This window comes from Vanellus vanellus (assembly GCF_965231255.1).
Source record: "Vanellus vanellus genome assembly, chromosome: 2".
NCBI classification, from domain to species: domain Eukaryota; kingdom Metazoa; phylum Chordata; class Aves; order Charadriiformes; family Charadriidae; genus Vanellus; species Vanellus vanellus.
In genome coordinates this window covers 28,909,999-28,982,087 of record NC_138906.1, presented here as the reverse complement: position 1 = coordinate 28,982,087, position 72,089 = coordinate 28,909,999, and the positions used below count along the sequence as shown (strand labels likewise).

Here is a 72,089-nt window from a genome sequence, read left to right as displayed (position 1 = left end):
TCTTAACCAGGAGCAACTGCTTTTCAGCCACTGTTTTAAGTGGAGGAGGGCTTTGCCAACTAGCACACCTCTTGAGCTTGGCCTGCATTATGTAAGGTAAGCCTTCACTGAGACATGGAGTGAGAACAACCCTTCAGGTTGCTGCCTCGGCAGTCACTTGGAAGAGTGGAGCACCAGGTTTTCACCCCGGTTACGTGAATGCTGCCTTTACTCAAGGACAGTTAGGAGGAGAGGCTGGTACATTTCTCAGCACCTCAGCTAGCCTTTCACAAATGGTTAAGGCTCTCTTCTTCACGATATGAGATGTGAATTGTAATGTCTACACAAAAGCAAATTGGTGTCCCAAGGTTTGCGTGAGCGTTATAACCACTTTTTCTCTGTGGTCCCTTTTGGTTTGTCCTGTTAAGAAAGAAAATGGAAGACTTCTTTAAAAAAAAAAATAAATAAAAATAAATCACCTTTTAATCTTTTGAAAAATAAATAATTTTGCTTTGAATTCTGGAACAGAAGGCAAGAGTATTTCATAGCGCCATAGCTATAAACTGAATGTAATTTATTTTATCGTCTATCACTGGAATGACAGTTGCGTCAGTGCTGGTTGTTTCACTCTGGAGTTTTAGGTTGTGGCTCTCAGTGAACTCATTCATACAAAGGTTGAACTTATCACCTGCTGTCATGCCATTAGTGTTACTGCTACTTTTTCTCTCTGCTGCTCTATTACCTTGCAAGTTAATAATTATATATACTTCTCCTTCTGTGAGTCCCAGCCTACAAGGACTTTCTTACTGAAGAGAGTCCTGTTTCCAGGGAGCTGCTTATGCTTCACCAGAATAAAAGCTTCCTGCCCCAGTATGGGGGAGAAAAGTGAACTGCATGAAGGTCTGCTTCAAAATTTGTTCAGACCTCTAAGTTTGCAATGCAAGTCCCATAGACCGTAAATCAGGCCTTTCAATATAAGTGTTTCTTTTATTAGTTTTAAAGGCAGTCCAATTTGCTGCTTTGAAAAATCTTTAAAAATAAAACTTGTGAAAGACTCAAGCTGATGCTTGGTCAGTGTCTAATGGTCTGGAAAATTGCTGGTTCAGAACCACTCACTCCATGCATACCAGTGAAACAGATGGTTGGCCAGGCTGTTGAAAGAGAGGCAACACGCTAGTTCATCGCAGAGAGAAAGGCTCTCCAAGTGCATCTTTGACTTGTCTGGTGTGAAATACATTTTATTGTCACGCTTCCCGTGACATGTACAAATGGGGTCACAGGTCTCCCAAGTTATTCCATCCTGCTGATATTCAATCTATATAACACATTGGATTGAAGGGTATGCTTTTCACTTCTGATTCTTAAAAATTGCACAGAGATGGGGTTTTTTTGCCCACATAAGTGTTTGGGTTTAGTTTTACTTTCACTGGATTTCCTTGCATAGAGCTGACATCTCAGGAAAGGGTGGGTGAGGAGTATCTGAATCTGTGGCAATGACACTAGCAAAATGTATCTGATGATTGGAAATAAGTAAGGGGGAGACGAGTGAGGTGAAAGTAGGTTTGTACAGATGACTGAGATTCAGGATATGCTGGTTGTGCTATCATCTTAACCACAAAATTCATATCTGATTTGAGGTACTTTTCTTCATCATCTCTTTCCCCATTTATGCAAGATATTAATTCTTTTAATTGTTCCACACCAGAAGAAAAAATAAAAATATTGTTTCAGAAATCGGACTAAATGAATACCAAGGAATCACTTACTATTAAAATAAATGTAAATTAGGATATCAGAGCTGGGAAAACTACTTCCAGCAAGAACCAAAATTACACATCAGTACCACAGTCATACTCAAGGGAGGTACCTAAGGATGGGTTGCAAACCATCCCTATTCAGATGGAAATGCATGTTTTACGTGAAGCACAGATTTTAATCCCACTTAATTCAATGGGTCTTTATCTGAATGAGATCTTACAGTCAGAAATTGGTAGTTGCCAGTATATAATATCCAGTGCTTATTGATACCAGCTTCAGTATGTGCAATTAAGGATCCTAATATATAGCAGCCTCCTGTCCATCTCTGTAAATCTTGCCTGGAGTCATCTAAAAGGTAGCTGTCTATTGAAGACTAAGGTAATACTGTTTCTCATGATGGCATAAACCACCATTTCCCAACGGAAAATCTGAGTGGAAGAGGCTGGGTGCAGGAATACCAACAAAATACCAGAAATGTTTTGTAACTTAGGCCATAATACAAAAACTTTCTTATTAAAGCCTTTTTTCATGTTGTTTTTAAGTCAGTTATATAGCACTGTCTGGCAGTAGAAAACATAACACTCTTCTGCTTGTAAAGTACCAAAATGCATTAGATTAAAAGGGTGTGTTCCACTTTCAGTAGCTACCATCTGTTTAGAAATTGGATGAAGAAATCATTTCAATATTTCTTCTTTACTCAAGAGTGACCTCTCATAAAAGGTCTATTATTTACTCCTTCAGACTTTATTAAATATACAGCATTGCTTGCATCCTGCAGGTTACTTACTTCAGCTCATGATTAGCAAGAAATGCAATTATCTTTAAAAAAAAATGATACTTACATACATTTTTGGAGGACATAACCACTGTCATTATGCTGGAAAAGAGAATTAATCTCAGGTTCCTCAAAACAAAACTGTCCAGAGAAAAACTTATGGCAGCTTGGCTTCGCTTACTGACCATAAGCAAGTAAAGAAATGTGGCTAGAACTGTCTGCTTAAGTGCACCTTTGGATGGCAGACGTGAATGGCCACATTGCAAGGACTTTGGCATTTTTGGCCTCCTGTGTCATTAAGAAAATTAAAAAAAAAAAAAAAACAAGACTGAAACAAATCTGGGTGAAACTGTGAATCAGTGGGTGTTTTTCTTCAGCAAAAGCCGAGTAAGGATTTCTAGATATTGTTTCAGTGATCAATATTTAAGACTGTAGGTAACTGAGTCATGTCTCTAGATCAGAGCAAGGCTGTTCTTGAGCGGCTGCATGCTGGTATCGGGTGCCTGGCTCTGCACACCAAGTTTCCGAGGATCATTACCTGCCTGCAACTGTTACAAGTAGTTTCCTCACCGGGATATTTTTTTCACTCTTATACCAGTGATAAATTTCCTGAAATACCTGCTCCCGTAAAACTCTAATTTAGCGAAGTCGTTTATCAATGGCAGGCGAGGTCCCTCTGTAACAGACTTTGCTATGAGCAAGTTCCACTGCGTACATTTTTCTTGCAGCTTTATTATATTTTACTGATTTTAGAGTAACTGTAATCATTTCATCCAGACCAAAGTATGCCACAGTGCCTCTCACCTCATTGTCTGAATGCTCAGTAGACTTCTCCCTGTCTCTTATTTATATACCCAGCTATAAAAACCAGTGTGGCAGGCCCAGAGCCTTGGCGTCTTAGGTCAAGGAGAGGAAGAGAGGCACACCAGAGGTGACACAAGGACTCTGCAGACAACGCATGTGAGTCAGTCTGACCCTGGTTTCCTCCTGACCACCAGGAGGGAGAGCTGTGCCTGGAGCCTGCATTGCACACTCCAATCAGGACATCTCTGATCACTAGCGACTTCAATACCACCTTCATCCCAAGTCGCTTGAGCCTGTCCGTGGCATGCAATAACCTCAAACTGGAGAGTCAAAAGCCATCTCTACCCCACCCACCAGTATCTGAAAGGCTGGAATTTTGCCTGGAATATCTTTTTCTCCCAGGTTCCTGTACAGCCCTGTGCTATCGTACCTTCACCAGCAGCAGACCCAATGGTACATTTTATTCCTTCTTCATTCCAGTCAAGCTCTTCGGGACAGAACTCATCTTTCACCCACGCAGTTGCCCCACATGACAGACGGTGGATCTATTACAAGGTATCCTCCAAAACAGACAGCAGGTCATCTTTGCAGGACGGTGCAGTCCCTCACAGGCACGAAGGATCAACGTGCACACAGTGCTTCCTCACAGGGAGGAGAAGTCCTGCCCTTGAACCCTACAGCTACAACTAGGTCTACAGCCCTTGGCCTTTTCAGGTCTTGGACTTCCCGCCCTTCACAGCTGCAAGCATTATTATTTTTCTTGAGATAACTTTTCAATCTTTTCTCTCTCTTTCAAAAAAATCTCTGGGCTAAAGGCCCCGCAAGTACTACAGTTTCTGTTCCTCACTGCTGCCCACACTCCCCTTTAACTTTCCACTTATTTTCCCACCTTCTGGCTCTGACAGAGGCTGCGATTTGTTTGAGAAATTCAGTGAGACACACACAATTGTTTACTGCTCCCGATCATCTGGTTCCCCCTGTATTCAAGCTTTTACCTGCTCCCAATTTTGTGCACGCAGCCTTGTCTCTTCTCCTTCCTTGTGCCGAGCAAGGCAGCTTTTCATCGCCTCTGCTCTCACATAGTTCTGTTGCCCCCTGAGGATGCTTTCATCCATGAAGCATCACAGCGCGTCACACCCAAAAAGCACAGATTCCTTCCAAATTTAGGCTTCAGACCCCCCCAGCCACCTAACTCTTCCGCAACATGGATGAATGAAACACCGTCAAAAGCACTGGGAAGGGCCTCAACGCCTGACGATAAGGAGTCAGCGCATACCCAAGGGGCACTGGAAGCCGGCTGGCCGGGCGCTCCGCTCGCCGCAGCCCCAGCGGTCACACATCCCAGCTGCACCAGCGCCAGCCCAGGCTGCTCGCTCGCTCCCCAGTGCTTTTCTTAGAAAGACAAATCACTGCTGTAAAGATCAGTGGCAGTAAGAAAAGCAAAAAATGGTAAACTGGCGGACCTTAACATTTTACATCCAAATCTTGACCTATTTTTCAGTGGCTGGACTGAGATTACAGCCAGTCCCTGGCTCTTTTCTTTGCCCTACTCTCTATCACATCCACATGTAATCATTTGACCACAGCTTGTCTATAATAACAAGTTTCTGTGTTATAAGCAGGAGGGCATAGTAACCAAGAAAAGAACTTAAAGTATATCATTTATAGTATCTAAGGAATATTTGATTATTTGTAGAAGTGAACCTTGCATACTTTACCTTGCATGGTAAAGGTGCCCAGGATAGCTGGTCAGCATTCAGGGACTGCTTCTACCAAGCTCAAGATCAGAGCATCCCGACAGGTAGGAAGTCAAGGAAGGGAGCCAGGAGACCTGTGTGGCTAAACAGGGAACTGCTTGGCAAGCTCAAGTGGAAGAAGAGAGTTTATAGATCATGGAAGGAGGGGCTGACCACTTGGGAGGAGTACAGGGCTGCTGTCAGGGGATGTAGAGAGGCAACTAGGAAAGCTAAGGCCTCCTTAGAGTTAAACCTGGCAAGAGGGGTCAAAGACAACAGGAAGAGCTTTTTCAAATACATGGCAGATAAAACTAACACCAGAGGCAATGTAGGCCCACTACTGAATGGGGTGGGTGCCCTGGTGACAGAAGATACAGAGAAGGCAGAACTATTGAATGCCTTCTTTGTCTCTGTCTACTCTGTCGGGGGCTGTCCTGAGGAGTCCTGTTCTGCTGAGACCCCAGATGAAGTCAAGTCAATGGATGGGTTTGCCTTAGTTGATGAGGACTGGGTCAGAGACCAGTTAAGCAACCTGGACATCCATAAATCCATGGGTCCGGATGGGATGCACCCGCGGGTGCTGAAGGAGCTGTCTGAAGTCATTGCTGGACCACTCTCCACCATCTTTACCAAGTCTTGGGAAACGGGCGAGGTGCCTGAGGACTGGAGGAAAGCAAATGTCACTCCAGTCTTCAAAAAGGGCAAGAAGGAGGACCCGGGTAACTATAGACCGGTCAGCCTCACCTCCATCCCTGGGAAACTGATGGAGCAGCTTATCCTTGGTGCCCTCTCAAGGCATATCAAGGATAAGAGGGTTATTAGGGGCAGTCAGCATGGCTTTTCCAAGGGGAAGTCATGCTTGACCAACCTCATAGCCTTTTATGAGGAAATAACGAGGTGGATGGATGATGGCAGAGCGGTGGATGTGGTCTACCTTGACTTCAGTAAAGCATTTGACACGGTCTCCCACAGCATCCTCATGGCTAAACTGAGGAAGTGTGGACTGGATGACCGGATAATTAGGTGGACTGCGAACTGGCTGAAGGAGAGAAGCCAGAGAGTCGTAGTCAATGGGGCAGAGTCCAGTTGGAGGCCGGTAACCAGCGGAGTGCCTCAAGGGTCGGTACTGGGGCCCATATTATTCAATATATTCATTAATGATTTAGATGAGGGAATTGAGTGTACTATCAGCAAGTTTGCTGATGACACTAAGCTAGGAGGAGTGGCTGACACGCCAGAGGGCTGTGCTGCCATCCAGAGAGACTTGGACAGGCTGGAGATTTGGGCAGGGAATAACTTAATGAAATACAACAAGGGAAAGTGTAGGGTCCTACATCTGGGCAGAAACAACCCCAGGTTCCAGTATAGGATGGGGAGCTACCTGTTAGAGAGCAGTGTAGAGGAAAGGGACCTGGGGGTCCTGGTGGACAGCAGGATGACCATGAGCCAGCACTGTGCCCTTGTGGCCAAGAAGGCCAATGGCATCCTGGGCTGTATTAGAAGGGGGGTGGTTAACAGATCGAGAGAGGTCCTCCTTCCCCTCTACTCTGCCCTGGTGAGACCGCATCTGGAATATTGTGTCCAGTTCTGGGCCCCTCAGTTCAAGAAGGACAGAGAGCTGCTGGAGAGAGTCCAGTGTAGGGCAACTAAGATGATTAAGGGAGTGGAGCATCTCCCTTATGAGGAAAGACTGAGGGAGCTGGGTCTCTAGTTTAGAGAAGAGGAGACTGAGGGGTGATCTTATTAGCGTTTATAAATATATAAAGGGGGGAATGTCATGAGGATGGAGCCAGGCTCTTCTCAGTAGCAACCAATGATAGGACAAGGGGTAATGGATTCAAGCTGGAACACAAGAGGTTCCACTTAAATTTGAGAAGAAACTTCTTCTCAGTGAGGGTGACAGAGCACTGGAACAGGCTGCCCAGGGAGGTTGTGGAGTCTCCTTCTCTGGAGACATTCAAAACTCGCCTGGACACTTTCCTGTGCAACCTCGTCTAGGTGTTCCTGCTCCGACAGGGGGATTGGACTAGATGATCTTTTGAGGTCCCTTCCAATCCCTACCATACTGTGATACTGTGATACTGTGATACTTCCCCGCTTGGAAAACCTATCCATAAGGTACTTAGAGACAACATGTGGGATAATAGCACTCCTTACAAGATGTGCTTACACATAACACATCTACCATAAATGTTTGCTACCCTAAGGTAACCTGATAGCAATTAGAGCATCAGAGAGCGGCAGCTATACTAAAATTACTCAGAGTATTTGCATTAAGAAAAGCTTGATAATACTTCTTCTGCCCCTCTTGGTTTGCTGTCATCTCACAGTTCTGCAGGTGGGGTCTCTGGCTCACCCACACGGTTAGAATGACCCTGGATTGGCTCTACCTCTCTCCTTTTGTCTTTCCTGATATCCTTCTTCTCTAGTTTACAGGTTTGCAACAAATGGTTTTGCCTGCCCTCTGCTAATCCCCTCTCCCATCCTTGAAAGTGCATCAAGCTAAGATAACAACAAGACATTTTCAATTTGGAGAAAATAAATGTCCACACGTGAAGTTATCCAGCAATAGCCAGGTGTCACCGCACATTCAGAAGGCTTCATCATAACCCCCAGGTGAACATCTGGGATGAAACTATTGGACAGACTCTCACCTAATCTGATGCTGTCCAGAAACCATGTAATACATAAAAAGTGCAAAATTCCCACATACTGGGAAGAAGGCAGAAAAGAGAAACAGCTTTGTAGACTTTTTAATGTCTTGTTTGCAAATGTATTCTAGACTTCCACACCAAGATGAAATGATGCAAGCAAATATGTATTTCGTATATGAGAGGAAAGCTAAGCATTTGAATGCTATATTTTTTGTCATCTGATGAGGTAAGATGTTTGCAAATAAGGGGTACTATAATTAAGTTATCTGACCAAAAGAGATAGGTTTGGTTTAATTAATTCTCATGTAATCTATTAGCTAGCACCTGTAGATTTATTTCTAATTGTACTTAAGTCAGCTTTTATATCTGTGATCCTAATGTCCCTGTGTGGTGTCACATAAAATATTATTTTATAGATTCTGATAAAAATAATGCAATTAGTTAATTTGAAATCAAGTAAATTGTATTTTTTTGTATGAACTGATAACATGACCCATTAAAAACCCATCTCATTTGAAATTGTGCATTCAGCATGGAGGACACACTACTTGCTGCATGAGCACAGTACTAGAGTTAGCCAGGTGAATTTGTATAATGTTCCCCATTTCTATTGCCTTGTGTCCCTTAGATAAGTTAGAACAGACTCACCATAAAATGATAGTTAAAATCAGACATTACAGATGTAGCTTGCAAGTATTTGCCCTGTCTGTCATTACCAGAAACAATCAGTCTTACAAAGCCTGTTAAGCATTTCCAGTATGTCCTGTACATGTTTTTAGATCACTGGCTGAAATGCAAAAAAAAAAAAAAAAACCCAAACAAAACCCAACAAGTTTGGGGTAATCTGATATCCAGATATTTTGTTTGACCCCAAAACGAAATGTCCTGTTTAATTCTCAGGAATTATTACCTTATAAAATATGTTAAGTAAATTATGAAATGAATATGTATGAATACCTCGTATTTATCTGAGAAGTCACCAAAATAAATTAGACAAAGGAAACTAAACAGTTGTTTCTTCAAAGGAGCTGCTGTGCAAGCATACTATCAGAAAAGTAGATGGAGACTTTTTCTTATGAGAAATTCAAATAGCACTGGGCATGATTTTGTCTCTTCCACACTCCTTTGTCTTCTCATGTGTAAGTCCAAAACACAGTTATCAGTTCAAACTCAAAATCAAAATTAATTTGCAGATCAAAGCCAACTACAAGACACGAACAGCTGCGGTGCACAGAGGAAAGTCTACGCACCAGTGGGAATATAAATGACTTTGAGTAGCAAAAGCTCCAGTGGCCAAAGGCTCCCCCCTTCCCCTCCCCGGCACGGCACAGAGGAGCGGGCTGAGATGGGATTTCTTCCTTCTCCCCTCGAAGGCTCAATCCCAGCCCTGCATGCCCACGCCGGCGCTCCCAGCAGATTAGCTGGTACTCCTTCTGTCTTGGGACTCGGCCGCCCTTCAGCACTTGTCCATGCAGGTTAAAGTCCAAGGGTGACTCTACAAGAGGTAAGCAAATGATGAAGGACTAGAGGAGGAGATGACAGGACAGGTATTTCAGAATTTTTTTCTAAAATTCCTTTCTGGGGTTTACAGCTAGTTAAGTTGTAAAGGGCTGAGCAGAGAACCCCACTGTTTCCCAACCCTTGTTTCCAGAGCTTCTGGATAGCTTTACTATCTCAAAAGATTAGTAAAACTATGGATAAAAGGCAGTGCAAGACCTATAGGGGCATATGCTGATGGATAATGAAGAGCAATAGAAAGAACAAATATGACCCCTACTTAACTGGCAGATTTCCAGAATTTCTGAGGCATAGGTTGAAAACGGAAGTGTTGTGAGAGCCGGCGTCCTTCAGAGCTGCTCTTGAACCAAGCACCTGCAAGCACAGTGCTTTCAGCCATGAAAAACTAGCACACTTCGGAGAAACTGATTAACAAGGCACGATGTGTGCATTCATCTGTCTGAACAAACTCATCTGAAATTTGGGGAGGAAAGTAATCAATAATTCTATGGTTTTTTACATCTCAGTGTCCGACCAATACCAGGTTCCCCATGGAGCAAGCCAGCCTACCTCCATCTGACAAATACTGGTACACAGTGGTCTGGAGCAGCAGTGAGAGTACTTCCCAAAAGAAATGAAGTTGCGATGAATCACTATGATGAATAGCCTGGGGCAACAGCTCATCCTGTGAAGGACAGTTTTTAAAATGTTTTTCTTTTCCATCAATGAAATATTGTCCCGTCACAAAGCGCTGATGAATGAGTTACGCGGGACATGACCCGTCTCTGCAGCAAGATGAATCTGCCTTTTCCCCGGGCGCACAACGTGAGGCTTAGCCAGCTGATCCGTGTACCAGGGCACTTCTGAAGCACTTTGATCCAGCCAAGCACGCAGAGCAGCCTCTGGCTGGCACAGCTTCAGAAGAGCCGAGCCACCAACTCCCTGTGCCCTGAGCTGCAAGAATCATCAGAATCATCGGGTGCACAAAAATTTGGTCATATGCGGAAAAACATCGGGAGCTTGGGGCCGTGAAACAAAGCAAAGGGCTGTAAACCTGCTTCTAAGTAAGTGAGCTAATCAATACAAAATCGGGATCATGTTTTTCAAGGGCATGACGAGGTTTCACAAGGGAAATTAGGTCAGACCCGCATTCCTCGTCTTAAACAGAGCTGATATCTGGTTACCAGAGACCTATTCAGAACATATATGCCATTGTCATACATTTCATGACTAAGGCAGATTTTGAAAAGTAGATCAAAATGGGAAAAACACGATGCTTTTAAAGACTGGGGCGTACAGATTAGGTGCCCTTAAACTCACAGCAAGAAAAACAGGGTGAAACATAGTCTGCTTATGTTGCAAAGATGGCTGCACTTTTGGAGAACCTTCTCTACCTAATTTGAGCTAGACTGGATCCTAGGAATCTGTAATAGGGTGGGGCAAATTATTCTCACGTCTCTGAGAAACTAAAGTTTAGAAAGGAATCACCGGATATTGCGAGGAAATGGGAAAGGATGGGGCCCGTGTCTGCCTCAGGACAGCAACATTGGACAAGTCCTTGGCTACACGACCTGCACTCTGTCTAACTCTGTGATTAACAGTCAGTTGCCGTTGACTTCAGGTACCATTTCACAGCGCAAGGTCCTTTTCGACTTCTTTTGTAACTTAACAAAGTGTTAACACTTCATTAATGTTGATCTGCACTTTGCAGGAGATTTTTAATACTCCTCCACTTCTCATGACAGTCCATACTCTTGTTTCTGGGCGACCTCGCCAGGATCCTTGAGCTGAGAAGTAATTAGTATTTTCCTTGTCCGGAAAAATGGGGGTTTGGAGAACTTGGCATCCTTCACACTGCAGCTTTGGCAAAGGAGAAGGAGCTAAGACCACCCACCCGCCCTCCACGCACCTACCCCAGCACCATCCCCATGGCTTCTATCCAGTCCATCCTAATGGCATGGTAGCATCCACAGCAGCATCCCTAAAATTCACTGGATGGGGCAGAAAAAATCCAACCTGTCTTCTCCAGCGAAGCGGTAGAATTTGTAGACGCATTTCAAAATTACTATTTTCTCCTTTTTCAGAGAGTTAGTCTGGAAAGAACCAGGTTTACAGTGGTAGCTAATTGCACCTTCATAATAACCACATAAAAAATCATTTTATGGTTCAGTTACTAGCAAAGATGTAAGGGATTTGGATGTAAATTTGGACTCCTAAAAGGTTAGAATTACTCAGGATATTTAAAATGGACTATGCAGGTGAGCTGCTTTTGTAGCAATATTGATAAGTTAATACCAAAAATAATTACAACTACCTTCAATTTTTGCTGCTAAAAAGGGCCTTCCTCGCATGTTTTTACGAGCAGACGATGACAAAATTTCTTCCCTAAGAAGACAGGCTTGGGACTCCAAGCATCCTGCGCCGACGGAGCCCAGTGGCCCGATGCGGAAGGCTGAGCGCTCCAGCCCGGCTGCCTCGCTGCTGCCAGGGACACCGTGCCGACGCCGAGGGCGGTTGTGAATAGGAACGTTGGCAAGGGCAGAGATGCTCCTGACCCCCCTGTGATTAACGCAAGCCGTGCTTGCAAAAGTACATGGCAAACCCTGACCCCCATTAATCACATTAGGAAGGGGGATTGTTTTGCCTGTCACCATGATTAGGCTGTGTCAGAAGGAAACTTTGTCCACATTAGCGATTATTAATATTTGCTGAAACACTCTAAAGCGTTATTTAATTAAACTTCGTTTGACTATGAATAAGACCCTCTCTCTTGCTCTTTTCACCCAATTGTCTGTATCATGCTGATAAAGGTGCTTTTGTCCCACCAGCCTTCGTGGAGCTTGGGGGTTCCTTTTGCTAGTTATGGAATTTTTAGCATTTTGTGATGAAACTGAATTCTGAGCCCTTCTAGTCTCTGAATTGTTTCACCCCACTGTACAAACAGGAGGTAACAATGGCAAGCAAGGGATTTTTCACAGCATCTGTGTTTGCCCTGCCTTCACAGGGGGGACCTCATGGCTGGCCAGGAAACAACAATTCTCTTTCACATAAAAAAAAAAAAAATCACACATGATCTGTTTCCATGCAGAAATTACAAAGAGATCTTTTCTAGAAAGAAGAAAAAAAAAAAAAAAGACCCATCAGGGAGAGCTTAGACAAGCCAGTGAAGACTGAGATCTGCAGCGTCAGCAGCAGTTTGAATCTGGGTCTGCTGCATTTCAGTCCTCGGCTCCCTCCCTCCCTCTCTCTGACCCCACCAAAATTAAAGCAAAAGATTTTTTCTAAAGGGATGCCCTTCTGTAGGGATCTTCACCTTCAGCCAATCTACATTTTGCGATGGAAAAATGTTTCACACACCAAACTTTCAGTCAATTGTAATATTTCTAGGAAACAGAAGTCTTTAAATCCAAAACTATTCTGGATCAAGTTGGAGACACTGCTTCCAAAGAAGATTTTCTTTAATTATTTTTTTGAATTTTCTGCACTGATCCATTAACTTATCAAGGATAATGGAGAGCGTGTTGCTTCTTGTGTTACAGCACTAATGTATAGCATTTGTCAGATTTGGTAATTTTCTGTTTACAGGAAGCCAACATTTACCAGTCATCAGCCTTTATCCTTTTCATCTTTTTGCAGCAAGGAGTGATCTGTATTTTCTCCAGTGGAGTCACTGAGATTTGTAAGCTGTATAGCCTTGGGTCTGATACTATTCACAATGGGAACACTCCCTCAAATTAACTTATTGGAGAGAAATGTAAATCAATTATGTTTACAGCTCTCAACAAACAGAATTAAAATCTTCCACCAGTCTGCTTCGAGTTCCTAATCACTTGCGTGATTAACCCGGTGTCTGGGATTTGCAAGAGATCATGAGATGAATTGGGTTCTCTTCATTATCTGACATTGTTCAGTTATTCCTGAGGTGTCCTGAAAGACCCGGCAAGCAAACAATCCCCCCTTAAAATCACTACCACCGAGAAAGGGATAACCCCGGCTGCCATTCCTCAGGACCATTGCACAGCATATATGCAAGTCAGAAGGTCACGCTCTTGAGACAGCAAATGAAGCAAAATCAATCACAGGCCAAGAATAAATGTACGGTCAGCCTGGCGCAGGTCAGCCTGCTGGTGAAGGAGTGTGAGAAAGAAAGAGCATTCAGCGTATGACATATAGAAATGCAATTCTTGAAAATAATGAGCCACAGCCGAAAAGATGAAGCTAGAAGTGCCACTCACCTCCCCACTACATTTTAATATTGTCTTCTGCAGTAGCCATTTCCCACTGATTCCACTTGGGTTGGACCAGTACAGAAAGGAGGCTTTGATGATCCCCAGGGTCTGTCTGCTTTTGCAATCGTGTTAAAAGACAATCCCTAACCCATACGAGTGATGTGGTTCCTGGCTCTGAAGAGCCCTTTGGGGCTGGAGGGGTCTGCCCCGTGCCACCCCACAGGTCCTGCTCCCAGGCTGACAGCCGTGGGGGTCGCACCCAGGCTCCCTATCCCTCTCCTCCGGAGGGGAGGGACGTCTTTGAGCAATTCTGAAAGACAATGCATGGGGGTTTCCCGGGATACCAGGCCTGGAGCTCTTTACCTTTCTGTACAGCGATGTATCACCATTTTTTAACACTACCACCACTTTTGTCTTCCCAGCACTCGTGTGAAGCAGACGCTGCCCCGTCGTACAGATGGGAGACTGAGGCAGAGCCCAAAGCCTAAGGGAGCAAAGGCTCCCAAGGTAACCAGCTTCCACAGAAGCGCATTATGTCAGGAGAATCTGGTGCCCAGGTAGCATCTGAGTGCCCAGACAGCTTTTCTGAGACGCAATGGCTGGGCGAGAAGTCAGCACGAGCTGCTGGGCAGGCTGCGCTTGCTCCACGGCAGGAAGAAGGGCTCGACCAGCCAGGAGTGAAAGGACCAGCCCTTGAACCAGAGAAGGGACGAGCCTCCACCAAGCAGCATGGTGATGGAGAAGGGATGACCTTCCACCTTTGCGAGACCGCCGGCGCATCCCGCTCTCCCTCCACGTAGGCTGCCCCGGGCCACGCGCTGCAAGTCCCTGCAGCAAAAGGCAGTTGCACACAGCAGGAGCGCTCTGTTCTTAGAACGAGTGTGCTGCTCTCAGCAGCCTTCACCCACCTCCGAATTCCAACAGCCCAGATCCTTCACAGCCTTATGTAAATCTCCGCTCATTCTAGAGTTTGACAAAATACATACCTTACGCACAGTCTGTACCAACATCTATAAATCCAGCATTTAATAGCTTGACACACTGATAAAATATCACTTTATTTATTCCAGCCTTATAATCAAAAAGTCAGAATTACAGTTGATGGAATCTTTTCTATCCTCTGTTTTAAAAGGTGTAATTATTTTATTACTCAATGTATGTACATGCAGATAAGTAATAATTATTCTGAGTATTATCCTGCATAATAGAGCTAGTTAATGCTCAGAGATAATAGCACAGAGACAGCTCATTATACCAATTTGTATAAAAATAACAGAATTATTTTTTTCTTCTGAACAAACTTGGTCTGGTTTGATAATAGCAAGTTTCACGACTTCTTTATTTGCTGAAAGATTAAACTATGTGCAGCCAGTATAGTGAATATTATTTCAACGATGAATCACTATGTGCTTTTATACTGGATTCAAAGAGGAATTTGAAGACAAATTTGTGCAAAGCGACACTGAAAGAAGGATGATCCTGAAATTATTGCACATTTGTTTATAAACAGCCTTCTTACAGGAAATGACACTTATGAATTTGTGCTGCTAACAGCTGAGAAAACCCAGAGGAGCGTGGAGAGGAGGAAACGGTGATGTTTTCCAGTATCTCAGAACCAGGCAAGTTCGAGGTGTAGAAAACCAGTTTGGCCATGGAGTGTGTTGGGTTTCGCCAAGGCTCAACTTGAAGCAACAAGAACTGCAACACAGGAGGTGGCTTCCCAGCAAAAAGAAAACAGCTTTATTCCCTGCTAACCCAGCTGCCGCAGTACCCCGTGCTCTCTGGTGGCTCTCGCACCGTGCTGCCCTCGACGTGCGCATGGAAGGGAAGTCCCACGACAAAGCACGTGTTTTGGTTTTCCAGCCCTTTTTTCTTTCACCTCCCCTGATCCAAGCTCGCTTCATTCAGCTCCTCCTAACCTAATCCCTTACTCCACTTTCACCCTGAAATTAAAAACTCTGGGAAAAAAAAAAAAAAAAAAAAAAAAAAAGAAAATACGAACCAATCGCTTACCGCTCTTGGCTTTTTTCTCTTTTACTCCCGCTTGTTTTTTCCTGCCTGGAGGCCATAGGCATGACATGGCTCGAGGCCACAGGCAGGGCCACCACGAGACCAAACGACCAAGCCCAGGTGACTGGAAACATCAGCCACCCCATGATGCACAAGCCGCGGCGCTGATCGTGAGGCACGGTGAGGGGTTGGGTTTTCCCAGCACCAGGAATTCCTCTTACGCAAAGAAAAAGGCTGGGGCAGGGGGGCTCGGGGCAGGGGGGCTCAGGGCAGGGGTACGTGGGGAGGCTGCCTGCCAGTGCCCGGGTGATGCCAGGACACAGCAGGACAGCCCGTCCATCTCTGCAACTGAGAGGGGTTGTGTTCCCCAGCAGGGACCTCCAGGTCACCGGCAGAGAAGTGCGATGCAACTGCTGGGGGTGGGTTTCCAAGGAAAGGATCAGACACCTCCGCTGGCACCGACCAGGAGGGGAAATCAAACCAGGTCCTGGGGGAAAACACGTCTGCACCAGCAGTTGACACGTGTTTCTGATGAGTACCCGTGTGTCTGTTCATCTGCTCAAAGGCGTGACGCCTCTGTCTCACACTGAGCCACCACCCCCTCCCCATTAATCGTGTTTATGAGGGATGCCGAATCTTTGCCATAGCCATTGCTGCTTTCCTCCAGCGAGTCGTTTATGGCTCTAAATGCCTAAGTTTATAATCATTGTTAATTTTGACTTATTACTAAGGCAGTTTTTTCTTCTTTAATACCAGCTTGATTCAGAGAGGGAGTTTGTAATGGGATTCCGGTTGGAAGCAAAAGCTGCTATTAATGCTCAGCCAGCAGATGCCAGCCGCCGTGAGGTACCGGCAAGTTGGGAAGGAGGCAGGAGGCTCATGGAAGTGCTTGTTCTGCCCCCGCTGCATTACCAGTAATGCCTCCCAGGTCATACAGGCAGGCGTGGGAGCAGGCAAGGCACCACAGCAGAGCTCCTGGGTGGAGACACCCCACCGCCTGCTCTTGCTCCAGCTGTCCCCTCCCGGGACTGGCAGGGGCTCTCATGACACCAAAGCCATGCTCTGTTGAGAAGCAGGGTCCTGGCAGGACTCAGGAGCTGTAGCCACCTCAACGACACACACAGGTCTCGGTGCATGCCATGCAGCAGAAGAAGAGCCCGGTCAACACTACCAACAGATGCCCACCCTCATCCCACATCATGTGCTGCATTACCAGTACACAGAGCTTCCTGTCGAACTCCCAAACCCAACCTCACCTGCCAGCCTAAAATCCCCGCTGAGGGATCCCCACAGACAGAGCTGGGGTCACCCATCCCCTCCAGATGATGGCTGGTTTTTTATCTGGGTGATTATATCAGAGACCAGCTAAACTTGGCTAATTGAGACTTTGTACAAGTACCTGATTTATTTTCAGTTTGCATAAAAATATTTCAAAAAACCTCCAAACCCAGCAAATGTACCTGTGGGAAGAATTTGGTCAGCTTCTGACTGAGCACTGAGGAACACAAACATCTTGGGTCTTGGGCGCAGTTTTGACTGGAGGGTCACCAACCACAGCATCCCCACAATGTCTCCCAGGGATGTCTCCTCGGAAGGGAGGCAGCTCACCCCCCACCTCACTGACCAACATGGGGGTGGCTGGGCTTGCAGCCGGTGTGTCCCCCAAAGCCAGCTTTGCCCCAGAGCTGTGTCCTGGGAGCAGGGCACGGCCAGGCTGAGCAGCGAGGAGGAGACTGACCCACCGCCACCTCCTTTTCTTGTGGGATGGGGGCTGCCAGGGCAGTGTCAGAGGGTTCTGGCACAATGACATACTTTCAAGAAAGGAAAATAATGCACAGAGGAAGAACTAAAATAAAATCTCCATGGAAAAGGAAGACTTTCATTTCAAGCCTTCCTCTCTTGCATCCCTTGGAGTCCTGTCCTGCAGTGAAAAGAGAAAATCACGGCTATACTGAACACAATTTCAGAACTCCGTTCTGCTTTTGATGAAAATTCATTTGTGGGGTTTTTTTCTGCACCAACATTTATGCATGTGCCCAGGGAATGGAGAGGTTACCTTTAACCAAATGAAGTATTGTTCCCGCCTCTAGACAGTTATTACGGGTTCTTGCAATTTCTATCTTCCAGCAGAGGAGGCCAAGACTGTGAATTTATTTGTCTGCAGCTTTGGGGGTTTTTTCTACACCAGCTGCACGAGGGCGAGCGATGCTGCTCCTCAGCCACGATCTGTTGCTGCTTTGATTGGAAATCAAGCTCATTCTTGGGCCGAGGTGGTGACCCGTCTCCATCACTGGCACAAGCAGTACCAGCCCAGCTCCACGGACGCAGGTGAACTTCGTCACCTTCTCCCTGTATCTGGGATTTATCGGAGGAATGGTGCTTGCCCGTGTCCTGGATTCCAGCTAGTCGATGACGCTGCTGGTTGCAAATCTTATTTCTACAGCGCTGACGGGTTCCTTTTCCGTATATTACAAAAGGGCATTTATATCATCCAAATTGCATGAGCCAGCAATACAATTCACTGGAATGCAGTACCTCTATAAATATTTCATAGAAAGATGCCAAGTACTATAAATTGTTTCATACAGCCACTCCTGAACGCCGCTGAAGCACGGTGCACACCAGAGGCTTGGCAAGGCCTGTGGCCTGAAGCCTAGAAGGAGGAGCTGCCTGTCCCATCTGTTGGCAAGGGGAAGACACACTTCAAACCTTGCTCTGACAAGGTATTCACCAGCACCCCACCCCAAGGCTCTGTCACAGCTCTGAATTGTCGTGGCAGAACGTCATGGAAAGAGTAGGAAAAATACCTTCATATTTACGGCAGAGACTACGAGTCTCACGATGAGGCCCGTTCCTGGGGCTCGGGAAGCCTTCTCCTCCATGCCGGAGGAGGCTGACGGGGGAAGGCAGGGGAGCGGTGGGTGCTGCAGGATGCCCAGAGAGCAGCTGTACCAGGTGCCTCTTGACACCCTTCGCAGCCTCTTACATCTTTTCATTCCCACCCTTACCGTGTTCCCCAGGGGTGAGCTCTGTGCCTACCCCCTGCTGAGCAGATGTGCTTCTTACACAGCAGATGTTGGTACTTGCTCTGAGATCAGTAATAGGACTTCCCATTGGCACAGGGAGTGAGAATCGTTTCTAAAAACAATAAAATAACCAGCCTGATTTGAGGCTTATTGCCAATGTTCATTAAAAAGTTCATTTTTTTATTTAAAGACGTGGCATTTTAAGGCTGTTTTTTTTTTATTTAAAATTTTAAGGCCGTTTTTTTTTTATTTAAAATTTTAAGGCCGTTTTTTTTTTATTTAAAGACGTGGCATTTTAAGGCCATTCTCCTTGTCCTGGTTTGAGGTAAAACAGAACCAATTTTGTTCAGTAACTTCACTTCTTAGCTGGGCCACTCTAACCACTGACATTAACCGCATATTGTGCAGACACTGTTCACTCTCTCAGAGTGATAAGGCCAATTGTTCATAGCTGATGCCCAGGCATGGGATGCAGAGGGGCTCTGCTTATACTTATTGCTATAACCCCCAAGGCCAACCAACTTGGTTATTTGCCCCGTTGGAGGGTCGGAAGCGGAAAAGCATAGTGGAGTCCCACCTGCAGGGAGGAGCAGACAGGACAGGTGACCCAAAACTGACCAACAGGGTATTCCATCCCATCTGCCTCATAAGGGTCACGGGCTCTTCCTTCAATGGCCGACGTCTGAGGAGGACTCTGTTTGTCTGCCTGTGATCCCGATCCTGAATGCAGATCCGGAATCCAGTTCCCGTCCATCACTGAGCCCAGCCTGGGACTGCCCCAGTGCCAGCCGGTGTCGTGATTGTCATCTCGGGAGCTTGATATGGTTTTGTATATATTTTTTTTTGTTTTATTATTATTTCATTAAAGTAGTTTAGTTCCTTCTAAACTCCTACGTCTCTTTTTCCCTCCTCTGCCTCTCTCTTTGAAGAGGGGTAGAGGGGAGCATCTGTCGGTCCCATCTGGGGTCCCCCAGGTCCCCAGTGGTGGATTTTGGCCTAAACCACGACAGTCCTTAAAAAGTTGTTGTTACAGTGTTAGAGGGCTTATGCAATGCCCTGAGGCTGAAAAAACCCAGCCGTGAAATGCTTTGATCTCCAACCTGTAAATGCCTGAGGAGAGGCAGCAATAGCACATTGGGTCCCCAGTGATGGACGAAGAGTTCACAGGAAACCAACTTCTGAGCAGCCTGTCCACAGCAAAGAGTTTGAGTAATTTCCAGAAAGGCTCACTTGAAGTCCAGGACAGAAAGATGGTAAAAAATTTCCGTTCTAGTGACCTCTGGCATGTTAAAAATAAGTCAGAAAAGCTACATGGATCCCTTGGAGCAACGCTGGAGGCATCTGCTCATTTGAACAGAGGGGACCTTTTGTGCGGAGCCCAGGGCACTGGGTCCCGAGTTTGCCGAAGCTTCAGACATTGCTGTAAAATGGCATCAATTTTAATAATCTTAACCAGGTTTGCAAATCTTAAGCAGGTTTGCTTACCTGCAAAGGTAAGGGCTTGTTTCCAAGCCGGTCTTTCAGTATTTTCAGCTGAAAAGCAAATAGTTCTGGGAAGGGAATGCCACCTCGGGACTGGAAAAACCACAGTCAGAACAAACACAGTTGGGACCGGATTTGGTTTGATGCAATTTACAGTTTCTTCCGGTTTTTCTCCTGCCAAGGGAAAAGTAAAGGCGAGCTGTGGGCACACCGCCGCAGTTGGGAGGTGCTTCCCTGGTGTGTTACACGGGGGAGAAGAGAACCCTTTGCAGTCCAAACCTCGGCCCCCTGAGGGCAATGGGCAAATCCCTGCAGGAGAACGTTGGGATTTCCCTCAGTGGCTTTCTGCGCCATGCCAGAAGTACCCTTCCTTGCCATGCAGAGGATGGAGGTGGCTTCCCTGAGCTCCTTGAAGCTGGTCGCACTGCCTGGGGAGGTATCAGAAGCGGGGACCACTGGGAATGGCCCTGGGGATGGGTCCCCCTTTCCCACATGGGGACGCTCCCCAGCTCCCACCAGCACAAGCGCTCTTTTGGGCCCCCGAGGATGCTGCAAGGGTGCGCCATCCAGTGAAACCTGATTGAGAAAGCCAAATGAAAGCCAGAGCGTGTCATTTATCTTTTAATCACGGCTACGCATGACGCCTTGTGTTCCCAAAACATAAGTGCTACAGCAGTACGCCATTAATCATCACAGCTATTGGATCACAGCAATTGAATCCCACAGGTACCACTGATATTTCATGTTTATAGCTCTCTCCAGCCCCCTTTAGGCAGGGAAAAAAGTTTTGCTCTTATAAATGACTACACCATAAGTAATTACATAGTGATCAGTTTGTTTTAATAGAAGAGGTTATGTGGTAATGATGAGACCCAGAAATGATTATAAATCACAAATAAGGTTCATGTTACACACACATAGAGCTGCACAGAGATCTCGCTATATATATTATGTTCAGGAGTAAACAATAACTTTATTCATTTTCCAAGCTTTTTTCTTTTTTTTCTGGAGTATGGCCCAGGCATTTCTAACACCTTAGTTACTTATAGGAACTTTTTATAGTGGTCTTAAGAACACTTACCATTAGTTTTTGTCACTATTCCTGAACTTGACAAGAAATAGCTACGATTTTTAACTCATCAAGTAGTTCTTATGGTAACACGGAGCTGAATTGAGCAGCGGATTATGAAGAACAGCAAAGCTGGTCACCTGGGATTCCCCCGCCAGAGGGTAATTTCAACTTTGTAGAATTAAACAAAACCCCCACCCCCCTCCCAGCTTGATAGGAATAACCAAGGAAACAACCTGAGTCAAGACAAAGTTACTTACCTGGAAATTCCTGCCGCAGTTTAACTACCACAATTCACAGAATTTAGCAAAGCGGGTTTCGTCCTGCGAAGTTTGGGGTTTGCTCTCAGAAACCCCTTTGACTCCCCGGTCACCTGTGAGCTACAAAGATTTGTCACAGGTAAGAGCAGAAGAGACAGCAGCTCCAGCTCACGTGCGATCTGCTCTGCCTGGATCGCACCACGGAGGAAAAGCACCGTACTTCACAGCGAGACAGAGGATCAACCGACTTCAAGGTAGCATCAATTTCTTAACTTGCACTCGGCATTTGAAGACGCTCTGGGGTTTCAAGGGCCTCCCAGATCCCCCTTTCATCTCTCGAGATGTTTCCTCAGGATCTGCTTCGCTCTCCCTTCATCTGACATTGATTTTTACATGGACTTTCAGAGCACATTCAGTTTTTGAGATGGGGGAATTATATTTTGGCCTATAAACTTGCCGAATATTGGTTTCAAAATAACTCTCCACATTGTAGGATGTCAATAACATTTAAATAGCTTTTACAGGATTACCTCTAACTCCAAGTACCCCCTTGGCATTCCAGGTCAATATTCCTTCCTTGCTTGTCTCACTGTACAGCTTTTAGTGAGCTTTTATTGTGATAACTAGTAAAATCCCTGCCACAGTTCAGGATTGGGGATCAAACTAGCAAATTCCTGTAACACGTCCCCTGGCATCTCACTTCTGTATGGCTTTTTTGATTCTGAAAGCCAATTAGGCAGGCTTTAAATCACTGTCATCCAGCACACAAGTCCTTACACCCTCAGCCTGGCTGCTCTTAATGCATGGAGGCTACAGAAGATGTTTCCGAATAGCCAGGAGGGACCCTCTTGCTTCGGGAGCCAGCTGTGGCTTTGCAGAGCTGATGCGAACAGAGAAGAAGAGAAAATAGAGAAGCCAATTCCATCTGATTTACTTGTCCTGGAGCATCTCCACTTGGTGGGCTGCCGTTTCTGGGCTCACACACATATCACTGTGGGAAAACACAAGGATTCAGGTATGTCCTGAGTCACGACAACCAGAAGAGGCTGCTGATGGATCTGAACAGTCAGGGACAGGGCTGTGCAGCTGCCTTCTTTGCTCCTTCAGCACGGGACTTTAATGCTCATAAACCAAAAGGGATACTCCTCCATGACACTCTGAAACCCGTTTGACCACTGTGCTAGGGACACCTTCTGCCTCCGCGCCGGGGCTTAAACCCTGTGACATCAAAATAGCTTTAGTCTGTCAGAGTCTCACTTTTTGGTGTGGGTATGTTTGGGTTTTTTAAAGGGCAATCTACTATGTTTAAGATGTGTCATTTTTTGAAGTTTCAGAGCTGCTTTCAAAACTATGCCTAAGCAAATACTGCAATAATCTATTGTACCGATGTGATCAGACACACTTCATGCTCTGACCTGCAGTAGAGCAGGGTACAGACTTCATGCGGTGTCATCATACCCATACTGGTCATGTGCCCACAAGGAACAGGTACGTGTTTGTGCCTTACTACGCTGCCATGCAGTTCCTGCAGCAGATTTTGCCTCAGGTAGTGGACCAGCAAGAGAAGACCTCATCCACACCCTTTTAGAAGGTAGAGTCCCAGAATCCATATCCCTGTTGTCCAAAGACGGAGATTATAGAGAAAATGCGGGTAGGTCTTATTGTTAGAAACTGTCACGCTGCTCTCTGAGCATCCGATTGTGACCAGAGTGTAAGAGCAGAGCGGCTGGAGCCGTGGCTCTGGACGGGGAACACTGAATCCTCCAAAGGACCTGCAACAGGTAGTTGCTCTTGTGTCCACGATGGCCCTAGTTCCTTCTCTAGCCTCTTGCTACTTCCTTCTCTGCATAAAGAGACTGTCTTACCACAAAGACTTTTTTTTTCCCCTTTTCCTGTGAACTTTGTTTTCCTTTGCAATACTGTTGAGAGATCACTCAATTTGTAATCTCATGTACCGGGGCTTTGTCAGTGAGTTTTTGTGTTCTATTTTTTTTGGGGGGGTGGGGGCATAAGATCAAGGAGATGGGAAACAGAACAAGTCATTACTACACAAACTCCAGTCTCCATAGCAACAATGAAAAGTAGTTTTCTTCCTCAGTTTTACAATTCCAATCCCACAGTCTCACCTGAGGCTTGGGTGAGCAGCGAGAGGTTAAAACACTTCCTAACTTACTTACTCATTGAGGAGTTTTAAAAGCAGGCTAGCGGGGTGAGTAGCACGGGACAAGTGAGACCCAAGAAACCTTCCTGAGCTCTGGGATGCAAGGCAGGAGCTTGGGAAGGGCAGGTGAGAAATAGCCCGCTTACCTCTGTGGGACCTGCATGCAGTAAAGTATAGTCCCGTGACAAAATCACAGAGGGCAAAGAAAGCGATGCAGAAGAGAAAACATAACATTATGCAGCGTCAGTCTTCCTCAGGCTGCCCGTCCCACCCCTGTGGCATCAGAAAGGCAACACCGTACTAACTCCCCTGAGAATTCGGGGCTGCGTTGCTGTATTTGCACCAAAAAGAAAGCAATTAATTGCCTTGTGCCAGGTTGGTGCTGTGAGCCCACCGCAGCTACGCAGCGCGCACGCTGCCCGCGGGCAATGCGGCACCCCCCGAGCTAAGGGAAGCCGAGAGCCACGGACTGTCGCCTCCTGCGGCTATGCAGTTTTGATGCTTTCTGCTTGTTCATGAAATGCTAAAATTGCTGAACGCTCCAGAGAAAAACTGAAGGCACCTGCGATGGACAAACTGAATTTCCCGGGACAGATCCCGATCAAGCTCTGGCACCAAGACCTCTGCGGTGTCTCTGGCGCTCTGCATGACGGATTAATGCTTGGCAGAGGCCTCTCCAGAGGAAAACACCTTAAAGTACCAAGAGGTGCTTGGAAGACCTTTCTATTTGCATGTAAAGCCAGTTCTTCCTAAATCTCCTTTCCTTCCCTGCCTGCCAGCATCCTGGGCAGGGGCTGCAGATGTGCAGCTGTGTGCGCCCTGCTCCTGCCCACGCTGCTGCTGCAACGCCTGTTAGTCACACATCATTAAGCCATCCAAGTCATTTGTTTAAAAGGTGTCGATTCCCCCCCTCTTACAATCTCAGCAAAGCCCCACTGTATGAAATCAGCAATCAACAGTGTGACAAGGACAACAAAATCAGGCTGAAACAGAGACGCATCTGAACAAACCTTATTGTACCTCAATGCGCATAAAAAATGCACTTGATTTCTTTTCCAAGCCAATCTTCCAATTGACAGTGTTAATTTGGAACAGCTGAATTGGACAGGACTGGCATATTTAATTCAAAAGAAAATGCAAAATGGAAGAGTTGAGTTTCGTCATTTGTAAAGAAACTCCCCAAATGAGTTGTCCTTTCCACTGTACCTGAGGACCAGATCCAGCAGCATTCCGGGAGCACTGCATAATACCATTTGAAGTTTTCCAGTGGTGAAAGATTGCAAGATTCTTCCCCAAGAGGCTAAGAAACTATCGTTTTAACATATTTAGGTCAGATGCATTTTCCCACCACCCAGTAGCATATGCTCACATTATAAAATTGCATAGAATTAAATATAAATTCTCAAATCAGTTCTAACTGAATCTTCAATCAACACGATGTTTCCTTCAGCTTTGAAAAGTTCTTTTAACTTACTGGATCATAATCAAAGGTGACTTCACTGATGACAGCACAATACTGTTGACCTGTACTCGAGTAGCGAAGGGAATCCTTCAGTGAGCAAGAAACGTGAACTGTGATGAGCTGAATTAGTCTGCAGCTCCTTACTGCCTCCCTACAGCACCCAAAAAGGGAAAATTCAGGCTCTTTCAGCAGCCCCCTTCAAGACCAGCCAGGCCACACACCTTGGACTGGATGCTGGCAGACAGCGTGCCATGGGTTCGGTCACACACAGCTTAGACCCCGGTCTGGTTGGCAGAGACTTTGGAGGGGTTTACCCCAGTCCATCAAGTGTTTGGGCTACTCGCTGATTCCTAACTACACCATCCTATTTTTGATGTGGGTCTCTTGTACAAGACAAGAGCATGGACAGTCTCCATCGCGCTGGCAGACTTTCTATGCTCTAGACTATGTACATTATTCCACCACAGTAAAGCTAAGTGATATCCTGCCTTTGGTACAACCCCAACAGAGTACTGCCAGCTTAACTTTCCTTTACATATTATACTGGTTTTGCTATTAATCTCTCAGGATAAACATATACCACTATTTTTGACTCTGTACTAGTTGTTTTTCCGGTCAAAACCAGAAATAGGGACCTTTTGGGAAAAAAATGGTAAATACATTAGCTCACTTAAGAGATTATTTAAATTTCACTTTATCTCTCAAGGAGCCTAACTGATATAAAACAGAAGGCTCATCTGTGCTGGAAATGGTGTTGCAAATAGTGGTATTTCAACAAACTACTTATTAAGGGCTTTATAGTAGTAATACACACTTGCCTCAATGTTCCTCAGCATTTGTAACAACTTGACAGATATTCAGTAACTAAAATTCATTTTATTAAATAAGGGATTCTTGTTTTATAGTCTCAAGTACTTTGAAATTGTTAGAGAGCAGATTAAAACACTGAACTCCCCAGACACAAGTATCCGTTGCACAGGATCACACATCACCTGAATGCGCTTGTCGAAACACCTGAACCCACACTGCTACAAGTGGCAAAACCACTCAGTTCTCAATCACGTATACATTCAATTAACAGGTTGACTTATAGCTCTCAATTTCGATGAACAAGTAATACTTTGTATTACATAACGGTTGCATCCAAATAAAACTAAATTCTGTGATCTTCATGTGCCTGAATCAGAAGACACAAACCACTGGAAAAGCCGGAAGGACTCAGCACTGTCGAGTCTGTTCCCAGGGCAGAGCTGTGGGAACTGCTGAAAATGTGAAAACTGAAACTGCTGAAAACATTTCTACCAAAGCCAGTGGTTTTGCAGCAGGCATGTAACCGCCGTGAATAACAGCAGATCATTTCCAAGGCAATTATTGTCACTTCTAACACCAGCCATTGGATTTGTGTCAGTCTTTACAGTGAGCTTCCTGATGTGGTTCAAAGAGGAAGACTTCCCAGTGCCACCATTCCCCGCTCTGAGGCTTTTGGGTACCAAACACTGGCAGACACACCAAGCCTGGTCCAGCATCAGGACACGGCTCGGTAGAAGGTGGGTCAGGCAGTTCCGTTATCAAAGCAGCCCTGCAAAACCTGCGTTGCTGCATCTATACCCTCCAGCAGGAAGGATTTACCTTGAAACCCTTTCCAAGAAGTCTGAAAATCAACAGTTACCAAATAGCAATTTTTCATTATAAATTCATTTAGCATCTAGAAATGTGCATTACCTAGGTACATACATGAGTAGACAGAGGCAAAACAAGTATTCCAACCAGTTTCATTGAACTACCAAGTTTCATTAAATGTGTTGATAAAAATAACTGTGCTCTAAAGTGCAATATTTGAAATAAATTGGAAGCAACGTGGATATTGACTGGAAAGTGGGCACACATATACAACCAATTGTGCTGTCAAATACTGGTTTTGATATTAAAAATGAGTACATCTAGTGATGAGCATTAGTCGTTCCTACACAGCCAATGGACGTGCAACAGAATATATCCCTATGCCCTCAAACTTTGAAGTTGGATTTCATTTGTACAGCCTTTGAAGTCCGAAAAGAAAAAAAGCTTTCGGTATGTGGGAATGGCAGCATTGGAGACAATTTTCAAGCTTCCTGCATGCATAGCCAAACTGCTTCCCACTTTGATGCTGGGGCAAGACCTCGATACATAGCAGGCCAGAAGGGAGCTGCGTTCCCTCCAACCATGACCTTAAAGGGCCAAGAACCAGGACTTGTGAACCTCAGCCCTGCGGTCTGGATGTCATCTCCACCCTTCTATCTCTGTTTGGATCAGGCTCTTGAGGCTACTGGATGTTCCTGCTGCTCAGGCAGCGGAGGTTACAGCAGAGGAAGATGTAGCAAAGTTGCACAGGAGTCTTGCAATTGACATTTTAATAGAGACGAACAACCTGCAACCCAAAATTCCTAGCTAAGAATTGGGAAGAGAGGTAAGGGAGAGAGAGAAGCAGGCTGCTGGCCAAATTACCCCCAGTTAGGATCCAGGAGCGTAGCTTTGGCAAACAGAATGTTGTTACAACTTGAGACAGATGGAAATGTGCTTACTTGTCAAAGCTGTTATCCCCCAAGAGGAAAGAAATTATGTTGTCTTGAACATGCTGTGAGTAGAAGACAGGGAATGGTCCAGAAATAGAACACAACTAATAATATAAGGCTAGGTTTGAAATATGAAATGAAAGCTGTCTTTTGCACAGAAAGGGGGTGTTTCTTCTTAGCAGATAAAAAGTAAGACTTTTTTTCAGTCACAATAATATGAGTATTACAACAGGCACGCGTTGTCCTGGTGAAGACTTAACCTATTACCTATAAATTACAGATGTTTGTTATACAGTATTATCAACAGGATAATTTCTATGATTGAGGAGTTTATTCAATATTTTGTATAGATCAAATTTTTAATATGACATACTGAGTTTTAAAGAGCCTTTGAATTCTAACTACAGCACAACCAACTCATTAATGTTTTCTTTAAGTTTTAGATACTAATGGTAATCTGAGCCTAGCTTTAAAGAAAGTGCAGAATTTTCTTCATAAACCAGGGCTTCCTTCAAGGTCCATTTAATAACGAACTAGATCTTTTATTTTAAAGCACACTTCACAACAAAGCTCAAGAAGAAAACCAACTTTCAATTTCAACAGTAATACGTGTTTCTAATACTGCTCATTTATTTCCATTGAAATAAGCCCGCTCTAATAGCATACTTTTGTTCTTTCTCTACTGAATCCACATCAGAAAACAAATGCTAATTGCATCTTTTCCATTAAGGCAGAGGATGATATACAAACAGAAAGATGTTTAGCCCTATGGATGCTAAGATAAAAAAAATAAAACTTTCTATTTTAAAAATGTCAGTTTACTTTTACCAAATTCTTTAGGTCTCCACTTTCCATTACGTACTGGGTCTGGCTGAGATGGAGTTAATTTTCCCCATAGCAGCCCTCACGGTGCCGAGCTTTGCATTGGTAGCTAGAAAGGTGTCGATAACACACCAGTGTTTCAGCTACTGCTGAGCAGCATTCCCACAGCATCAAGGCTGTTTCTCCAACGTTCCCCCCTCACCAGTAGGCAGGGGGTGGGCAAGATCTTGGGAGAGGACACAGCCAGGACAGCTGACCCAAACTGACCAAAGGGATGTTCCACACCATATGATGTCTGCTGAGCAATAAAAGCTAAGAGAAAGGAGGAGGAGGGGAGGACATTAGTTATTATGATCTTTGTCTCCCAGAGCAACCACTACATATACTGAAGCCCTGCTTCCCGGGAAGTGGCTGGACATCACCTGCTGATGGGAAGCAGAGAATAAATCTTCTGTTTTCCTTTGCTTCCACGCTCAGCCTTTGCTTTATTAAACTGCCTTTATCTTGACCCACAAGGGTTTTTTCCATCTTATTTTTTCCCCACCATGTCCTGTTGAGGAGGGGAGTGACAGGGCAGCTTGGTGGGCACCTGGCATCCAGCCAAAGTCAACCCACCACAAAAATACACAATATTTTAATTAACATTACATTGTTGTGATTATTCCATTATAACATTTATTATTGCATAGAAAACCAAATAGCCAGAGACATCCGTTTCAGACAAGTTACGGCATCAACAGCGCCTGTTATTCCACAGAAACCACATTTAAGTCCAACTGGAAAAGGAAGTTTCAAAATGCTTCCATATGCATTAAAACAACTTTTAAACCCTTTTAGGTTTTGTGTTCCAAGTCACTAGAAATGGTGATTTTTTTACTAGGTTTGGTAGCCTCATCCATCAGTTCCTTCAGCTGCCCAATCTGTTCATCACGGAAGTCATTAAGTTTTTCTTCTGTAAGCTGGATTCCATAGACAGTCTTTTCTCTCAAGTTTTGTTTGTCGTCGTTAATTTGTTGCTGTATCAGTGCTGCGTAGTTCTAATAAGGAAGGAATACAAAGGTCACAAAAATGACAAATGCAGGATTCAGGTCAACTTTTTTTAATACCAATTTACTGGAATAACATACTCTTACTCAACCTTCTACAACAGCAAATTAATCAACACCACATAACCAAAAAAAAATACACTTTTTATAAGAAAGAAAAGGTTATTATGTAATGCTTACAGTCAATTTTAAGTAGCTAGCTTAAAATGCATCTCTCATATGTACAGATTAATTTAATTCTGTCATATCATGTACTACTACTGAAAACAAAATAAAATTTAATTATAGATCATGTAGTTATAGCTATTAAAATACGTTTCCTATCTAGCAGGATATCAATAGGATTCACTTTGTAAACTTAGACATCTCCAAAAGTATTATTCTTAAAGATATGTATTAGAAAAAGCAATCTACAATTAGACAATGTCCTAAATCCTTTCTGCCTAACCACTCTCTGCATTTCTGGGAACTAATACGGTCATTTGCACCCAGCCCTGGACTGCTCCAAAGGTGGTAGGAATTCAGCAACTGTGAGACTTCTGTTGCTCCATCAGCTTTGGAAGAAATTCATTACCAAAATTAAAAGTTAGGGGAGAATAAGAAGGAGCTTCAAGGACAGATACCTCCATATTGCATACTCATTACCTGGAGGAAAAAAAGGATAACCACTTTTCTGTACTGTTTTGAACATAAGTAAGTCTGAATAGACTTACTTTAAATCCTGTTGTAACAGAAAGCATTTGGACCATGTTTACTTAAATAACAGCATTTATGTCAGTGGATAGGCAAAACGGTCAGTATGTATTACAGCAATACCAGGCTGAGGGCCGTTATAAAAGCAAAACTTTCTCAACGGCAGAAATGAAAGTGGCCAACCAGAAATGGTCACACCAGTAATGTGGGCGTAGTTGGAAAATTACTTTCTCACCACTTTGGAGCAATCTTTGACCTTTACGACTTTCTCTAAATTACAGCACTCGAGTGTTTTGCAAGGACAGCAGTTCTGCAAATTTAATTGGGCTAACGGTGCTACCACTGACAGCGCTGCGTTCAAAGCCCACCAGTGAGGCTCCTGTGCACTCCCCGGGTCCCTCTGCCCAGCACCTGCCTCACTGCAGCGGCTCTCAGAGAAGTTGTAGTGAGTGAATTGGTCAAAAGCCTCATGGCGTGGGTACTCACTGAAGTCACTGAACCTACTCGGATGTTTAAAAGTTAAGCCCCCATTCAAACACTGTGTTAGAAGGGAGTCTAAACCTCTATTTTTCTTAAGAGGAACTTAAAAACCAAACTCCACAATTAAGAAATTAATTTTAAAAAATAATTTTATTCAGAAAAAATATAGGCTTCTCTCCTATTTTAGCAAGGTATCCTTTAAAGTATCCTTAAAGTTTCAATCGCAGCTCTGAATATAGTATGAGAGATTGAATTAAAATAGGTGGAAGAAGGGGCTGACTGCTTGGGAGGAATACGAGAATGCTGTCAGGGTATGCAGGTAGGAAACAAGGAAAGCCAAGGCAGCCTTGGAATTGAACCTGGCGAGGGATGTCAAGGACAACAGGAAGGGTTTCTTTAAGCATATGGAGACAAAAGGAAAACTAGGGAAAATGTGGGCCCGCTGTTGAACGAGACAGGTGCCATGGTGACAGGTGATGCAGAGAAGGCGGAGTTGCTAAATGCATTCTTTGCTTCTGTCTTCACTGTTCGGGCCAGTCCTTGGGAAACCCAGACTTTGCAGGTAACAGAGAAAGTCTGGAGGGAGCAAGACTTTCCTTTGGTTGACGAGGAGCAAGTTAGAGATCAGTTAGATAAACTGGATATCCACAATTCCATGGGGCCTGATGGAGTGCTGAGGGAGCTGGGGGAAGTCATTGCTGGGCCGCTTTCCATCATCTTTGAAAGGTCCTGGAGGACAGGTGAGGTGCCTGAGGACTGGAGGATAGCTAATGTCACTCCAGTCTTCAAAAAGGGCAAGAAGGATGACCCGGGAAACTACAGGCCGGTCAGCCTCACCTCCATCCCTGGAAAGATGATGGAACAGCTTGTGCTGGGTATCATCTCAAAGCACCTAGATGAAAAGAAGGTTGTCAGAAGTAGTCAACATGGATTCACTAAGGGGAAGTCGTGTCTGACTAATCTGATAGATTCTATGATGAAGTGACTAGATGGGTGGATGAGGGGAGGGCAGTGGATGTTGTCTACCTTGACTTTGGCAAGGCTTTCGACACTGTCTCCCACATCATCCTCATAGGCAAGCTTAGGAAGTGCGGGCTAGATGAATGGACAGTGGGGTGGATTGAGAACTGGCTGACAGATAGAGCTCAGAGGGTTGTGGTTAGTGGTGCAGAGTCTAGTTGGAGGTCAGTAACAAGTGGTGTCCCTCAAGGGTCAGTACTGGGTCCAGTCCTGTTCAATATATTCATCAATGATCTGGATGAAGGGATAGAGTGTACCATCAGCAAGTTTGCTGATGACACGAAACTGGGAGGAGTGGCTGACATGCCAGAAGGCTGTGCTGCTTTACAGTGTGACCTGGACAGGCTGGAGAGTTGGGCAGAGAGGAACCTAATGAAATTCAACAAGGGTAAATGTAGGGTACTGCATCTGGGGAGGAATAACCCCACGCATCAGTACAGGTTGGGGGCTGACCTCCTGGAGAGCAGCTCTGTGGAAAGGGACCTGGGAGTCCTGGTGGACAACAGGATGACCATGAGCCAGCAATGTGCCCTGGCGGCCAAGAGGGCCAATGGCATCCTGGGGTGTATCAAAAAGAGTGTGGCCAGCAGGTCGAGAGAGGTCATCCTCCCCCTCTACTCTGCCCTGGTGAGGCCGCATCTGGAGTACTGCGTCCAGTTCTGGGCTCCCCAGTTCAAGAAAGACAGGGATCTGCTGGAGAGGGTCCAGCAAAGGGCTACGAAGATGATTAGGGGATTAGAACATCTTTCATATGAGGAAAGGCTGAGGAACTTGGGTCTCTTTAGTCTAGAGAAAAGAAGAATGAGGGGGGGATCTTATTAATGCTTTCAAATACTTAAAGGGAGGATGCCAGAGGGATGGGAGGAGTCTTTTTTCAGTGGTGCCCATTGATAGGACGAGGGGTAACGGGCACAAGCTTGAATATAGGAAGTTCCATCTTACCATGAGGAGGAACTTCTTCACTTTGAGGGTAGTGGAGCACTGGCACAGGCTGCCCAGAGAGGTTGTGGAGTCTCCCACTCTGGAGACGTTCAAAACCCGCCTGGATGCTGTCCTGTGCAACCTGTTGTAGGTGATCCTGCTCTGGCAGGGGGGTTGGACTAGATGATCTCCAGAGGTCCCTTCCAACCCTGGCTATTCTGTGATTCTGTGAATGATGACTGTGTCACATGGTAACACCATTGCCTTTTTGGCAATGAGATATAAGCATTATTTTAATTTCAAATTTTCAGCTGGAAGGAGCCTCATTATGGAACACTGACTTGTTAATTCAATTACCAGCAAAGTTACTAAAGCCACTACTTCAGCTGTTATGTCTAACAATTCCAGAGAAGTGGGTGAGAAGGAAGAATGTTATTCATGAGCATGTGATAAATTTCCAAATGACAACATTTACTAATATAAATACACTACTTTGCTTATGGACCATGTTAAATCTCACTGAAGTCAGCAGGATCTTACCACGCCCGCTGCAAAGCTTCATTTATGGCTATTTAAAGAAAATAGGTAAAAACAAACCCTGCAAACAAAAGTAAATTTATATTAATACAGACTGAACTAAACCAATTCCTCATCTCTTTTAGAGAGATCTGTAGCAGCAGAACTTTGCATTGAAGTTACCTAACAAGAAAAATAACAAGTTTCATAATACCAAGATTCTTCCCACATCACCTCTCCCCTTTTTACATTAAATACACATTCAGGAACAGTGACACTACTGGTAATCTTTGCAGTAACCCTACACCTCAGTGGTATTATTGCCTTATGGTAGAGTTGGTCCAAGGTTTAGGAGGAACTAAATACATTTTTTTTGCCCGATGACTGAAAATCAACAAGAGGAAAAGGGATAATGGGTTAAAAATTCTTCAGCTTCGTGATTTACAGAATTTCTCAAGGCAGATGGACAAATGTGATCTCTGAAGCAGACAGCAGACCAGTAACACACTGACATGTTGCATATCAACCATTCCACCTCATTCTATCTTTAAATTTCTACACAGAACAATCCAATCAGTATTGATTCTGCACTCCAAAGAAAGAAATTCTAATTATACAAACAAAAACATTCGCAGCATATAATTCAGAAACAATACTGAAAGCAAGCAATGTGAAACTCTCCACGTCTTATCAAGAGACCTGACTAAATATACAAACCCTAAGAACCCCTCCATGCGATGTCCTACTACTGCAGGTTGCACAGTGGGAGAAAAGTCCTCCCCACTGCTAATGATCAACCACCTGGGAGCAGCCTGGGGCTACTGCTGCAGGCATGGGCTATGGTACCTAGAAATAACTGAAGTTCACTTCAAGACCAGTTACAATTTTACTAACTTTGTTTACCAGATCATCTTTCCCCAAAATATCAAATTAATTACTGGTAAAGAATCTGCAATGTTTTGGGTTTGTTTGTTGTTTTTTTGTTTTTTTTTTTAAATCCAGCTTCAAATCATCACATTTCACAAAACATTGGCATTAAAGAATTCAGAACTCGGAAGCAGTGGTCCTCGACAAAGCCACAACACCCACTCTCACCGATGCCCTGCATCCAGACACACAGCGATGGACTGTATTTCCCCATTCCTTGATGCCCGGTGTTCTGCTTCACAGCACTCCATGCTCCCATCTGGACATGTCACCACTGGCTCTTTTTCCCCACTCATTTTCTAGCTGAACAAATGTTTTGTACATTCCAGAAAGCCTCAACAGTCGTGGTTTCACATTGATTTGTAGCGCGAACAAAAATTCAAAATTGGACCCTGAAAACACGTTGGGCTTTGGCTGGCTCATGACAGAAAATGGAACTTTCTCATCTCATTTTACCAAAAGGCAGTGATGCACCAAAGAAAATACGTTTCAGCCTTTACAAAAGCGCTGGAAAAAGATCAAATATATGGCGTATCTCATCTTCTCTGCCTGTGATACCAGATGAGGAACAAACAAAGCTTGGGATATTTAAGTGTTTAACACGTTACTGTTCCCTCAGAAATTCATACTGTTATTATGTGATCAGTGTTTTGTGGAAAGGTACTACATAATTTGCTGGTACATAGTTCTGTAATTTAAGATTCAGCTTCTATACGTTTTGCTAACTGCATATGAACTTTAATATGAAATTTAATAGGTTAAAAAACATAATGAAAAACAGGGAAAAAAAAAACTAACAACCAAAAAAAAAAAGAAAGCTAACATTTGTTCTTTCAATAATATACCTTTGGTCACAAAATGTGATGATCACAGTCCCTCTCAGGCAGTAAGTAGAAGCAGCATGTTTGTGTATGCTCTAGTTTTCATTAGAACTTAATAGATACAGAATTTAACTATGACTGTCATCCTCCCTACCAGCAGAACTGAAACAAACCCTTTCTCAGCTTTCCCAAACAAGGAAAATTATTTTGCCTCCTCCTTTCATTTTATTTTACATATAACTACATCTTCCAAACATAACAAAACTCCTTTGTCAATCATGACACAAATCCCTAGCAGATTTTTCAAGGGCATCTTATTCCAATTACGGTTCGCATTCTGCTCACAGAAACAGAGACAGGAGACACAAAATTGGAGACAAGTAAACCTGCACCTTCGCAGAGCCAGGCTCAGCGTACACAAGGATGGCAGAGGCACACAGGTGCTCTCCTACCTTGCATGGATGGTCAAGTGTGGCAGGTCAGTCAAGGACAAACTCTGCACCTCGGGATTTTTTAGGTTGGTGGGTCCTTTTTAAGTAGCTCTTAACTGCACTGATCCCCCGCCTGCACCAGCTGTACATTTTCTGGGCACCTACATGAAAAAAAAAAAACAAAAACCATACCACCAGCTGAATGGTAAAAGCCTTTGACCCTTTGTATATGACTACCACCAGAAACAAAGAGGATCAGAATTAAGTCTAAGTCAAGACAACCTCTCCTGACCATTTACCATCAAAAGATGACTAATTTATCCAGTATTCAATCCCAGCATGCTGGCCATCCATATCACAGACGCCCTCAGAGTCCCACTCCTCCCAGTATCGGTCCCACTCCAAAAGGAGGTGCAGACTGGCAAGGACCCTACATTGCTAACAGTACATGCAACCAAAGAGACACCCCAAAACTCTCTGTATCGCCAATGCCAAGAGGCAGATGCTCTGATGCACACCTTAGAGATGCTGGTTCTGTCCACAGATCATGTTGGGGTCTACAGCACACAAGCTGAATCCAGCCATTAGGCTCTCTTAAAATACTATGACATGATTAAATACTTGAACCTCTAAGTGATTTCTACAAAAACACAGAAGGTGAGTATTTGCTGTAATCAATAACCACAGGGGTTTTTCATTAAATTCGCTAACTGAAGGGAGTACATGGTTTCCCTCTGCTCTCTGATTCATAAGCATTCACAGAATGCACAAATTCACCAAAAGGGCATGGGGATGGGTGACATTTGAGGTTTTAAATACCACACATTACAAAAAGGGTGTCAGCCTTGTTGTTTTCCAAGTTGAGAAAGGATTGAATACAAAAATAAAAGCAGAAACCACACAACCAAAAGCCCTACTCCCTGACTGCCAGATGTATAGACTCTCACCTGGTCTAGTGCATGCTGATAGACATTTATCTCATATGCAAATATGAAATGCTGATAGACATTTATGACTTAATCATAACATTAAATGGGTTAAGACCCCATGTGCCCATTTTCACTGGGAAGAATGGTAATCATCATTTTTATTTTCTTTGGTGTCCTCCTCAACATGTACAATGCTACATTTTAGACAATCACTCCAAAAATTTCTGTAAGATTCACTTAGATAGAAAAAGTCAGGACAGATGTCTATTTGCAGCAACTACCTGTACAATTCACTTTCTTGCTAGACTTTCTCTTAAAAAGAGGTTTAAAATGTTAATCTCCCTTAAGCAGTTTAAGTATAAAGCTTATGTATTCATCCATTACAAACAACTACCTCCACTTGCAGTCAAATTAATGATAACACTGATAAACAACAACATTACTGGGGCCAGATCAGAAACCACTACTCTGAGACACATTAAACAAACAGGGCACAGCCAGGCACTGAAAAACGCTATCAAATTATTTTAAATTTATTTTTCTCAGGGTGACATCAAAAAACCCAAGCACTGCCTGACAGGCCACCCTCATCGCTCCCTGGAAGTTAACTTAAAATTGCAGCATTTCAAATTCTTCTGCTGTTACTAGAAACAAAAATCAAACACATTCTGCTAGGACGATAGCATGAAGAAATGACTGTGAATCAGCAGTATAGCAAGAAACAACCTGTTCTTATTACTGTGCAGAGATATGTTGAATGAATTATTTTATGCATGTTCAGACAGAATTCCGCAACTGACTTACTGTATTTTTGACTACAAAACTGTTTTGTTTGTTGAACTAATTGAGTATCAGCAAAAGACAAAAATCTTTACAGAAGTGCATTTTAAATGGAAGATAACACCTCATGAAATTCCACAGCATCTTCATATATTTTACTTGAAGCTGTAAGTATAGTTAGAAATGTAACAACAAACCCAGGAAAATTCTACCACTCTTAAGCTCAGCTTAATGCACACCATCAGTGAATATTTTCATACGCTTGAGTACACATTAAGCCAGAACAACCTACACTCCACTCTATAAGACTACTTAAAATAGCCCATAAACATTTTTAAAATTGCACAAAATGCAATTACTGTCAAATAAATTACCTAATCTGAATAAACAGCTATGTGAAGTCACACATCCTCTAACAGGAACAAGGCATTCTCAGACAATTTCAAACCACCTTTGTTTTTGTAAAAGACACATCATGATCAGTTAAAATTAAAAAAAAGTCCATATAGTAATAAAGGGCGGTGAGTAAATCTTCCTCCTGCTTTTGAAAATACCCATCAAATGGTATTTGAATGATACCAGGTAATGACATATGGCTGGCATTATCAGAGTTTCTTACGTGGAAAATTAAAATAGTAATTGCTGTGAAAAGGGCAACAGAATGAAGACGGGAATTTTGCTCTGAGGTACCGAGCACAGCAGAGGATCTCTGTGGAATAAAGATGTCCAGCTCCTACTGCAAGTCTTGACAGAAGGTGAAAAAACAATTTTCTCCTTTGGAATTTAAATCACCTACGCATCCATCATATGTGTAACAGCAAATCAGAGGCAACTGTTAGTGAGAAGAACTGATATGAACTTGCAGCATTGTCTTAACACTTTCAGGTCCTGCGAAAGCCTGAACGATGCAGGGTGAGTGGTTACTGCTGGGTGGCTTTGCAAAAACAATTTTTCTGGACTCTAGCATGAGTACAAGAGGGAAATCTCAAAGATTATTCTCTAATCTTTCCAAAAACACTGTAGGACTTTACATGTGACCCTGTAAAAAAAACAACATCCAGAAGGTATGAGGCCAAATGCTTCATTCACAGACGCTCCAGCTCCAGCACAGCAGGCAACACTCACATTCTGAGGAAACAGTAAGGCCTCTAAAACACCATTGCGCTCCAGTTAAATAAAGCATTAGAAACAAACTGGTCTTCATAAAAATGCAGTTAAGCTGTAAGTTTAACAAGTATATACAAGAAAAAAAATAACAACAAGCTTATTTGTGATAGAAACCAATGTTTCTCTTTATGTTTTCTTGTTCTCGCGTCTCCTTCATTACCAATGCCACAGCACACAATCCATCAACAAGATGCTTAATACCTACTAAGGGAGGCAGAGTTGTTCAAAGTAACACTACGTTTCCTGGTTTCAAAACCATGAAGATTTTCCCAGCACAGACACGTTGAAGAAAGTCATAGCACAGCCCTTCAACAGGGTGGGTTGGGCTAAGTCACTGCTGCAACATCAGAGACCAGAGACGGTGCTGCAACCAGCACAGGCTGCAACAACAGGGGTAAGAAAGCAAATGCTGCTCAAGTCCCGTGCTCACCACTGCTGCTCTTGAGGCACCACTTAAATAATATTCTAATCCTCCTTGCATTCACACACAAACCCCTGTCGCTCAAATTAAACACACTGTAAACTCAAGCTGTTTGGCTTGATTGAAGCACCACAGTTGCTAATGGACAGGATACCAGTGACTATGCTATAGGCTACAGATTTAATTAGCTGTTCTGTTGTATGATTTATTTATATTTCATGAGAGCAATTTGGTTATAAATGCTGCTGTTCTGAGATCTGTTTACCACCTTCTGACAGCTCTTAGACATAAAGAATAAGATGCCTTAAGCAAGCTAGAAAATCTGCCATTTCTTTTACATCTCAAATTTCAGCCATCCTTGATATTTTCTGGTAATAACAGAACAGTTCAGTTACGCAGAAGTTCGGATGTAACACATTAAATAGGTATGTTTTACTCAGAGGTTTGCTATGTATAAAACCATGAACAGTTAAAAAATGGACTGAGTAGCTTACATGACCACTCATAATAACACGAAGTTGAAACTTCAAGCAGATACAAGTAAGAATCAAAAGGCTCTCGGAAAGAATACTTTATTTTTATTAAAGCTGAAATACTATTCTATTTCAAAAAAAAAGAAAGCACTCTTCTCAGAAATTAAAGGAAAGCACATTTTCATACAAACTTTTGAAAAACTCAAATTATATGAGAGAACAACAATAAATTTTTTAAAGCATTTTTTTCTAATCCAGCAACAGCACAAATTGCATTCCTCCCAGGACAAGATCCCTGTTCTTTCCCTGTGCATCACTACCTCTTGAGCAGGGCAGTTGGGGAAACCCAAAGGGAAAAAAAATCCCAGAGCAGAGCTAAACCAGAGTAGGAAACTCCCAGCCACTGTCCCTGCTGAGGCAGGCACTAGTGGCACTCCTGAAAGGAAAAACAGAGACTGCAAAGCAGCACACAAACCGGGTCCATTTAAGCACAAATGGAAAACACAAAAGGTACAAAAATTACACAGCTTGCCAGAGGTCAAACTGGTTCCTCACATACCATGAGCGTGGAGAACCTATCTCACTACGGAATACATCTGCTACCCCCAAAGAAAAACAATGCATGTGAAATAAAATCCTCCCTTTTCTAATGACAATTGGGTATATTTGTTATTGAGGGGCTCTAAAAACAAGTTGTGTGAAGAGCAGATGGATAAGCTATTTTGTATTTCAGTCCATTATTAGATGAAGAGATTTGTAGAGGCTATTTCAAGCCAAGGCGATAGTCTAGCACATGCAAAGGGATTGTCTACCTCTAAATGTTACATGCCTAAGCAAAGCTAGAGACGCAGGTTGTCTTTGTGCTGAGCGTCAGAGAGAGAAACTTTTGTTTTAAACATGATGTGATGACTGGATACAGTGTCCTCCAGAGATGTGGGTCTCATCTGTGAAAGCAAGTACATCTCTCTGCCTAGCTGTAGATGACTGGCTTCAATCAGCTTCTTCCTTTCTTATGGTAAACAGAAAGTGTTCAATTAGTTGCTTTGTTTTGCCTTTTTTAATTACAAAAGGCAATAAAAATACCATTTCTCTTTGAATGAATCTATAATCCCTCCCCTGGAGTTTGTTTTTTCTTTGGGTAACGCTGCTGAAGTCAGACTGAGCAACATGCAGAAGTGAAACACGACGAAAAAAAAAAAAAAATCACAGTTCCTTTTTATCCTTAGAAAACTTTGAATTACATGTATTTTAATTTCTGAGGATGAAAGACCATGTCACAATTTCTAATTACAACACACAGAGGTAAAACAGCTTTTTCCAGGACAAAGTCACTGAGTCATAAAAAATGGGAACAACCAGAGAACTTCAAAGTTTTCTAAAAGCTGATCTGAAAGGAAAAGCCACAAGAACTTTAACAATATCATATCTTTCCAGGAGATTCAGGAAGGATGCTAGAACATGCACTTATTGACCAAATCTCAGGGTAGTGCTCACGGTAACACAATGATGTACACACTACAACTATATAGAACTGTTACCATGTAAGGGGGCTGGGTTTTGGTTGCTTGCTTGCTTGTTGGCATTTTGGGAGGAGAGAATGAAAAACTGTTCAGCTAAAACGGAGCCAGGTAATATAATTATGTAATACTTAGTAATCAGCATGGAGAATTAGTATTTGATCAGGAAGGTATAAATGGACTACGTTTTTTGAACACAGTTTACTAATATTGTTAAACTGGAAGAAATTACATTTATTTAGAGGAATGTGAAAAAAGCTCGAGAACTAACTCAGCTTTGTTTATAGATTAAATGTTATTTTAATGTCCTTTTTTCATGTAAGACTTATGAGATCATAATTTGAGGTGAAAGTGGGAGGTTTGTGGCCTGACCATCAAGGTAACAATATACCAACGCTACTAAGACCAAAATGGAGCAAAACAGCATTACAGTACATCAGAGTGACTTTACTGTCATTTGTGGAAAAACAAGCTGTGATTAATTACTTCTTTCTGGATACACAATACTTACATCAGTATTGTATATCAGGGCCAAAATCTAGGTCACTAAAAGCTTTTTGCACCGTCTGATAACAACCATAATCTTTAAGATTCTCTCCACTTATGTTAATGAGCTTCATCTCAGGCCTTAAATAGAAAGCTTGAACTCGTTCTAGGAAAAAAGAAAGGAAAAAAAAATCAGAACATACTTGAAGGAAAAACAACCTTTAAGAAAAAAACAAAATGACTAATTAAGATGTGAAAAGAGAAATCACTCTGAAATGTAGATGCAGCACAAGAAACGGGGCAGGAGGAAGAGATGGGAGGTAGAACGAAAGAGATGGTCACACAAATGGGTTCCAATGGCTCAAGAAGATCCTACGATGGTCCTCTTCCCTTGGATAGGCTGTATCATCCAAAGCATGAGCTGCACCGAAAAAAAGCCTTCTTTTATGAAAGAATGAAAAAAAAAAAAATCTTCTCTGAAGTACATGTTAGTATTTGAGAGTCTTAAATTGGTACTGGAGACAAAACACTTGGAAGAGAGATATATTAAAAAACCCATTCAAACTTAATATAGTTAACAATTTAAGAACAAAACATGGAAAATTATTCAGTCTGGACCTTTATCTGTGAAAATTATGATGAAATTACACTGTTACTAATACCAAACTCTAAGACTGCTGTGACTGGACAAATAAGCTACAGACCAGAAAAGTTAAACTTCTCTCAAGAACATTGTTTATATTTTCATACAAATCCTCATAAATCCTCAGCAATTTGAAAGACGGTTATTTGTTGACTCAGTTCCTATTTTGCTTTGGCATTTTATATCATGCATGGCAGGTCTTTGGCTAATAAAAAAGTTGTCCTGTGCACTTTTGTCTACTGCTGATGTTTTGTCTGGCAAATATCATGCTACAATCTCACAGAAAATTCAAGGTTTTATTACATGAAGGGCAAAGGAAAAGACTAGTGGTAGTATCAGTTCACTTTTAGGAACTTAACTTCCTCAATGCATCAGTTATACTGTAATATTTTCATTTAAATATAAAGTTAGAAAATCTTGGCAAAGTGCGTCACTGCAGATAACTTCCAGACAAATATTGACACTAGGCACAGGCATTTTACCTAAAAAATCATAAAGACTGTTTTAGCAACATAATCACACAACTATAATTAAACCACACAATGAAAACATCACTTACAGACTCCCATACCAATTCTTTAAATAGAGGACAAGCATCTTAAATTTGTGGTTATTTCTTTCAGAAGTATTACTTCCAGATTTTCAAGGAAGACAATGATTTCACATCTAGATATTCACAAAAGGAAAATAAAGCCTGTTTCCAAGACAACCACATTGGTTTCCAGACTGCTAGAGAGTAACCAAGAACATGCAAAAGACTACATATCCCAGATGATGACACTTGAAAGACTTTCCATGCATCATGTCCTACTCAATTTATACTCACTGAAGCATTTCAAGCATATACAAGAGACCCAGTATTCTTATTTTTCCATTACTCATATTCCTATAGGCATATTAGAGCCAAAACCTTGAACTAATACAGTAACGAAGAAAACCTCGAGTATAAACAAAAATTTAATCCGCAAATAGGCATCTTGCATTGATTTCACTGACACCACAAATCACCCTTCTGCTGAGGGTGCACAGAACTTTTTACTTTAATGGACCTGTAGAAGAATAATGTGCTTGAATGAATTAAGTAAAAAGTCATGGGCAATATTAAATAAACAGACCAGAAGATCGTTGGTGTAGAAGTCAGACCCATCCCTCAGGACAAACAGACAGGAACTTCCCCAGGTTTAAGTGAACATATTCTATGTTACCTGTTCCAATACATGGGATACTAATTTAGCAAAGCAAATTTAGCAACAGAAAATACTGTCAAAGGCCGATTTGCTAGGCCAGCCGTACCACAGTTCCTCTAGTAACAAGGGAGAGAGAGACAAGCCCTACCTGGGTGCTTGTGGAGGCGTTTAAAATGCACAAGCAAGAAATCATTAAAGTTTATCTACCTGCTTCTTCACCATGGCACAAACATTTTGGGGTGTGCGCTTCGTAGAGACTGTGAAGGAGACTGGTCATCAATAAAAGAAAGCCTATATAGAGGTGGACTCGTTTCATTACAAAAATAAAAAAATACTGCCACTGGGAAACACAAGTGACTTCTTATAAGGGTGTTACTTAGACATTCAGTCTGGTACTTTTGAAAGTCCTACTCTATAGAAATAACTCAGTGTATTTGACCACAATCATTTGTTTACAGTTCTGTCCTTCTTGCTTTCAAATAGCAGCAATAGGGCATCTCTATGAAAAGAAATGCATACTGATGTAACTGACATTTTCCTTAAGACAACTAACAACATACTGGCTTATATTTATAAACTCACTATATGGAAAGAAAGCTTATTACTGCAATTAACATGTACTTCATAGTACCTAACAAAAGGCAAAAAAGATTAATTCATTAGTCTCTGTGCTAGACCCAATGCAAATTTTTACAGTTCTTGTTGCTGCAGAAAAAGACATTGAAGTTTTAGACCAGACATATACTTTGTATACACATAAACATATCTCTGTCAAATGTAGTAATATAAATTGTTTAAAAAGTCTTCCGTATCCTCCAAGCAATAGAACAAATCAAAGCATTTCCTTCTTTAGTTTTATTGCTCTCAGAATTACAACAGAAAGTTCTTTACTCAGTTTTATTTTCCTAAAATATTATGATATAACACATATGGAGCAAGAGAGTTCTCTGATATAACGGTGCAGACAAAAAAGGTCAGAGAAATTAAAAGTTCCCATTCTGAACATCATTTTTATGTTGTCTGATTTTTTTTTTAGCAGTTTCTTAGGGTCAAAAAATTTTAAAGCCTACAAAACTATGTATCTTACCAAGGGTTTTTAACTTGCAGATTTTTATGCAATCTCTGAACTACTTCAGAAGTAGCCACAGAAATTAAATGAAGAAAACAGATGTGTCATCAGCATGTTCAAGAGCTGCTGTAAAAGAGCGTTCATCTCTATACTGACTACATCAGAGCCCTAAATCTGGAAAACTCAAAAACTTCTGTAATCATCTGCAAGATGCTATCTATTTATCCCTTAATACAATGGCTCTGACATTTAAGAGGATTTTTATAGCATCTGTTACAATACAGCAAGTATGGGCTGGGCTATCACAGAAGACTGGAGGGATTAAGTACAGAAGGAAAAGGGAAAATTCACTGATCTGCTGAACAAGTTTCAAAATTCAATAAAGTACTGTAGAGACAGCTAATTTGAAAGCACTTCTGAAAAACTCCGTAAGATATTCTGTACTGTTCCTGGGGAGATCAACTACATATCAAATTCAAGCCTGAACACGTTCTCCTGTAATCTCTATACAACAAATACTTCAAAATTAACTCACCTAAATCTTGTTCTATTCTTTCTTTTTTGTTTCTGCTATTGCAGCAGGTTTTCCAACTATTAAAGGGGGCTTGCTTGAATCAGTAAATAACAGTGAAAACAAGGTAGGGGAGTAATAAAGGGATGGAAATCGAGTCAGTCAAATAGCTTAGAGTTGCATGTCCTTCATTTTGAAATGAACACTCAGTTACCACAAACTTGAGCTTTTGCAACAAAAATCCAGACTGCCTATTTATTCCTAAAAATTCTCACCCAGCTAGAACCTCTCACTTCCTCTCTGTGCAACTAGAGGCTGTCCAGTCCCAAGCAAAAATACATGTTGAACTGGAACAGAATTTAATTTACCTCAGTAATTTAAAGGAAAGCATCTTAAAAAGAATGCAAAAACATCAGAGCCATGAAAGTATCAAGGCAAACTTTCAGAAACACAAATGTGCCACGTTAAGATTGGTGAAGCCGGCTGAGCTCTGCGCTCTGGCTGCCAGCCTCCCAGGTGCTTTCACAGCCGAGTACCACGGTCTTCAGCTTCAGGTAAAGCATTAACATTTGGAGCAGAAGCAGCCTGCCTGTATAGAAGATATCAAGAATGGAAAGTGCAGCTTATTAGTTCTAATTGTGTGTCAAAAAAAAACCAAGATAAACTACCTCTGCTCTAAGTGGTATCATTTCATCATTTTGGTATGGTACATCCACATCCGCTCAGATGCTCTCTCCATACTAACGCAATAATACTTTTATCATTAGCATCAATGTCAAACTGCTGCACTGTTTGTTTATGTTGTGTTAAAAAAAAAGTCCTTTTTCTACTGTATATGATCAAGAAGAGAAGAGTTTTCAAACTGACTATATAATAAATTCTAGAAAAATCTCTGCTTGACATCCATTGATGATGTGAATAAATAGGTTGCCTCAAGGTTTCTACCAGTCAGAGAATACTAAAACTATTCAAGAGGTTTCACTTGTGTTTCAAGACTTTTCAACATTAAGGAATTACCTCAACTTACATTTGCATGGCTTTACAATTACTCTGGACTTGTTTAAAGCAATGCAATCCTATATGAATACTAAAAGCTTGAATTATTTTTGAGTTGTTTATACATCAATGAATTTTGCTTGCTAGCCAAGAAAAATATGGAAAAGAAAGTCTTAGGTACATCTGCCCACAAGTAGGCAGTTACAGGAGAATCAGGATGACTTCTTGTCTCACTCTTCACTCTGCAGGATGCTATTTAAGGCAGACTCCCAATTAAGCTACTCTGCTTTTTAATTTGGTCACAGGATGCACTATAGAGTTAGGCCAAGATAGTAAACAAGTAAAAAAAACTCTTAAATAAGTCACCTGAAGACACCAACAGAACAATCTTGAATAACATTTACATCGCCTACCACCTATCAATGCTTCCCCTTGACCAACACTGATGGTAAATTATGGCTCTTCATGAGCAGGGGCTTATTTCAGTCCTAATGGGGGGATGAATATTATGCTTTGTGGTTCTGCAGAATGTTTCATGCAACTCTGAAAAAAAATCATGCTCACTAAATAGAAAAAAAAAAAAATAATAATCCTCCAAGTAACATCAATCCCATTGCATTTGTGAAACTGCCAGTCCAGGGCAGAGCTTAGACTAGTCAAACTAAATCTGTTTAGTGATGTAGTGGAAAATCTTCCACTGACCAGTATCATGAAGATGCAGCAGGCGAGTACAGCACGCAGGCGCAGCAGGTCCCAGCTCTGAGCAGTGGCCCTGCAGAGGAAGGCATCAGATTGGGAGGGTTCCTCTATCGTCCCAGCACATGCCCCATTTCTATCACAGAAAAGATGGGTAGACTAGAATAAACAGTTGTTTACACCAAAACCTACTTGCGGGCTGCCTGCTAAACTGTCCCTATGGGCTAAACACTGAAGGCACCTGCATGGGCTGGTCCCAGGGCCGTGGCCAAAGCATCACTTTGGTGTCCTGACCGTACTGCGCTTCCCAGCTCACCCCAGCTCCCTGTGGATCTCTGACCTGCAGGCACGTGCGCTACTGTAAATTCAACCATAAGGTCTGCCTGCTGTTATAGTGCAGGACCAGCCTTTACCACTGACTGCTGCCCTAGAAAACCAGAACAAAACATAACTTCTCTATGTCAAAACATAACATTTCAACATGAATTTTTAATTTCTTTAAAGAGGAGAACACTGAAACCAAGACTGTACACCAATGGGGGTGAAGCAATGGGATCATTTGTATTCTAATGTATTTATTGATGAGAAAAATACAACATCTCATTTTCACTGAACTGCTTGCTATATCCACTATAGCAGTGCAAAACACCTTCCTTTGCAGAACCCAGCTTAGTAATGCTTTATTTCATCGGGTGGGTGGAGAATTTCCCTGGGAAAGTTCTACCACAATTGCTGTCAAAATTATCGTACCTACTTGAAATATCTTTAGGATCCTATCTTCCCTCAAAAACACTGTCTACAAGCAATCTAATCACAAATAAAAACAAACAAAAAAGTCCCATTACTCGGGAAAAAGGAAACCTTTGGCAAGTAACTTGGTAACATGTGCCAGTGATAGATCCATCACTGTACCAAAAGCTTTAATCAACAAATGGGATATGCTAAATAGTACAAGGGGTCATGAGAACTTCATCTCACACAACAGAACCGAACATCTGAAGGTGAAAAAAAAGACAAAGCCAAATAAAACAAACTCAAAGTGCTCATTCACACTGCAATTAAATCCATTACACACTGTTGCGTGCTTTCTGCTAGACTACTAAATAAATTCAAGCGAAGCACTGTTAGATATCAATCTAGCTAATGCATCCTAAAATTGTAATGCCATCAAAGACTGGAACTAAGTCTTTTGGATGCCATGGAGTTGGTTTTCAAAAGAAAAATCTGCACAAACTCATACACTTAATTTATTCCTACCTATACTTGTTACTGTGCATTAAAAGTGTATATTTGTGCAAATAAGTGAGCAAACAACCCATTCAAACCAATACAATAAAATTTATAATGACGTAGACAGCATTCACATCCAGTATAACACAGTTTCCAAGCCCTTGCTAATTGCTGTAGAAGTCTTTCCATCACAGTTATGTTTCATACTCTCTAGCACGTTAACCCTCATTTCAGCCACATATCTAATTTATATGGCTGACTTGTGTCTCAATGTAAAAATCAGATAAACTAAACTAAAGCATACTAAACATATTGTTGAAATGTAAATACATAGCCAACATCACACCTACAGAGTTACATTTATATATAAACTAAACAAATTGTTAGGCAAAACTCAACACTATGATTTTCAATTTTTCAGGACATATTACTCTTGGCTTGAAAACAAGTGACTGGATGTACCACAAAGGAGATCAATGTGTGCCAGTGATCGCATATTTTCAGAGTACTCAGTTAGCACTTGTATTTCAGCACCATTTAGTTGTGAATGCTGATTTAAATTATGACTTTCTGACTTTTGTCACTGTAATTAGTTTTCCTTGAACACCAGAAGGTTTGGGAATTTTCTCAGCTAACATTTCAAAACCATAGTGTAAGTCAAGTTTTTCCCCACATTCTCTACACCAAACAGCAAAAATCACAAGGATTTGTGACTGGACGAGGCCCTGAGCAACCTGATCTAAGACGGCCCAGCTCTGAGTAGGGGGCTGGACCTCCACAGGTCCCTTCCAGCTAAGGTCTTCCAGGCTACCTCTGCTTTATTATTCTACTCATTAAAAAGCCAAGATTAGTCCAAGTTATATTTTAATGACTATCCCTAAGTAAAAAATATTTAAAATGCAAATCTCAGGCTACAGATAAAATCCAACATTATGTTTTGAGGATTACCAGATTTTAATCTTTTTTGTATGTTCCAATACCGAATATATCGTACTATAACAAATGGCTCTTTCCGCTCACCCCCACCCCCACCCCCCCCCGGGCAAATATACAAAAGCAACTAAACCGACTACAAATTTCACTTTAATACAGACAAGTTCACATACTTAAAAGACTACTAATAGACTATTATCACCATTTAGCTGATTTATTCAAACTGTATCAAGAATATGAGCTTTTGCTGAATGCATGCATAAGCTAGTTTGCATCCTGTTCTTTCGTAACAAACACAAAACTTCATTGGCAGCTACTTCTCAGAAAAGAAACACAAACTGCATTTATTTTCCTTACTAAATTGAACAGTCATTGAGGCATTATTTGTACAATATCCAAGTGAAAAGAAGAACAAAGCCTCCTTTCCACTTGAAAACAAATACACATTAAGCAACAGCAAACAAAAAAAAATCCAATCGAAACTTACATGCAATACATCTTAAAGATACCAGTTCAACAAATTAGGCTCAAAAACAACAGCAAGGCATAAATTAGAAATGCCCTAATCCACAAACTGGCATTACCCAAAGAGAAACAAAGTTTATTTTCCATCTGCTTGTCCTTGGGTTACTGTGTAAGATGACAGTAGCTCTAGTTTTTCCAGGGAACTCAAGAGTTCCCCTATATCCATCTTTACCCAAGCAAGTTTAACCAGGCTCCTTCAGGCTGCTCTTCAGTCATACAACAGCCTCTTAGAGGCACTGCACACAACAAACTTCACAAGGTCACAGTCTCGGCCACTATGGCCTATGAAAGCTTAAAATTGGCCCATGACATTTCAGAAGTGGGTCAGTAGAAGGGAATGACGAGAAAGTGGGCTTACTTGGCTTATGAGTGCTAAGGGCAAGTATAAATGACAGCTGAAAGTATTTTCTGAAGAGGACACTGAAAGGGTTAATATAAGTGAAAGCTCTCATCGAATTGAAGCAGAAATGAAATCTTAAAGAAACGGGAGAATTCAAGTAACATTTTTCAGATCTAGCATGCAGAGTAAAAGCAAGTGCAAGGTCCTGCACCTGGGGAGGAAGAATGCTAGGCACCAGTACAGGTTAGGGGCGGACCTGCTGGGAAGTAGCTCGGAGGAGAAGGATCTGGGGGTCTTAGTAGACAGTAAATTATCCATGGCCCAGCAATGTGCCCTTGTTGCCAAAAAGGCCAATGGAATCCTGGGCTGCATAGGGAAGAGTGTGGCCAGTAGGTCGAGGGAGGTCATTCTCCCCCTCTACTCTGCACTGGTGAGGCCACAACTGGAATACTGTGTCCAGTTTTGGGCTCCCCAGTTCAAGAGGGACAGGGAACTGCTGGAGCGAGTCCAGCAAAGGGCAACTAAGATGATTAAGGGATTGGAGCATCTGCCTTATGAGGAAAGGCTGAGAGAGCTGGGACTCTTTAGCCTGGAGAAGAGAAGGCTGAGGGGAGACCTTATTATGGCATACAAGTATCTAAAGGGTGGGTTGAAGGAGGATGGAGCCAGGCTCTTTTCAATGGTTCCAAGTGACAGGACAAGGGGTAATGGACACAAGTTAGAACACAGGAAGTTCCGTTCAAATACACGGAAAAACTTCTTTACGGTTCAGGTGCCAGAGCACTGGCACAGGCTGCCCAGGGAGGTTGTGGAGTCCCCTTCTCTGGAGATTTTCAAGACCCACCTGGATGCAGTCCTGAGTAATGTGCTCTGGGCAATCCTGCTTTAGCAGGGGAGTTGGACTAGATGATCTCTAGAGGTCCCTTCCAACTCTGAAAACTCCGTGATTCTGTAACGAGACACATGTCTGGCAAAATCCCTCCTGGCTAGAAAGATAGCAAGGGTTGGGTTGGGTGGTGGTTTTTTGGTTTTGGTGGTTTTTTTTCTTTCGGTGTTTTTTTTTGCTTTCTTTTCCTTCCAGGAATATATTTTCCACCTATTCAGAGCAGAACATTCACAATCACTGCTGTAGACACAGAGCCCAGCTTTGAGATGCTATTTCATAAAGGTCTAGTCTTCCCTTATTTTACCAGACCACAAACACAATAACACTAAACAGTTCAGAACTTGCTTCTTGAAACAGCTCAGGTCTGCACATAGGTTCCAGAGATTTGGAGGTTAGATAAATCTAATGATTGAAGAGAATCTGATAAAGCAAGAGAGAAAGAATCCAGCAAGAAGCAGCACTTGCACTTGACAGCAGAGGAGTCCGAGCTCTGTCTGCAGTAATGACTTAAAACAGTGCCAGGGAACACTTTGAGCAGGTACCAGACCTCAACCACCCACCCGGGGGGCTTGGTGCCACCATCCCTGGCACATGTTTTGATTAAAGATAACTAGCTTTCTCCCAAACAACTCCCAGACCCAGCCAGTGAGCTGGCACAGATCAGGGACTGCTCCCAGCAGGCAGTTTGGATGCGGCCACCCTGCTTTGGGGGGCGAGAGTTTAACAGCATGGACATGGCTGCTCCACTGCCAGCTGCAAAGCAGCCCCAGGCACGTCCAATTCAGCAGTACAGACACAGCTTTAGCCCAGCAGTGCTGGAGCCAAGCAGTCAAACTAACAGATCCCACCACATTCTGCAAAAGGCGTATTCCCAAGAAAAATGTTTATTTCACACACTGCTTGGTTTTGGTGTAGAATCTCCTCTGTGATGTGCAGTTTTTCTATTGGGATAGTTTCTTCCAAAAATTTATCACTCAGCCTGTGAAGACTCCAGGTGTCAGAGTGCACCATCTGAAAGGGACAGGATTTAGCAGTATGTTATCAAGCAGAATTAATACAAAGGTTTGCTTCAATGCCAACAGGTAAATGCTTAAGTTCTTCAATTACAAAATTCAGACTCCTTTCTTTTAAGCAAATACTCTGATACATGAATGACTTTACGTTTAAACTCCAATAAAAGAGTTGAAAGGAACATCACCTACACCTATGGCAAGCTCTCCACCCTTCCTAACAAGGTAAGCAATAGTTAGAGACCGCTGAGAACATTAACCCTTACTGTTTTCCTCCTTATTATTGTACAGCAATGCCTCAACTTCATTCCAGTTAAAAAATCCACTATGTTCTTTCTTCTATTTTCCTTGTCTCATCTATCTAGTTTCACGGCTCACCCATATCACTTATGAGCAGTTTAGATAATAGCTACTGTCTAAAACCCTGCTGTGTTGAATACAGAAAAAAAAAAAGTATTTATTTAGTTCCCTAAGCAAGATACAAATTGGTCTTCTGTTTGAAAACTTTCAATTCTACTTAATAAATAAACAAAAAATTAGTACCATACCAAGTACTCCTTATATTCTGTTGTATGTATTTATTTTGTAAACAGAAGAAACACCTTCCAAGTACCAACGACAACGTGGCAACAAAATTGTTCAAGTTTGTTCTCTGTAGAATATCTTGTAAAAAGTACCCAGTGGTGGTCTTCAAAAAGGCCAGTCACTGTGAAATCAAGCATATTTTCAATAACAGAGTTTGAAAGTTCAACATACATCAATTTAGCAAAGTCAAAAAGAAATGGCAAGAAACCTATAAAGTATTTAACAGACCCCCTCCAGACTTCTGCCTGTTTCAGCCAGCAGTGTTACAAACTGCAGCACATTGAAAAGCTGATTATTTTGTCCAACATACTTCGTACTAAAAGAACAGCAATTTCAAGATTGTTTTCCTTCTTACTAACCTAAAAGCTCTTCAGACAAATCTCTGTTTCCTTCAGGAACTATTCCATAATCCCAGCAGCCAACAACTTGTTACACTTAATTTTGCTGCTCCAAATTTCACTCACTGTCCCTCTATTGGCATCACCACTAAACTGGCTGCCTTCCAACCTAAAGGACTTATCAACATTCTCTGTGCTAGACTGTTCTGCAACCACAAATTCAGGAAAAAAAGTGAAAATTTTCCCATTTTTGTGACTGATGCTACCAACCAGGTGGCCATGACTCAACCACATGCATACAGTAGGCAGCACAACAGTGCTACTGTCCATTGGAAAGACTGTCTGGCACATCTGCAATTTCAGAAGAACCCACTAAAAACATCTTATAATTTCAACATGCTTTGCTGCAGGCCATAGACATTAAATACTCAATGAAGTAGATGGTGCCAAACCCCTGAAATACACCATACATGTATAGTATCTATCTATATATACATACATACACAGAAAAAAACCCAATCCTAAAAGTTGCAAGTAGTTAGCATCTAGCAAATTGAGTTTGTGAAACAGTTGTGAACACTAGATATTTGATACTAGTCAATGATACAGAAAATGTTCTTAAAAGAAGTAAGTTTGTTGTAATGTCAAACAAAGTTAGAAAAACTTTTTCCTGGAAATGATATGAATAAAACAAAACGCAGAAGATAAGATTTCCTAGGAAGACCTGATGAATAGAAAAGCAAGGTCCAGAACCCTGAACAATTCCACATTACCCTTTATGAAAAAAAGGTTATTGGTAATTATTAAACAAAAGCAGATAAAAAATTCTCAAATACATTTGCAAGCCAGACACACACAAAACATAACTCTATAATGATGAGTTTGTTCAACTTCAAAACATTAATGATGACATTCCCCTTTTGACCAATTTATTAGTTAAATCCTATTTTAGGATGTGAGTTTCAATACACAGCAGACCTCTACTGCTCGGTAAACACATCACTCAGAATAGTTCAGAAATAATATTTCCATGTGTCCCCATTTCTTGCAAAACAACTTAATATCTACTTATTTGGAATCAGACAATATACACTCAGGAGAAGAACCTGCAGTTGTCAATGCTGACCTTCCACCTTAATCTTTCCATTTTAATTGGCTTGCTATTGTCCACTGGACTAAAACATTTTTAAGCATCCCGTTATATTTTTCCATTCAGAATAAGTTCAATATAAATGACCACAGGAATGAGTCTCTACCACTGGAAAAACATACGATAATTAAAACATCCTAGTTTTGAAACATCCCAGTAACAGGAAGTTAAATTTTAAAAAAACAAAGCAAAACAAAACATTTTCATCTTACAATTACAGCTTTTCCAGAAAAATCAAGAGATATGAATGATGTAAAACCAGTAGCAAGGACCAGACAGCAACAAACTGTCAAGGGCTGTATGTAAACTGACACATAGTCTGCTCCAATCCTTCAGGTTCTGGGGCTGCCTTTCTAGGAAAACCCAAACTATAGAACCCAAACTACAATTTAAAGGAGCCCTTTCCCAGGAAACATGCAGGAATGCAATGATACTGGCACAGATGGCATTTTTCACAGTTAATTCTCCAGGGTTCAAACAGCATCCCCAGATCACCACAGGTTTCCCACCAGCAACAAGAAAAAGAACAACACACACAGGTGGATATGTGTGAAAAATCAACAATGTTAGCCATATCAGGAAGCCTTCCATTACTGGCAAACTGGATCCATACAGATGGAAGGTGTTGGGGCTGGAAAGACAGCATCCATCACCTCAGTCCAGGGTCTGCAGTTATCAAAGTAGGCTTCCACTGCAGATGTCTGCAGAGGCCAAGACAGGCCCCGTCCACATCCAAAACATCAGCTGTTAAAAAGATGGTGCGTTCATCTTGTTTGGAGATAGCAATATACCATTATTCGTGTCCCAGGCCACCTAATCACAAGATAATGTCTTTCCAAAATTTAGAAAATACAAACAACAGAATATTCTTGCCCAGGATTCCCTTCTCTATTTTCACTGCACAGCTTCTTAGTTCTTTCTTAGCAGATACACTTATAAATTGGCCAGCTGTTTTTCAATATGCCTAAAGGTTTTATAAGGACTTTTCCTATTGCAAGTCATTGAGGCTTGGGTTTCTAAGTCACCCTCCTCATTTTAGTTTTTCAGCAATCCCAATACAGACACCTTTCCACCACACAAAATCCTTCTGTAATGAAGCTTCCCGAGTCCTGAAAGATTTCTGCGTCATCCTCTATTTAACTAAAATACTGATCTACACAACATTTTGAAGAACAAAGGCACCTTACTCTATGTACTCCCAGTTTTCCAGCCCTGGAGTTTAACACATCAGCAGGAAATAAAAATTCAAACAGTTCCTTTCTAAAACCATAAACATTTAATTGTTTATAGCATAGGTTGTTCTTATCAAGGAAAACAATCACAAGCAAATTGCCATCAAAGTTTCTAAAAACAAAGGTCTACCACAACTATTTTCCTCAATCTGGTCAAGTTTCGGAAGCTAGTCTGCTGCTGAGGAGTGGCATCTGCTGGCAGACAGGCACTCCGCAAAAATCAGACTCATCAGTAAAATTAAAAAAAAAAAAAAAAGAAAAAAAAAGGAAAATCAGAATTCACGTTATTCACAAAGTGTCTTTCACTTGCTGCTTGACTAGTAGGATGACTATGTTTTTCTTAATAATGTAACTCTTTTCAGTTATAGTGATGGTACCGAATTGCCTGTGAACCAGAAGGACACTGCTAGCACTGCCTATTAATTTCTTTTCACTAGAAAAACAGCAGAAGAACTAGTGAAAAAAAACAACAGCAATACAAGATCTCATCTTTGTAAACCACTAAGGACATAACCCACATTTGTTATTTAATTTAAACTCTTCACATCATGGATCTTTTAAATAAATTCTTACAATGACTCACTGTAATGGATGTTAAAAAGCTCGCTAGCATGCTTCACTGCAAACAACCAACTGAATTTAAAAACCCAAGAGGCCCAGAAAACAACTGAATATCACAATTTCCTGTACACCTTAAAATTAATTCTAAGCATTAAATCAAATTTACACTACTGTAAATGAAGTGCATGCGTAGAACAGGTCAAGTCATTTCCACATGAACCAGAACATTCTTAATTTTAGAGCAACCTGCTTGTACCACAGCCTAAAGCTAATCTATGCTTTCCACACAATGCTATTCTTATAAGCCACAGTTCCTGTAATTGTGGCAGACTACAGCTTTTTGGCCTAAAATATCATGGTGGACAACTGACATATATTCATTTTGGAAGGGGCAGAAAAAAGAAAGAGATTCAGTTTAAATGTTCCAGCCATTTCCAGGAATGAATGTAGGAAGAAATATGGTTTTATATTGTATTTTCTTTTCAAATAAAACTTCCTACTCTTAAGAACACCACGCAATATCAATGTACTTTGCAGCAGTATCTAAAACCTAAATCTAAAACCAAAATATACATATTGGACATCTCTCCTGATACCACAGGAGCAAAAAAAGGTGTGCTTTTATGTCCTGAAGTATGACATCTGACATCAGATCTGCAGTCGAAGAACTGGCTGGTTATCCAACTACCATTATCCAATGTTGATCTGAAACATCAACATTCAATTGTTAGACTTAAAAATTAACAGAGGCTGCTGTCAGTAAACACAAGCCATGTTCACAGAAAGACTCGGGCTCCAACTGAGCACTGGTGTCCTTGTCACCCCACTGGGGAACTGGTCACAGCATGTCCCAACTCTCTTGAGCCCCAAAACATTAGATGCCTACAGGTGGAAGCCAAGGAGCTGCTGCGCACATGATTCTCATCTCAGTGCTGAGCCCAAGATGCAGCCTAGGCATGTTCAATGATGGAGGCACAACAGGTCTTTCATTGGGTCAAGAATGCTTGTTGGAAAGTTTACTTTACTGATCTGATTACAAGACAAGAACTTGGAAAGAAAGACTGCAATAGGGAAAAATAAACAACAAACTATTATACAGTATTTCAAAAATATACATCTATAAGGGAGTACACAAAGAAGAAAGTATTTAAGTTACTAAACATGCCACAGAAAAGCTTGAAGAGGAACAAAAGAAGCAAAACTACCATATTGGACCATTTAATCACAAGACAGTGGGAAAAACACTTTGAAGTACTCCCAGACCTTTCCAACTGCAAAAGAAAAGGAACTTTTGCCACATCAATGTCTGTTGGAAAAAGTATAGTCATATACTGGTAAAGTTTCTAGAATGGCATTAGGATTTTTTTTTTTTCTAATATTGTGGTATTTATCTTAGGCTGGTTCTCCATCGCAGGTTCGACTCAGCTACAAATCCAATTGTGAAAAGCAACTTGAGTAAAAATCATCACAAAATGAAAGATCACCACTCTAAAAACAGAAGAATAAAAGAGAAATATACAGGATCTTTTTGCAGAGAGATCAGATATATTTCTCAAGTAGAAAAAAAAAACAATAATGGGCTTCAGAAAAGCAGATTTCAGCATGACTGGGGAATGTGAAGTGCCAGGGAAACGCTTAGAGGGATAACAGAGTGTTATAGGTGCCCTTTTCCCTGTTAGGGTATCAGAGGGCAGCTATGCTCAGCCCTGCAAACTACTGGGGTATCTACTGGGTTTTGCTGTTGAGTTAGCAATCTACCCCAATGCAAATCAAAACCAGAAAGCACATCAAGAAATCATTATGGCTAAACCAGGTGGAAACCACAGTGAAGTTTTTGAATTAAAAATCGTTCTCAAAATTTGCATTAATACATTAACAAATCTCACTATGTATTTTAATAAATAATATAACAAGAACGGAATCTGAAAATTCTAATTTATATAACAAAATTCAATAGCCTACTTAGTTCAAGAACAAGCCTTCTCAATTTAAGCATTTGCTGCCATCATGTGTACACTTCAAAAACTGCAGTCTTATGAAGGATACCTTTCATTTCAGTCAAAATTCAGCTATCAGACCATGCATTAAGTCTGAAAGACTGCTAATGAAATATGAATTCTTCTCTCGATGCAGATTGCAGAGCTGATAATACTATACATCAAGCGATATACAAACTCAATTCAATTACACAGCCTATGTGCCTTCCACTACGCGACTGTAAAAAGCAAGAAACTGATTATGAGCTAAAATGGTATTTGGTGGTCTACAGAAAATAAACCAATTTCTCTGGTTCATTCTATGCAGATATTAATACTACCAACACAATTCAATACGTCTAGTCATAACATCTCCAAAGAAGCAACAGTGGTGGGGACTTGTCTGAAGTTCTTACCCTTCCTTCCACCAGGCTGCTTGTGATTCAGAAAAAAAAAAAGAAAAAAAAAAAAAAAAGAAGAAAGAAGAAAAAAAACCGTTGCAGTGACCTAATCATCTGTTCATTTCCTCTAAATTATGGAATAGAATAGTTGAGGAAGAAGAAAAAAAATAGCATAAAATAGCATAAAACTAGTGTAGCAATTTCATATCATTCAGGAATTTCCGCAGAGCAAGGGAATAGGCACCTACATTTTAAGGATCGGTTGCTAGCCATTCATGAAAGACAGGTGCAAGATCAATTTAGAAGGTATTCTACAGATTTAGCTATTTACTGCAGGGGGGGAAAGCTCATCCTGCTCTGTCTCTCACTAATATTCCTGCATCAACAAAGGAGCATTTTAACAGGACTCAAACTCCCCACACCATCACTAAGCTTAAAAACCAACACTCAGTAACTCTACCTCTAATATCACTTGTAGCTTACTTTTAGTACAATGAACATTTCATTAAAAACATCTCATCAACATTACTTCTGGAAATGATCCTTGAAAACCTATAAATTTGAACACTTTATCAGACACTATGATTAAGTAAGTCTTCTAAATCATATCCTTCAAAAAATGCAGTTTGAAATTAGCAGCTTCAAGACAGAGAAATAACGATATTTCAACAGAAATTTCCTGCTCGGTGTATTCCCAGGAGTAAGCTGCATAAACAACAGGAAAACAATTAGAAGATGTGTGGTTGTAGACACAATCAGCTTCAGTGTTAAAACAAGCCAAAGCTTTTGGCATTATGAAAGACAGCTAAAACAACATGAAGATGATACTACATATGAGATTATGAAGTCAAAATCGAAGGTTCAGCTTCTTGAAAAAACCATATTTGATGAACTGACTTTTAAGATTAATGAACTGTATAAAAAAGCCTTCATCCCTTAAAGGGTCCAAACACATTAGTGTGTCCTAAGTACAGCTCTATATTCAGATGTGATACAAACACCTGGGGCTTTAAACATCCTCCAGTTTGTATAACACTACTTGTGCAGACACCTCACATTATGCTGAAGAAAAACAAGACAATTCTGAAACAATTATTTAGATGTGCTCCTGATTCCATTTTAACTCGCAGAAAATACCAATTTTGTCTCTATACAGGACAGAAAAGCACATCTATACAGTATGCGCAATTACAGCACTCATAATATTATTGCAGTAATTACAAAATATGGTACTTGACAGCACTTGTGGAAAGTTGGCAGTGTTTATAATGTTGACAGTGGAAATGCATTGAAAACATAGTGAAACCTATCATGCTTACAAAACACTACAAGCTAACAATATTCACACAAGTACCAAACAAATGATAGAAGGTGTCAATAAAATACAAACAAGCAGAAATCCTTATAAATCCACAGTTTCAATTCATACTCAGTTTGTCTGTTTGACTCACTACATTGTCTTAAAATACAACACAGTTCAAAAGGTTTGTGGATCAGTTATCTCAATACTATCTTCATCTGAACACATAACCTGGTACAGTTCTCTAAATTCTACTGTAAAATACTTTAAATGATAAAAATAGACAGTGCTGGAACATCAAGATGGGGGCAAAGTAATCAGAATACCCATCTCTTCCTCTCCGTTTTTTTTTTTTTAAGTCTAAGAAGAAACCAGAAATCTAGTAAGACTCATACTTGCACACATACAACATAAAGACAACTTTTTAAGACATCAATGCTCTTTCTGCAATCTGTACAAAATTAAATTTTTTGAAACGCTGTCAAGGAACACTGCAAAAGCACAATCAGGCTAATTCGCAGCAAATAAGATAAACTGTTAGATTGAAAGAGTACTCGGGGATCTGAATGCACACTGCCAAAATAATGGATTCCTGATCGTTACAGCTCTAACTTAAAAAAATCTGGAGGCCCTGAGAATGATGTGCTATCATGTATATAATTTATATATAATAAAGACTTTTGATTTCCTAAGTTTCAAACACATACACAAGTACTGCAGTACGTTAGCTAGCATGGTTATGCATATGCTGCATCTCACATGGCTTGGACAGAACTTTATACCACCACTAGATGGAAACCTGAATTACCTTTTAAACACAATTCTGTAAATGCTCCATTGCTGGTTCTGCCTCTACTGTGTCTGACCATTCCTGTTTTCTTATTCAGAGACCCAGCTGTCACTAACCTGCACTCATTAGGAAAGCATCCATGAGCAGGCATACGCAAAGCTTCTACAGTGCCTTCGAATCTGAGAGTATCAACATAAATACTGGTTCTGTTTTACCTCAAACCAGGACACCTGCTCACTTCCCAAGCCAGTGCTACTCAATGCAAGGAATAAACTGTTATGCATATTAGAAATTTACCCCACTTCCACAGCAATTTAAACTGATCAATCTAAGGCTAACTAATAAAAGCTGCTGTATTCTGCCAACAAATTTCAGTTATGATTTAACTAATGCCACACTTCAAATATCAAAGGCATGTTATATACTTTACAAACACATGTAATGATCAAATAATCTGAAATTTATAACCTATTTGCACACCATGTATTTATACAAAGTTCCATCAATTCAGTGGAATTTACCATGCTATGTATTATAACCTGAGGTGACTGGTATATGCAAGTGACTGGCATTACTGTCAGATGTGACCCCAATAACTCAGATATTATTCCCTGCTGTGTCAAAACAGTTGTAAATAAAAACTTCAATTAGCTGACAGGCACAGTTATCAGGACAGCCATCTGACTAGCTACATGCAATCACAGATACGATATAGACATAACTGGCATAGTAACACGACAAGAAGTGTTGAGAGTACTGATGCCACAGCTTATGAAATTTTGTATTTGGAGAATACAGTAAAGCTCTAAAGCAAAATCCCGCATTTGACTTAATTCATATTTTCCCCTCAATCCCAGACCACACCGTTTTTGAAACAGGAAAAAAAAATGCAGTGTATTTACACATAACACAGTTAAATAAAAGAAGTTAATCAAATGCTACCCCACACTAATATGTACACAGGAAGAAAAAAAAAAACCCACAAACAAGAAATCACTGGCCTTAGTGGTGAGCAGATGAATGTGAAAGAGAATGACGCTGCTCTCCAGATGCGAAGTACCAAATGCCCCTTCTCATGATGGGCACGCACCACACACAAGCCAGCGGGTATCCACCAGGTTACCCCAAGTCTGTCTGCATGAGAAAGCTCCCAGACCACCTGGATTCTCCATGGAAGAGGAGCGGACACCAGCTTCTGCTTCTAAATCCAAATTTGAAGGATCACTGAAAGGATGGAAGTGACGCCATAATATGAAAAGGATGTTATTACCATGAAACTTTGCTATATGGATCCACGTGGTCAACCTTTATCTTTCTGGTCAAAGGGACAATTGCATATGAATGCTGGTTCAGGAGACACCCCAAATCATGGGTGCACCAAGGCAAAATTGCCAACTTATACAGGCACACTTCAAATCTTACAGCAAGGCAGGCCACCAGCAACACCAGGTCAGAGCAGCAGGCTGATTTCCTGCAGCTGGTAATACCTGAATCCCGCATGCTCTTCAATTTACCACAACAACCACAGCCACAACTCCACAGCTCTCAGAAAAGTGAGAAATTCTTCCCTGCCTTTTGAGAAATATCAAAGAAAATAGAGGAAATTGTCTCCAATTTAGTTCTTCCAAATTAATACCCAGTGAACACCCTAAGTGGGGGCTAAATACATAAGTCTCAGTAGGAATTTACTCTTAATAAGAACGTTTTCATCCAGATAGCCATAAAAATCACTAAAAGCAAATTCCAATGTATCCGGTAATGTTACAATGAAATACTACTTTTAAACCCTATTTCACAACTTTTATTAAAGTCATAAAATGGCAAAAACCTTAAAGTCATATTTCACTTCCAAAAAAATTTATTTCTTTGTCAGGCAAAGAAAAGATCACTTATATAATGCACTTCAATGAAACTGAGAGCAGAACACAGAAAGTCAGCAGTAGTTTTAGACTTATACAACCTATATATTTGCTGAAAGACAGTACAAAGGGCAACCCACACGTCCCATTCCCGTCCCAGTCTGACTCCAATACTGGCCACAGCTTCCTCTTCCACCCGTCCAATTTTCTTTGGCTATTTGCTCTTCAAATTCTCCTTTCCACCTCTCAGTGTTGAGTGCCAGAAGCTTAAAAATAAATCAAGAAGGGGATGGAAGATTATACTAGCCCAAAGAATTAAGAAGTACAAAAATCTGAGAGCGTATCCACTCACAAGCAGAAAAAGATATATCAGGACAACTATGTCCTGGGAGATACCATGAGACCATCCCACTATCATCCCAGCAAACTAAAGTGACATGGGCAACTGAAACCGAATTTGATGAATGACAATTATTTGTATCACATCAAATATCATACCAATTCAAAAAATTAGCCATTCTTGAGAGGCTACATGACCAGGTTCCCCAGACAGAGAGATACAGCTCCACCTTAATTTTACCAATATAATGCCTAGATTTCTTAACAGGAATGAAAAAAAAAGAAGCCACCTTTCTCCCAAGCATACAACAGCAGATGCCAGCTCCCAAATCAGTGTCAGTTCATTCGAAAGCTTATAAAAAGGCTTCCAGAGTCAAGAGTGGCCAAAGCATTTCAAAGGCAATTTATTCAATCTATTAGATGTGAGAAAATGTCATGTAATTCTGCAGAATGATTCTGCTCATCTCAAGATAGTCCAGACCTTCCCATCTACAGGGTCAGGCTTTTTAAACAAGCTAAGTACGAAATGGTCATTTTCAAAATTAAAAGAAGAATTAACTTAAATTATGTAAACCAAATGATTACTGAAATTACTTAGCTGAATACTCTACACTATATCATTTGTAACCTGGAATAAAGTAATCGATATTATCTTAATATTACCTATTCTTAAGTAAACATTCTCAACAGCTACAGTATGATTTAGAAGACTGTTGAACTAATTCACTTATCATATCTGTCAACATTAATTCAATAGCATTCCAAGCTAATAATCACTATCCATCTAATTATATCAGCCATCTCCTGTAAATGAGTACCAATTATTTTAATTAAAATATTAAATATTTAGAAAATAGAAAGGAATATATATTAATAATTTATATACTTAATTTGAATCTACCTGAACAACCATAATTCCTGAACAACAAAGCTTCCTTTCTTTGTATCCTCCATTAATATTTTCCAGTGGCTTTCAAGGCACAAACCATTGATCCAACACCAATGATAGGAAAAACGCAAAATTTACATGGTCCTACTTTTATATAAAAGCCATACATACTTGCAGACTATTTCTATCAGTCTTAGTCACTCAATAACTCTTCCAAGAATATTCAAAGGATAGTTTTCCTATTTTGTAAACACAAACAGGTCAGTTTATGTTTCCCATAAAATGACACTGGCCACCCGCACAGTTTGGTTCTAACATGAACCCCCTCGATTCCTGTGCATGGCAAACAAGGAGATCCCTTCTCATCTCCTTTATGTGAAAATGATACAAATAATTCACATACTAAGACAGCATCATTTGGGAGCCTTTTTTCGCCCCATTTCTTTTTAAAGTTAATCTTGGAAATCTCCCTATAATGTTCCACCTGGGCTTTTGTGAACTGTAAGGATATTCAAAATGCCTGTATCCCTGTTTGAGAATTAAGATGAGTATTAAGGTCCCGCAATGAGATTTAGGTTGTTCCCAAAAGCCATGGAACAGAACCTAATATTAAAGAACTACAGCAATATTAGAAGCTACGGTTGCTTGAATGCCCTGTAAAATTAAGACTCCTTTAACAGTTCTTTTTAAAGCTTTTAACATTAAAATCCTACGGGTTTTTCACCATGTTTCTCATGAAATGGAGGGAATTTGCTCATCGTATTTTCTTTGATAAACAGTCAATGTGCCCAGTTCCCTTGAATCAGCATGATTTAAATACCAAGGGAAAAAAAAAAAATCATTTGGTGCAACCACAACGCAATTAATATGCCAGGCCTGTTACCTAAACAATTAGCAACTATGAATCAAACTGGAGAACAAGTAAAGCCTACCACAAATACAGACTATGAACTACATATTCAAGCACACACAGAAGTTCTGACTATCCTAAAAAAGCCTAAAGAGTTTTAACAAAACTCAAGTAGTTTCATGTTAAAATAAGTTGTCCTTAGAAATTTTTATTCAAAAAGCATATGGGGTGGCTTATTAAGATTACATTTAATATTAAAGCCCTTATTCAAAGTCAAGAAACATCAATGCAATCATCATAACCATAATCTTTACCTTCTGGTGAATATACATTAAGATACACTATTTTAATATAAAATAATGACTATCATTTTTCTGTAATATGAGACATCATGCCACTTTGTACCAGACACCCTGCATGCAACAGAAGACATGAGGAAAGAACTTTTCCAGATGAAAATTGAATATTGACAACATTAAAGTGTACACAGTAAGGTATATGTGTACCTTAATGAACAAGCAAATTGGCAAGAAAAGTGCTTGATGTGTGTAACATGCCAAATGCTGTTAACAGAGCTGTAACTTCGCATTTTTCCCCCCAAAATGGCTAAAACTTAACAGGGAATAAAAACATAATTTTGTATTAACGTTGTAGTGATTTGTTTGGGAGTTTTTTTGTTTGGTTTGGAGTCTTTTTTAATAAAAATAGATACTGAGGCAAGAAGTACAGTTACAGTTCATGTAAGTGAAGTAGCATATCCCAGCTTCCTGCACTGCTAACTGGGCAATTCACATGCCGTTCAAGAACTGGGGACTTTGCAGGTACGCTGGTGTGTTCTGCAAGAACTGTTCTAGAGCCTCCAGCCTGTTTCTGACACAAAAGAGTGTCCTGCTGTCCAGAAAGGGTGCTCTCTTTCTCTGTTACCTAATCCAACTCGTCTACAGTCCACCTTCCCCAGTTACGAAACCTTCAAGGGGTCGGGAACCACAGCATAGCGTAAGATGCAGAGTGAGTCCCACAGGCCAAAACTGTGAAAGTCTGATTTAAATTCCACCCTTGAAACAGATTACTATTTGGGGGAGAAAAAATCCCAGAACAAAACAAAAATTAGAGATGAGAAGAGCCACATTAACTATGTGCTAATACCTCCCAGCATCTTGTTAGAAGACAGACATATTTGCTATGTTCTTTATACGCACACACTCAAAACAGTTATTAAATTAGTTTCCTTTCCTTGAACATATCATAGCTAATACCACTAAATGTCAGGTTTCAAAATTCAACTTCTGTTCCTTGTAGTCTAATTTTTCTCCCAATTTTCCCTATAATCTACTTTTTAAAAGATTTTAAAACTGAGAAACACTTTCACTATTCGTTTACTTCACAGAAACGGCTAAAGATATTTCAATGTAAACATCTTCCTTTTCTAAAACTATTTTAAGGAAGATTTTAGCACTGAAAATAGTAACCTGTAACTTGTCTTTTTAGCTCATGTTAAAATTGGAAGCAGTGATGCAGAAACATCTTGGCAATATCAAGTAAATGGCAATTGAGAATTACAATAGCATCAGGCATTTGAGAGGTAGATACAAATTTTCCCGATTTCAGGATCTATCAGTTGGCAAAAGGCAATTAAAATACACTTAATCTCTTCCTCAGGAGAGGATACCAGGCAGTGTTCTCCCTGCTGGTTCCTGATGCCCTGGCGCAAGGGTAATGGATCTGCTTTACCCCCCAGGATTTCAGTGACCGTGGGTGGAAGGGATGGGTCAGGTCTCGCCCCCATTACCCTTCTGTTGGTAAACTGGGAGGCACTGGACGCTGCTTATGATAACCAGCTTCCAGGGCAGAGCAGAATACTATTCACTTCCACAGAAAGGAAAAACAGGTTTGAGATTCAAAAATAATACCAAACCAATAGTTCACTGAGCATGAAAGCTAATGGGAGCTTGTCTACAGATCTGTCTCTTGCAGTTGTTTTCATGCTTTAATTGAAGTTTTTCCTGTGTGAAGTGTCTACAACATTTGCCTGTCGTGTGGATTTTTGGGGATCTATTAACACGCTGGCATCTGCTGGAGTTCAGGCACGTGGGGAGAGCACCTCAAGAGCCTCCCTCCTCTGCTGCTCGTGAAACTTGTTCAATCCTAATCACTCGTGAGTGGTCTGCTTTTCTGTCGGCAGTGAAACCAGCCACCAAGCTCAGGGGGAGAAGCGATGTTCACCTAAGACTCGTTTCCTTAGGAAACACTCAAAAAAATATCCCTCAAAAATGAAAGACAAGTTCATGGGGAAGCTATTTACACCTATGTATTTAGGTAATTATAATTAATACAATTAGCTATATATGTAGTTATATATATACATTTATATAATGTATTATAAATTATACAGACAATTTTGTGTATATATTTTTATATATGTATATATAGCTAATTATATAATTGTTGTCATTCTGTTATATATACCTGTGCGTGCACTGATAATAATCACACACAGATGAGGCAAGGAAGTAAGAACCGTGAAAGCCAACCTGCCCAGAGATGTAGGAATTACGAGGAACTTCGTAACTCTGCAACGAGTTCGCCCCTCACGGGCAGCGGGCCAGAGGCAGACCCCCTCACCACACCACACCCTGGGCGCTAATTAGCAGCCGAGGAACTAACAGGGATTTTCTATCTCCCCTTCTATGACACTTATCCTTAAACAACGGGTGCAGCGGGGCTGGCAGAGGCGAGGGGCCGAAGGGCGGCTTGAGAGAGGCCGGGTCCTCCTTTCCCGGGGCGGGCGCGTAGGCCGCGCCTGGGCCTCACCCCCCCGCACACTGGCGGGCCCCGCCGCCGCCGCTGGCCGAGGGAAGCAGGCGGCGCCCGCGGGCAGCGAGGGCCGGGCTCGCAGCCGCCCGGCGGGCCCGCGGCTCGGGAGGCCGCTTCCCTCCTCCCGCCCCTGTCACTTGCCTCCCATTCCCGCAGAAAGCGCTGGGCCTCGGCGGGGCCGGCGGCCTTGTGCTTCCTGAACTCCTCCTTCACGTAGCGGTCCCCCAGCGCCCGCAGAGCGGCCGGCAGCGCCCGGTGCAGCAGCAGGATCCGCCGGTACAGGCCCCGCGCACCGCCCGGCATGGCGGAGACAGTAGCGGAGCGGGGCCCGGCGGAGCCCTGAGGCGGCCGCGCCGGGGGCGGGGCGAGGGGGACGAGCTCCGGGCCGGGCCCGGGGCGGGCCGGGCAGGGGAAGATCGGAGTAAAAATCAAAAATTAGTTCATTTTCAGTTGTGTTTTCACCACCAGAAGAAGGAACTGTGAACTGCGTCCGGCTTTGGAGTCCTCAGCACAAGAAGGACATGGACCTGTTGGAGTGGGTCCAGAGGAGGGCCACGAAGATGGTCAGAGGGCTGGAACACCTCTCCTATGAGGACAGGCTGAGAGAGTTGGGGCTGTTCAGCCTGGAGAAGAGAAGGCTCCGGGGAGACCTTATAGCAGCCTTCCAGTATGAGAAACAGGCTGCCCAGAGAAGCTGTGGATGCCCCATCCCCGGAAGTGTTCAAGGGCGCTTGCTTTGTGCCTCAAATGCTAACCAGGCTGCATCAGCCAGATCTGTGACCTGCAACATCTTTTACACCTTGTCTTTCTGTCCACAGAGACAAAAAGCCGTTTCTGCCCATCCTGGTGGTCCCTGCCCGGCAGAAGAGGAGAATTCCCACAGCATCTGTGCACCTCTGGGCTGCTTCAGCTGCAGCTCTTGAGCCTCCCCTTCCTGCCCCTTCCCTAGGCACTGTCAGAGGAGCGAGGAATTTGCCAGTAAATTCCCCATGGAGCAGAACATAAAGCTGTTAGCTCAGCAAGATGTTTGGTAATGGGCTAAGTTATCAGCCTTTGCTCATTAACAGTTTTTATATCCCAAAGTCCTCAAAGGGTTCTGCACTATCAGGGAACGTGGAGAGGCTGCAGAGGCAGTTGAGTGCCATATCCCCTGTGTGTGAGTGCAAAAGGACTCGCCATCAGAACTTGTTAAGATATAATATGATGTTACAGGTTTTATTTCCATATAACGACCCCTCAAACATCAGTACTCGAAATACCTATGCCACAGCTTGAGTCCAGCCACAATATTAGCTAACATGCATGAGCACAACGCCTCTGCTTGCCTCTTGCAGACACCTGGCTGTGCTTCCAGGCACCGCTGCCTCCATGCAGGGCCCTGGGCCATCTGTGCTGCCACCCCCAGTGCTCCACAGCCTGGGAGCGCTTCTTTGCTCGCACCTCAGGAGAGGGATTCATCCCACCCCTTCTGGGCAAGTGGAGGCAATTTATCCCTACTTCCTTTCAGCTGTCGATAGAAGGGTATACTGGGGTATATGTGATTTAGACACCCCATAAAGGGTTCTTCTGTATCCAACTGGGGTTTTGAGTGCTGGCTCAGTGTTAGTTATGCTAAAATCAGAGAGGATCCTACAAAGATGCCAGAGTATCTCTGTGCCAAACTCCATACTGCCATGCTGCCTTTGGATCTCGGGGGGCAGTATCAGCTCTGCCATCAAACAGCACAAAGGCAGGCAGAGTGGCTTAGCCAATATACTCAATCTTTATTTACGTGGCTAGGACTCCGTGAGTCTCATCTCAGCCTTTTCCCAAGAATACACAAGAAATCTGTGGTAAAGCATGGATGCCAAGTGCTCTAGTTGCTTAGCCATCCTTCTGAGCTAGCAGCAAATCAATAAAAAGTGGAAGACAGATTTTGACGCTGTGAATCTGCCAGAGGGGCCACGTTGTCTGCTGCAGTCCTAACTCCAAATGTAGAAAGACTAGAGGAACAGTTCCATGTTTATTTTTTTCTTTTATCGGTAATGTGTTGACTAAAGAACATGAAGCTGAAGTATTTATTGAGCTGTTATAATTGCTGTAATTTTTAAAATTGTCAAGAGCATCCTGAGAGAAATTATTTTTGTGAATCAAAATAAATGATTAAACACAGAATGCAATGACGTGATATTCCTTTCCAGAACTGTTGGTAGTCCTGACGAACATACATAGTATTGTCATCTGTTAAAAAGACAGGATAATCTGCAATCTTCTTCTCTAAACTGTGGGTTAATGTTAAAGTAAAGTCTAATTTCCTACTATTAAAAAAAAAGAGCATATAATCCTGTCCCATGTTTCCTATTTTTGCATGGGCCGATCACAACAAAATTGCATCTCGTACTTCAGAACTATGAAGTTTTTAATAAACTCTCTAAATATTCAAATAGATTCAAGACAGTTTCTTTTTGCATAGTATTCCACACCAAGGCAGACTTTTCTGATTCAGAAGCCAAGCCAAAGATCTGTTATGACGGCACAAATTGCCTGCTAAATATTCTGCGGCGTCTTCCAGTGTGCCTCATAAACTAAAAAGACGCAGAATTATCCCTTCTTTGTGGGAAACAACTGCAAAATGAATAGTTTCGTAAATGACTTAGGAAAAGCTTCGGGTAATTGGAGATTCACAGGACGCTTCTGCCTCTGTCGACGTGGAGTAGAGCTTTGTCTTTGATTCGACAGGAGCAAAATGAGTCCTAGCATGGGATGATCTGCTTCAAAACCCACCAAAATGTTGGACATGTAAACACAGATGCTGTTAAAAAAAGGACCAGCTCTTTCCCCAGGACTTGGGGAAATACGGGCTGATGAAGATACCAGCCATGTTTGCTGTAGAGAGAGCTGCCTGTCCATGTCTGGCCCAGGTGAAACCGGCGTTCTTCACACAGGCTTGGTGTGCCGCAGGCTGGTTGGCAGGGCACAGTAGTGAGAGTAGGACAGATGGTTTTCATTCAAAAGCTCCGTTTCGGTGAGGAAAAGATGCCATAATAAATGCTGTGTGGTGTAACTCATCAGGATGGCTTCAGGTACTCATGTATGCATCTCATAGTAGGATGAAACCAAATAATGGAAAGTATTTCTTATGAAATAAATAAAGTACATGACGACTTTGGAAGGAAGAGACAGCCAGCTGTTTCTGGACTTCGGTGAATTGCATGCTTTGCGTCTTGATAGCTTTTGGACATTAAAAGGAAGTTCTGCTTTGGTTCAGCTTGTGCTTGAGCTGCTCCTTCATTGCAGGATTTCTTGTTCTTTCATCTGAAGCATATGATCTGTATCATCCAAACCACATTTTTTTGACAGTCAAAAGAAGCAATTCCTGAGGAAGCTCTACTTGCCTCCTGCAGACTTGAAAGATGCCAAGACTATTGGAAATCTTCTGAGAATTTAGCTGCCAAACTCTATCAAGTTTCTGCTTGAACATGTGTGAGCAGAGCTTCGCAGCGAGCCACATACAGGCAGCTTCATGCCAGCGGAGTGCCAGGCTCGTATGTAGACCCTCCTGCTCACCATCTCCTCACCTTCCTCTCTCCAACTCTCTTCTCCCTAGTTCAGTGCCAGACTTCAAAGCACAGAGGCACCAGCGCTTCTCAGGTAAGTGGTTGTGAATAAAAGAAAGAAGGATTGCGGAGAACCTGTGAGGGTGTTCTCTCATCTCATTTTCAGAATCATCTACTATTCAGCTGAAATTTTCCAAAAGAGTTCAACCCAGGGAACGGATCCAAAATCAAAATTTAGGGTAGAATGATTAAAGAGCATCAAAACTCAATGTAATGACAGGCAAGATATTTTTAGGAGGAAAATCCTACACCTTCATTTATAGGCAGTGGTGCCAAATCAGACTGTGAGCGGGAAATCTTTTTTGTCCTTAAGCTATTATTGTTTTCAACATTCAAAGAAAACACCCAAAAGATTGCCTATATTATAAAACAACTTTTCTACTTCTGAAAATTCAAACAGAAATTGAAAATGTCAATATTCAGAATCACTGTGTGTCTTCTCCTTTTATGAACTACCTTTTTGGTAAATATGCTACTAATCCACTTGGTTACTCTGCCACGTGTGCTGTTCTGTTTGACTGGATTAAAATTCTATAAAAGATGCAATACTCTCCTGTTAATTCACATAAATACAGTTTGAAAGAGCATGTTTTGTTATTTCAAATATAATATAGTGTGCACCATTCATGGGTAAAGCTTTGTTTTCCTGGTCCACTTAGGAAGTCATTGTAAAACTTAAAGCCATGCAAAGATGCTTCCACAGCTCCATTAAAATTCCTTCCAGAAGAACACAAAAAGAGCACAGAAATTGTTACGTTGATGGTTGAAACGGGGGGGTGGAATCAGAACAAGGGAGAAGATGGCCAAACTAAACAAATTAATATTTTGAAAAGCTGCGGAAAAGAGCATGTGTGTGTGAATGCAAAACCGTAGCTCAGCCTCGGAGCGTCAGGAAGGGAGCACAAGTGAGCCCCTTCTGAACAGTGGCATCCATGGGAGCTCCAGATGACATGCCGTCGGGCCCCAAAGTCTAAACTCCGGGAATAAAACTAGCTAGGCTACATCACTTCTAAGCTTTTGGCCCAGCATCACGTTAACCCAAGGGGAATTTAAAACACAACATAAACATGTGTTTAAACAAAGTTAGAAGAAAGCTTGTTGTCCTGTCTCCTGTTTTAATTAAATGTGTTTTATATGAAAAGCATAGCTTACAAATGCAAGCTATGTGGTTTCTCTGGCAGCATTGCAGCTCTAAGTAAACACACCATAGTATTATTTTGTTTGCTTTCTTCCCTAATTAAGTTTTAAAAGTTTCCTCAGCTCTCTGTGTGGCTGCTTCAGTTTTGGCAGCAGTACCGTGGCAAAGGGGACTGGGAAGAAGACTATACTTTCTCTTGCTTCCTCCCTCCACCAAGTAAACCAATCATAGATCAATTGGAAATCCCTTCTAATTGTTTTAAGATATATAGATGACAGACTAAATGGCAGAGGTGAAGCATGAGCCCTATGGGTCATACTGGTGTGAGAACCCATACCCTCCCACTGGGAGAGAAACGAAGCAGTTGGGAGGCGCAGCTGCGAGCACCCAGACTGTGCTGCACGCTTCACAGCAGAAATCAGAGCTCAGCCGCAAAATTTGAAGGCAAACATTAATTTTGTCATCCTTTGAGGGTGTTTGGATTTCTGATTTTACCTTCCTCAGAAGCTACGGGTTTTCAGGTTCAGGGCTTTGCTGTAAAACTCTTAGCGTTTCACAAATCCGGATCATTGTCTGCTGTTTGAAAAGAAGCATGAGTAATCCCACGTCGTTCATGATTTTGGCAGAAACAATATGCTATCAGCAAAGCACATTTCCCATCTCAGGCTCTTCCTAGGCCTTTGACAGCCTTCTGAATGCATCCAGTCTGTCCAGGACAATTTAACACACTGGCCAAGCACTGGAATATTTAACTGGCCTTGTATTAAAACACTTGGCATCACCTTTGATGCGAAGCGCTGGATAGGCAACTCTAGTCTCTATCCAGTTTCTGATGTTGTCATCAATCAAGAAAACAAATCTGACACAAAACTGTGTAGCTCTGTAACTGCTTTCTGTGTTTGTTGTGTCCCCTACCCTGAAATTCGGCACCACATTGTAGGCTGGGGGGTATCTGGATGGTTACTCATCCTGGGTTTATTATTCACTGGATCTAGGAATATTTGGGGTTACATTTCTAGGTAGTCAGGATTTTCCTTTGTGGTTTCTTGATATAACATCACGTATTAATGGTTGAGATTCAGGATGGAACTACAGGATACCACATGAAAAAAAGGTAGCTTTAACATAAATATTCGAGGTTCCTTAAACCTGTTTCATCCAAGAGCGCTATCACTGTTCATCAATTCCTCCCTCCGCCCCTTTCCCAAACCACCTGAAGGCAGGATCGGTAGTGATCAAAAGACGTGCTGCATTTCTTAGTATTGAAATGATCACATCTGTGAAATATGGTTTTTAATAATGAGTTTATTGCTGTTTGCTTTGTGAATTATGGCTTTGCGC

At 41.9% G+C, this 72,089-nt stretch overlaps 1 protein-coding gene across 1 annotated transcript; it reads right to left on the bottom strand.

Annotated features, from left to right (window-relative positions):
* Positions 1-28,084: 28,084 nt before the first annotated feature.
* Positions 28,085-66,351, bottom strand: SDHAF3 (succinate dehydrogenase complex assembly factor 3). Its single transcript, XM_082479689.1, has 2 exons — positions 66,156-66,351; positions 28,085-29,313 (listed from the first exon to the last, which is right to left on the bottom strand). The coding sequence occupies exons 1-2, from the start codon at positions 66,315-66,317 to the stop codon at positions 29,110-29,112; spliced, it is 366 nt and encodes a 121-aa protein (XP_082335815.1). The 5' UTR covers positions 66,318-66,351; the 3' UTR covers positions 28,085-29,109.
* Between the last annotated feature and the right edge of the window lie 5,738 nt (positions 66,352-72,089).

Excerpts from the sequence above, each read along its gene's own strand:
- SDHAF3 (XM_082479689.1), bottom strand. The coding sequence starts at position 66,317 with ATGCCGGGCGGTGCGCGGGGCCTGTACCGGCGGATCCTGCTGCTGCAC. Across the intron at positions 29,314-66,155 it reads GCTTTCTGCGGGAATGGGAG|AACTACGCAGCACTGATACA; the intron begins GCAAGTGACAGG and ends CTTCCTTATTAG.